This window comes from Cucurbita pepo, chromosome 16 (assembly GCF_057944985.1).
Source record: "Cucurbita pepo subsp. pepo isolate OVF chromosome 16, ASM5794498v1, whole genome shotgun sequence".
Taxonomy (NCBI): Eukaryota; Viridiplantae; Streptophyta; class Magnoliopsida; order Cucurbitales; family Cucurbitaceae; genus Cucurbita; species Cucurbita pepo.
The window spans coordinates 7,583,177-7,655,265 of NC_141813.1; the positions used below are offsets into that span (position 1 = coordinate 7,583,177).

General features: G+C 33.6%; 3 protein-coding genes across 4 annotated transcripts; all 3 read left to right on the forward strand.

The window, feature by feature from the left end:
* Nucleotides 1-6,589: 6,589 nt before the first annotated feature.
* Nucleotides 6,590-13,147, forward strand: LOC147788912 (serine carboxypeptidase-like 51). The gene is made up of 13 exons (XM_087118713.1): nucleotides 6,590-6,734; nucleotides 6,817-6,911; nucleotides 6,993-7,100; nucleotides 7,192-7,432; nucleotides 7,634-7,674; nucleotides 7,923-7,990; nucleotides 8,100-8,205; nucleotides 8,600-8,817; nucleotides 8,989-9,058; nucleotides 9,167-9,217; nucleotides 9,346-9,398; nucleotides 9,519-9,651; nucleotides 13,079-13,147. The coding sequence occupies exons 1-13, from the start codon at nucleotides 6,602-6,604 to the stop codon at nucleotides 13,145-13,147; spliced, it is 1,386 nt and encodes a 461-aa protein (XP_086974839.1). The 5' UTR covers nucleotides 6,590-6,601.
* Nucleotides 13,148-28,765: 15,618 nt separating this feature from the next.
* LOC147788913 (serine carboxypeptidase-like 51) lies at nucleotides 28,766-34,612 on the forward strand. The gene is made up of 9 exons (XM_087118483.1): nucleotides 28,766-28,936; nucleotides 29,549-29,616; nucleotides 29,728-29,833; nucleotides 30,231-30,448; nucleotides 30,620-30,689; nucleotides 30,798-30,848; nucleotides 30,974-31,026; nucleotides 31,147-31,279; nucleotides 34,544-34,612. Exons 1-9 carry the CDS (start codon nucleotides 28,766-28,768, stop codon nucleotides 34,610-34,612), a joined length of 939 nt encoding a protein of 312 aa, XP_086974609.1.
* A 13,774-nt stretch (nucleotides 34,613-48,386) lies between these two features.
* Nucleotides 48,387-51,718, forward strand: LOC147788914 (serine carboxypeptidase-like 51). 2 transcript variants are annotated; one of them, XM_087118717.1, is made up of 13 exons: nucleotides 48,387-48,531; nucleotides 48,614-48,708; nucleotides 48,790-48,897; nucleotides 48,989-49,229; nucleotides 49,436-49,476; nucleotides 49,725-49,792; nucleotides 49,901-50,006; nucleotides 50,410-50,627; nucleotides 50,799-50,868; nucleotides 50,977-51,027; nucleotides 51,158-51,200; nucleotides 51,306-51,448; nucleotides 51,532-51,718. In XM_087118717.1, the coding sequence occupies exons 1-13, from the start codon at nucleotides 48,399-48,401 to the stop codon at nucleotides 51,598-51,600; spliced, it is 1,386 nt and encodes a 461-aa protein (XP_086974843.1). In that variant the 5' UTR covers nucleotides 48,387-48,398; the 3' UTR covers nucleotides 51,601-51,718. The 2 variants fall into 2 exon arrangements, with proteins under 2 accessions (XP_086974843.1, XP_086974844.1); XM_087118718.1 differs by having other exon boundaries at nucleotides 51,158-51,192; nucleotides 51,298-51,448.
* The last annotated feature ends 20,371 nt before the right edge of the window (nucleotides 51,719-72,089 follow it).

A 72,089-nucleotide genomic window follows, 5' to 3' on the forward strand; every position in this document is an offset into this window, starting at 1 on the left:
AGGCAAGGTCAGGATACCAGTAACAGGGATATAGACGAGTCAGGCTTTGAGAAGATTGCCAGTACAACTACTTCAAAAGAAGCGTCGGACACTTTAGGAAAAGTGTTAAAAGGAACGGACCGAGTCAAGCAAGTGCGTCTCCAAACTCTTCATGACAATTTTCTTTCATGAATGGTGATTCCATAATTATATTTTGAATTAATGCAATTTTCTTTCCCGTGAAATTATTGTGATTATCTTTTTTTTTTTTTTTAACTTAAACTTGTTGCTGAATCTTAGAAGATTGGGAGATCATTAACGATCTGAGGATTGACACGTTGAGGCTGCAACAGAGGATGAGCAACCTACAGAGAATGTTGGAGAAATGCATGGATATGCAACTCGAGTTGCAGCGCTCAATAAAGCAAGAAGTTTCTTCTGCGTTGAACTGAGAGCTAGTTCAGAAGGTTTGTCTTCATTATTAATGCTACTGGATTCTTTAGCTTATAAAATTTAGATGCTTTGTTGTACACATAATTCTACCAATCAGTCTGTTTTTTTTTTTTTTTTTTGTGTTTTTCTTTGGAACCAACTTTCACTTAACTTTATATTTTCTCTCATTTACAACTTGTAGATGTGGACACATGTGCACGTGTTCAAAATGTTCTAACAGTTGGTCAAGGCTTGAGAAAAGTGTGATGTATTGTGTGCCCATTCTAGAAGTGATTCGTGCTTACTCCCTATGATGACTTAGACAACAATAAAGAAAAATGAGATTACTACTGATTCATTCATCTTCATCCTCTTGTTCCGTCCAAGTGCCCTACTAATTTTTATCGTCCTGATTTCGATACATATAAAGCTGATTTGTACGATGACAGACGAATGAAATAATGAATGTAATCTCTATTATTGATTAATCTAGACAGAATAATTATTTTTTAGTGGATTTAGAAAACTTTATCCAGGGTGATTATGAGGATTTAGTGTAAATAGAAGAATGATGAAGCAGAAACATAAACAATTGGAGTTTTCAACTGATAATATTATTGAGTACAATAGAAATAGAAACTAACCCAAATATGACAAATTAGTTAAACTAAATAGCTAAAAATACTCTAACTATGAGGAGAGACCATAACGGTATGACATAATCAAATTCTTCTAACAATCCCTCCCTTAAACTTATTATTGTTTGTCAAGAATTATTTCAAGTCAGAAAAGCTATGCACACAACTTGTGAAATATTTCTAATTTAAGATGCTTTATTAACAAATCAGCAAGTTGATTTCGGGTACCACAAAATAATAAAGTAACGGTTCCTTCTTTTGAAAGATCTCTAAGAAAGTGAAATCTTACTCTTATCTGTTTGGAACGTCCATGTAAAACTGGATTTTTGGATAGCTTAATAATTGAAGTATTATCACACATTAGCTTTGTTCATTCAATTTGACAGTGACCAATCTCTTTGAGTATGCTCATCCAAACAGCTTGACATGCACAGGCACTAGCAACAACAAACTCAGCTTCTGTGGTTGATAAGGTGACTATAGGCTGTTTACGAGAAGACGAAGCTACTGCTCCTCTGCTTATCATAAACACATAGCCTGGAGTACTCTTAACATCTTCCATGTCTCCGGCATAGTCACTATCAGTAAATCCAATTAAATCACTAACTCCTCCCTTTCTATAAAATACACCATAATCTATCGTACCTTTCAAGTACTTTAAAACCCTTTTAGCTGCTGCAACATGTTGTTTTGTTGGACATGCAATAAGACGACTAATCAAACTTACAACAAACATGAGAGCAGGATGAGTAGCTATGAGATACATCAGACTTCCCACTATTTGTTTATACAAAGTTACATCTACTTTTGCACCATTTTCATCTTTGCCAATTTTCTGTCCTCCCTCCCTCTTGATGTAGAGTGTCTGCTCACTAGAGCTGCTTTCGAATCCTTCCTTGATGAAGTAGGATTCTATTGGACTAAACCAGGTTCTAGGTGCTTGTTTTAATCCATCAAGAGCCTTATGAAATTTGTGCGCCCTCTCCTCACTTCCCTTTTTCTCATAGTCTTTTGGTTGTTCAACAAAAATATCTTCTTTTAACTCGCCATATAGAAAAGTTGATTTGACATCTAGCTAATAGAGTTTCCAACCTTTCTTGGTGGCAAAAGCAATGACAATTCTCACCGTATCCATTCTGGCCACAGATGCATACACTTTTGTATAACCAATTTCATGCTCTTGTATGTAGCCTTTTACAACCAATCTTGCTTTGTATTTATCAACTTCTCAAAACTCATTTAGCTCGGTCTTGTAAATCCATTTTCACTCCTATTTTCTTTGCTCCAGCCGGCAGAACCACCAAGTTCCATGTTTGATTTTTTTCAATGGATTTGATTTCTTCATCCATAGCCAATCTCCATTTTGGGCTTTTGACAGCTTTTCTTCCGTGATTTCCCCTTCTTTGTTTTCAGCAACGGGTTCAATTGTTTCAGCAACCAGTTTAGTCATTTCCACCGTGACTTTTCCTTCTTCGGCTGTATTCTCAATCCACCAGTCCAATTTTCTTTCACCTTCAAAAAATTTCCAATGCCATTCACGATCTGCCTCGAAAGCTATATTACAACTTACTATAATTTTATTTGTAGTTGGATCAAACATTTTATAGCCTTTGGATTCGCGGCTGACTCCAAGTAAAACACATGTTACACTTTTATCTTCAAGTTTGCTTCTCTTGGCATATAGAATATGAACATGTTTCGCACATCCAAAAACTCTGAAATAATCTACTAATGGTTTCTCTCCAGTCCAAGCCTCTTCTGGTGTCATCTATTTTATTGCAAGAGTGGGTGATCAATTCAAAATGTGAATCGTCCACCTGACAGCTTCAGGCTAGAAATTGTTAGGCACTTTCTTCTATGTCAGCATAACTCTTACCAAGTTCATCATGGTGCAATTTTTTTTTCGGCCACTCTATTTTATTGTGGGCTATAGGCTGTGGTCAATTGTGTCTTCACTCTATGCTGTTTGCAAAAATCGTTGAATTCTGCCGAGTTGAACTCTCCTTCTCTATCTGTCCTTAAACATTACAGACATTCCAATTTCCTTTTCCACAATTATTTTGAAACATTTGAAATGATAAAATGTTTCTGATTTTTCTACAAAAAAAAAAAAAATAACTCCATGCATTTACTTTTTATGGCTATTTGAAGCGGGTGAAATTCGACCACATAGATATGCATTTACAAGGCCCAATTTTTCACTTGCTCTCCATTTACTCATGTTTTGAAATGGAGTTTGATGTGCTTTCCTTTCATACATGCCTCACATGTGGTGTTTGGAGCTACAATTTGTGGCAGGCCTTTTACCACGTTTTTGTGTTTCAAGGTGCACAAGCCTTTTTAGCCGAGATGACCATAACGATGGTGGCAAAGTGTTAACTGGTCCATATTTGAAACTTGGAGGCATCTTCCTTCCTTCATTTGTTGTGGGAGATGGTTTAACAAACAAAGTGACCAACTAATTTGCACTCATAATTGACTCTGCCATTATTTCTTTTTGTGGATGATAAATGCTACGTACACTATCTTTGAAGAGCACTGCAACTCATTTTTCTTGTATTTGTCCAACGCTCAAGAGATTATTTTTTAGTTCAGGTACCCAATACACATTACTGATAGTGTAACGAACCCCATGCAAAGTTAATTTCACTGCACCCTTTCCAGCAACTTTCATACTTATATTATTTTCAAGCTTTTGCCGGAGTGGGGAAAAAGTCTCGTCTAAGCTTTTCAAGCTTTTGCCGGAGTGGGAAAAGATCTTGTCTAAGCTCGAAAACATACCTTCATATATACACATATGGTTTAAGCAACCAGAATCTAAGAACCAAGTATAACTCCTTTTTGCTTCATGTCTTTCCATATGAGCCATTAACAACATTTTATCCTCTTCTCCCAGCTTTGCATAATTCAATTCCTTATTTATCTTTGGACATTCATATTTATGACCTAAGTCATGATACCTATAACATTCGACAGTTATTTTGTTGAAAGTTGATTTTCCTCTTTCGCGTCCTCTGCTGCTGTAAGTTCCTCTTCCTCTATTACTTATTTTCGTTCGACCTTCGACTTTTAGAACTTGCTCCTCTCCTACTACTTGATTTTTGAAATTTTTGTTCATGCACCACTAATGAACTTTGTAATAAATCAATGGACATGTTATCGGTATCTTTGGATTCCTCAATGGATTACAACATAAGTAAATTTTTCAGTGATGGTACGTAGATTTTTTTCTACAGTTTTCTTGTCTGGCATATCTTCTCATCTTATTTTTTTCTACAGTTTTCTTATCTGGCATATCTTCTCATCTTGTTGGAGATTATCATCACTCTTGCAAAATAATATGATACTTTCATCCTTCTTCGATCTCTAGGATCTCAAATTCTCTCCTTAATGCATTAAGAAGAGATTTCTTCACTTTTTGGTTTCCACCAAACTTTCGCTTCAATGAGTCCCAAATAATATTGGTTGTGCGACGATCAAAGATTTGTTCAAAGACAGTACGATCAATTGCCTGGAAGATGTAATGCTTTACTTGGTGATCTTTGAGTCTAGCATCATCAAGGTGACCCTTTTGTGCCTTAGTCAACATTGTTTCTTCCGCTAGTTCTGAGAAACCAATCTCTACCACACTCCATAAACTCTTTGCTTTGAACAAGTTTTCCATCAGCTCACTCCAGTGATCATGGTGACCATCGATGTGAGGGATCTTCGTTAAAGTTTTGGCTTTACTTATTCTCTCTGTATTTGATCACTAAAAAATTGCTACGCTACAAAGCCTAGTGGTGACTCTGATACCAATTATAAGTTTTTGACAGAAGAATGATTAACCCAGAAACACAAACCATTGGAGTTTCAAGGGATAATATTATTGGCTTTTATAACCTTACAAATAACAACATAAATAAATAGAAACTAACCATATGGTAAATTAGTTGAACTAAATAGCTAAAAATACTCCGACTATCAAAAGAGAAGATAACCATATTTGATCAAATTCTTATAACATTTAGGTACTTACTACCGCTCTCCCACCAAAAGGACCTTCCAATTTTCCTACTCCTAGTATTGAATCTCCATGGAGTTTACTTTTCTAACTCAACTTCCTTCACAAAGGTTGAGCCAACTCTGGTTGGCTTCCAATTTTTTCCTTTCACCTCGTAAAGGTAGTTGTTTATATGAATAAAATGTTGATGTTATAATTATAGTTTGGCTAGATTTTTTTTTTTTTTTTTTCTCAAACTCTAGATTGTTGTATTAAAAGAAAAGTTATATATTCTTTAAAAGAATCCAATATTAATGGGAATATGAATCATGTTATGTGTGTATGGGAAATCTTCCATCATTCCTCCTATTTTGCTCATTACCATTTATACCCACCATTCTCAAATAAAAATGTTTCTTTCATAATGATTAAGGTATTTAGTCTTTTCTTTTAATGTTCAAGGTTCAATTCCCTATCATATTTGTTATTATAAAGAATATATTATTCCTTTGTACGTTTCTTTTCCCATTTAAAAAATTGAGTGAAAGTGTATATATGAGAAGTTGGGACAAAGACCACAAACCTGGACCCTATTCATGACATTAAATAGCCCCCGAGCTCCTCCACAACATGTTCAAAATATGAATCCTCTTATTGACATCCTTTAATAATCTCTAAATTTGAGGGGTTGTATTTTGTCCTCCTATTTTGTTTAGGCTTCTTTTAATAACCATTTGATTTTTTATTTCAAAAAATTAAATTCAAAAATACTACTTCCAAATTAAAAAAAAATAATAATAATAAATAAATAAATAAATAAATAAAAAAAAAAAAAAAAACACTAACTTTTAAAACCAAGCAGTTACTAAATAAGACTTGAGATATTCATCAATTCCAATGTTCATAAAAATACAAATTATGTTTAATTAAGTGAAGTATAATCTTGAATATGTAGTGGTACGATCTTTATAATTTAGAAATACTACCTTAAAAAGAATCTCAATTATACGGAAGAAATTGTATTAATTTTTACAACTAAATATTTTATATTATAAAATTAGATCCCATACTTGTGAAAAATTTATTCTTAATATTCAATTTTCATTAATTCATTCATTAATTTTAACCAAACAAAACACAAACCTTCAAAAACATTTAATAAAATCAAATACAACACAGAATTAAGTTTAATCAATTAGTAACTAAATGACTCCACACATCCACAAATTTCTACATTAAAAAATTCTAAATACATACTTTTATTAAATAATTTCAATTTTCATACCAAAATGGGAATAAAATATGTTTGAAGATGGTAAAGAAAAAATAGAAAATATAAGTTAGGTTCCACTCCCACTCTGTTGTCACCTTGTTTATTGTCGTTGTATCTTGTGCTGTCCAATGGCGTCTGCCGTTGCTCATTTTGTACTGTCTAGCTCTAATCTTGTCTTTCTCCACGCCCATTCGTAACTTCCCAATTAATTTATCCATTCAATAAATGCCTAAAAGTCTCATCGTCTTCCAATATCACCATTTTTGAAGAACCTAAGCTTTTCATTCTCTCGAGACAATGGCTAAACTATTAGTTCTTCGTTTCTGTTTTGTTCTCATTGCTTCCACTTCTCTGTTAAATGTCGGAGCTTCCATAACTCACAAATCTCAAGACGGAACTGAAGAATGGGGTTACGTTCAAGTCAGACCCAGTAAGCCAAATTCATTAATTTTCCTTCTATTTTATTTTAGTCATTATTTTTTATATATTTGTTCTTGGATTGCGTTGTTTAGAAGCCCATATGTTTTGGTGGCTTTATAGAAGTCCTTCCAGAGTGGACGTCGGTTCCAAGCCATGGCCAACCATTCTCTGGTTACAAGGTGGACCGGTGAGCAACCGACCTTTTCCAACGATTTATTTATAAATTTTGTGTACTTTGTAAGAAAATGGCTCAAATATTGACAAACAGGGTGGCTCAGGAACTGGGTTTGGGAACTTCCTGGAAATCGGACCATTGAACTCGAACTTGAAGCCGAGAAACTCAACATGGCTGCAAAAAGCAGACCTCTTGTTTGTGGTCAACTCCTTTTCCTTTTAATTTTCACCATTTTAACCTTAAATTCTAATATTTTACACTAAATTTATGATTTTAACATTAAAAAAAACAGGATAATCCAGTCGGGACCGGATATAGCTACGTTGAGAGTGGAGGTGAATTTGCGAAAGGCGATGTGGAGGCGGCGACCGACATGACGACTTTGCTGGCTGAGGTTTCGAACAACACTGTCGGTCTACGATACACTCCTTTGTACATCTTTGCGGAGTCTTACGGTGGCAAATTCGCCGTCACTCTGGCTTTGTCCCTTCTTCGGGCCATCCAAGCTGGCAATTTGACCCTTAATCTCGGAGGTACTTTTATTTTTACTTTTATTATTATTATTTTTTAATAAAAAATTTCAAATATAAATTATGAATTATAACCTTTTTTTTCATATGTAAAAAAAAAAAAAAAAAATCATATTATAACTCTGATTTGTTTAAAATGATCACATTGTAATAATATAGAATCAATAATTTAAATACACAACTCTCGATTTTGTTTGCCTGGAGTTTCTCTAGGAAACAGTTGGATGTCTCCAGAAGATTACACGGTTCGTATTCTCATTCTCTCATTCTCATTTAAAATTTTTATCAATTTTTTTTCAATATTTTCGTTTTCAGAATGATAAACGAAAAAAATACTCCTAAACTACAAAGTTGATTTCAATTATATCCTGATCTAAGAGTTAAAATGAAATATCTCAAAGCTCAAGAGTATAACGGAAACCAACCTCATATTTCAAGAGTATTCTTTTATTATTTATCCTTAACACAATAATCTTTGTCTAAAATTTTACAGTCTTCTTGGGGTCCTCTTCTCAAAGATCTCTCACGAATCGACGACACGACGCTGCAAAAAACAAATAGGTTAATATTTTTAACTTTTTTTTTTTTAATATAAACATTAATAAAGAAGTGAAATATATTCTATAAATATAAAAATTATATGTAACAAAAGCAGTCTTTTGAAAATCAGTTTAGCGTTGAAGATCAAGCAGCAAATTAAAAACAGGTTGTACGAAAATGCAACTCTTTCATGGAATGATCTTGAGGGATTAATTTTCTCCAATAGCAACCACGTGGTACGTTTTGTTATTATTATTATTATTATTATTATTTTGAAAAAATCCTCCCAAACCAATGAAATTTAAATTTAAATTTATAGTAACTTAAATAGGTCTATGGAGTCTTTATTTTTATTATTTTTTTATTAAGTTATCTTTGATGGATATATTAGACGTATAATTTAAAGTTTAGAACTTTTCTAAATTGGTAATTTAGGCTTCATTCATAACTATTTAATTTTTTAAGTTTATAAAAACTATTTTGACCTACAAATTCCTTTTATTTTATCATCCATTTAAAACATGTTCAGTTTTAAAATTTTTTTTTTTTTTTCCGAGAGAACGAACATTAGTTTCAAAAAGACATAAAACGAAATGATTATCGATATGTTATAACGAGTCATTTTTGCAGGATTTCTATAACTTCATGTTGGATTTTGAAATGGACTCATTAGCCGCAACTACGACGACAAATGGTGTGGAATCGAATAGAATTGATTCACTTGAAGTAAGAAAGAACTCTCCATATCTTAGTTTGAATGTATACAAACCCGGAGCTAAAGGAGACTTGGAAGCTTTGATGAATGGTCCAATTAAGCAAAAACTCACTATTATCCCACCAAATGTCACGTACGTACCAATAAACCCTATTTTCTTTAAATAAAATAATAATCATTAAAACTGGTTCCCATTATAATTGAAAAATCTTAAGACATAAAAATTAAATTAATTATCTAAATATGGAGATTAAATCCTACCATTTTAGCCTTAAAAACTAAAATATAAATTTTGTATGTATAGATGGGGAGGTCAATCCGACCTAGTCTTCCAATTTTTTACCGGAGATTTTATGAAGCCAATGATCAACGAGGTGTTTTTTTTTAACCAAACTATTTTTAATATTTTTATTTGTGGATTATTTTTTGCTTCATAATATAACATTCAATTATGTCTTAATATTTTTATTTTTTTCCAAAAGGTTGATGAGTTACTGGCTAAAGGTATTAATGTGACCGTCTACAGCGGTCAAGTAAGTATTTTTTTTTTTTTCCTTTTTTCAAATTCATAATTTCAAACAAACAAACAATATTTTGAAGTGATAAAAATGGTAATATTCTCTTTGATTTATGGTTGACTTTTTTTCTCTTTTTTATATAGGTCGATCTTATTTGTTCAACCAAGGGAACAGAAGCGTGGATTAATAAGCTCAAGTAATTTGTTTCTAAGTAATTTATGTTATGGACATAAACACAAACACGTCTTCCTAAAAAAAAAAAATATCCATGTTTAAATTCTTAATTTTTACTATTTTTTTTTCTTTTGGAATTTAGGTGGGAAGGGCTAAAGGCATTTATAAGCAGAGAGAGAACTACTTTATTTTGTGGAAATGAGAAGCAGACCAAAGGTTTCGCTAAGTCACATAAGAACTTGCACTTCTATTGGATTCTTGGCGCTGGCCATTTTGTAAGCTCTCTATATATAAACTTTATTCTATTTATAATTTTTTTAAGATTTAATACTTTTTAATTATATGATTACAAATGTAGGTTCCCGTGGATCAATCGTGTGTGACATTAAATATAATTTAATTACTTAAGGATTTAAAATAATGAATTTCTTTTAAGAAAATACATAAAATAATCAAAATCATATTTCCATATTCAATAGGTAATAAATATGTAATAAAGGTCACAGTCAAACCATTTGTAAATTAATAATAATAAAATATGTATAGTACTAAATTATAATTTGTATTATTTAAAAAAAATTATTGCCAATTTTAAAATTTATTAACTAATAGATATTAAAATTTAGACTAAATTATTAATGGATTGATTAAAGTTTGAAGTAAATAAAAAATATAATAAATAAATAATTTCAAATACAAACAAACTAAAAAAGAAAAATTCAAATAACAAACACAAGCGGAGGCTGAAGAAGATTTTAAGCCTCAATTTCAGTTTCAATTTTGGTTTTTATTTGTTTCTCAAGAAAACGCACAAGATTACATGTATATCATTTGAAATAGCTATAATGTTGTTTGTTCTAATCTATTGTCTTCTAGTATAGAATCATATTTGTTCTAATCTACTGTCTTCTAGCATAGAACCATATTCGCGGTGGAGGAGATATCAAGGTGAATTTTCTATATTCTTTTACGCAATTGATTTCGCTCTCAAACTAGCTTTCTTTACAATGCCGTCGAATTTGTTTTCCTATAGTATTTGGAAGAAATTTCAATGTAGAATTCATCCCGTTTATCCAAAGAAAGATTAAAAAAAAAAAAAATCTATTCAATCCATATTACATCATTTTTCTGGTTGTTTATATGTATACTAGTTTGTGAAGCTTCTATTTGGTAGGGTTGATTTACATTGATTTGGTTATACATATCTTTCAAATTTCTCAAATGAAAAAAATTAGTCTGCGCAAGAATTCTAACCCAACTTCCACATGTTTCATTTCTACAATATTGACTGATTTATACTCGAATTATCGGAATGCTATTACTTTTTGGCATAGTCTTATTAGTGAAAAGTTTCTACATCATTCTAGAGTTGTGGATTCACATCCGAACACTTGATCATTTCAATTATTGGCCTGAAAGCTATACGACATTCCCGCAAACATATATAGTCAACTTCACGTACTTGGGTGGCGCTAATTCGAGTGCTCCAATTTTTTCTAATTTGGGTACTGAAGCACAAATAGACGATGATTTAAATGTTATTGGGTTTAGGATGGGTTTAGGAGAATGCCATTAAGTTTAATGCCGTTGTAGTTTATATTGAGGTTAAAGTCTAACACAAACCCATTTTTAATCTATATTTATTGTTTTGAAGTTTCTAAAGACCATTTGTCATTGTGGAAAATCAGTACTATTTAGATCCATTTATATTTATTGTTTTAAAGTTTCTATAGTGTATGGGTATTATGAAAAATCAGTACTATTTAGATTCATTTAGATCAAGGGATGAAGCATTTGAGAAATGGGATTGCAGATTGTGCAAATATTCTTATGCATGTAAAAAAAGATCTTCATGCTAAATATTCCATTGTGATTGTTATTGGTAGTTAGACACATGTAAATGTTTTTTTGTTTATAGTGTTGGCTACGATGTTCCGTCTTAAAAATATCCTCATGTGGCACTAGGAGCTCTTGCATTTTAAGCGCCAATCCTTTATTTTGATGATATTACACCACAGACTGGATATTTGCTCGGTGCCAATCCTAAATTGTCAGGCCATTGGTGGCTATTTGCTCGCATTCAAGGGAAATTCTTCAAAGTTGCCTTCTCTTTTTGATATCTTAATATTCTTTTTGGAAGCAATGCTCGGACATGAATACCTAAGAAAGAGAGCTTACAACATTGTACATACGGGATTAAAATCGAAACTCTAATTTGGAAACCCTGGTTCGGCCATTTGAAAAAAAACTGAGTTGTAGTCGATAATTTTTTTACAATTTTTTTTAGGAATGTTGAAACTCGAAGATTTTGACGCTTACGATTGGCAGCCAGCACCAAAAAATGGTTCCGCTTTGGGCAAGTTTTTGTTCGGCCGACGTCGGGGTGCCATCGGCGACTATTTGCTCGCATTCTAGGGCACTTCCAAAAAATCTGCCTTCTCTTTCCAATATCATAATATTCCCCTATGAAGGAGTGCTCAAACTTGAATGTCGAAGAAAGAGAGCTTATAGCACTGCACGTACCATATTAAAATAGAAACGCTAATTTTGGAACCTTGGTTGGGCCATTTGAAAAAAATTGAGTTGCATTCGATCACTTTTCGACAATTTTTTGAGGAACGATGAAACTTGACAATTTTGATGCTTACGATCGGCAGCCAACATCTAATTGTTTCGCTCTGGACAAGTTTTCATTCGATTGACATCAGGAGGCAATCAGCGGCTATTTGCTCACATTTTAGGGTAGTTCCAAAAAGTTGCATTCTCATTCAAGTATCTTAATAATCCGATGGGAAGCAATGCTTGGACTTGAATGTCGAAGAAGGAGAGCCTATAACACTGTACATACGAGATTAAAAATGAAACCCTAATTTGAAAACCCTAGTTGGGCCGTTTGAAAAACTTTGAGTTGCAGATGATAATTTTTCAACAATTTTGTGAGGAACATTGAAACTTGACGATTTTGACACTTATGATTGACAGACAGCACCAAAAAAAAAAAAAAAAAAAATCGCTCTCGGCCAATTTTCGTTCAACCAATGTCGGGTGGCCATTGGCGACTATTTGCTCGCATTCAAAGGCAATTCCAAAAAACTATCTTCTCTTTCCATTATTTTAATATTTCTGTGGGAAGCTGTACTTAAACTTGAATGTCGAATAGCACTGTGCGTACAGGAATAAAATCGAAACCCTAATTTGGTTTGAAAAAACTGAAACCCTAATTGTTGGGCCGTTTGAAAAAACTGATTTGCAGTCGTTAATTTTTCAACAATTTTGTGAGGAACGTTAAAATCGACGATTTCAATGCTAACGATTGGCAGCCAGCACCCAAAAATTGTTTCGCTTCCGGCAAGCATTCATTCGACCGACGTCGGGGTGCCTTGGCGTCTATTTGCTCGCGTTCTAGGGAAGTTTCGAAAAACTACCTTTTCTTTTTAATTTCTTAATATTCTCCTCAATAGTAGTGCTCAGGTTTGAATGTCGAAGAATTTAGGTGGAAAGGGGTAAAAGAATTTAGAAGCAAAGAGAGAACTGTTTTATTATGTGGAAATGAGAAGCACACCAGGCTTCACTAAGTCGCATGAGAACTTGCACTTCTATTGGATCCTTGACGCTGGGCATTTTGTACTATATATATAAACTTTATTCTATTTATACTTTGGTTTGATTTAATACATTTTAATTATATGATTACAAATGTAGGTTCCTGTGGATCAACCTTGTGTGACATTAAATATGGTGGATGCAATCACAGAGTCACCAACTTCTTGATGCAGTTGTTTTTTTATAGAGAGGGAAAAAAAATTACTTCGTTACTTTTTTAAATATAAGAAAATATGTTTAATTATAGATAAATCTAGTGTGTCACTGATCGTCATATTTTATATTTACAATTATATCAATATCAATATAATTTAATTGATTAAGGATTCAAAATAATTAATGTCTTTTTAAAAAATATACAAAATAATCAATATCATATTTTCATTCAAGTATCTTAATATTCCGATGGGAAGCAATGCTTGGACTTGAATGTCGAAGAAGGAGAGCCTATAACACTGTACATACGGGATTAAAAATGAAACCCTAATTTGAAAACCCTAGTTGGGCCGTTTGAAAAACATTGAGTTGCAGATGATAATTTTTCAACAATTTTGTGAGGAACATTGAAACTTGACGATTTTGACACTAATGATTGACAGACAGCACCAAAAAAAAAAAAAAAAAAAAAAAAATCGCTCTCGGCCAATTTTCGTTCAACCAATGTCGGGGGGCCATTGGCGACTATTTGCTCGCGTTCTAGGGCACTTCCAAAAAATCTGCCTTCTCTTAACAATATCATAATATTCCCCTATGAAGGAGTGCTCAAACTTGAATGTCGAAGAAAGAGAGCTTATAGCACTGCACGTACCATATTAAAATAGAAACGCTAATTTTGGAACCTTGGTTGGGCCATTTGAAAAAAATTGAGTTGCATTCGATCACTTTTCGACAATTTTTTGAGGAACGATGAAACTTGACGATTTTGATGCTTACGATCGGCAGCCAACATCTAATTGTTTCGCTCTGGACAAGTTTTCATTCGATTGACATCAGGAGGCAATCAGCGGCTATTTGCTCACATTTTAGGGTAGTTCCAAAAAGTTGCATTCTCATTCAAGTATCTTAATATTCCGATGGGAAGCAATGCTTGGACTTGAATGTCGAAGAAGGAGAGCCTATAACACTGTACATACGGGATTAAAAATGAAACCCTAATTTGAAAACCCTAGTTGGGCCGTTTGAAAAACTTTGAGTTGCAGATGATAATTTTTCAACAATTTTTTGAGGAACATTGAAACTTGACGATTTTGACACTTATGATTGACAGACAGCACCAAAAAAAAAAAAAAAAAAAAATCGCTCTCGGCCAATTTTCGTTCAACCAATGTCGGGTGGCCATTGGCGACTATTTGCTCGCATTCAAAGGCAATTCCAAAAAACTATCTTCTCTTTCCATTATTTTAATATTTCTGTGGGAAGCTGTACTTAAACTTGAATGTCGAATAGCACTGTGCGTACAGGAATAAAATCGAAACCCTAATTTGGTTTGAAAAAACTGAAACCCTAATTGTTGGGCCGTTTGAAAAAACTGATTTGCAGTCGTTAATTTTTCAACAATTTTGTGAGGAACGTTAAAATCGACGATTTCAATGCTAACGTTTGGCAGCCAGCACCCAAAAATTGTTTCGCTTCCGGCAAGCATTCATTCGACCGACGTCGGGGTGACTTGGCGTCTATTTGCTCGCGTTCTAGGGAAGTTTCGAAAAACTACCTTTTCTTTTCAATTTCTTAATATTCTCCTCAATAGTAGTGCTCAGATTTGAATGTCGAAGAATTTAGGTGGAAAGGGGTAAAAGAATTTAGAAGCAAAGAGAGAACTGTTTTATTATGTGGAAATGAGAAGCACACCAGGCTTCACTAAGTCGCATGAGAACTTGCACTTCTATTAGATCCTTGACGCTGGGCATTTTGTACTATATATATAAACTTTATTCTATTTATACTTTGGTTTGATTTAATACATTTTAATTATATGATTACAAATGTAGGTTCCTGTGGATCAACCTTGTGTGACATTAAATATGGTGGATGCAATCACAGAGTCACCAACTTCTTGATGCAGTTGTTTTTTTATAGAGAGGGAAAAAAAATTACTTCGTTACTTTTTTAAATATAAGAAAATATGTTTAATTATAGATAAATCTAGTGTCTCACTGATCGTCATATTTTATATTTACAATTATATCAATATCAATATAATTTAATTGATTAAGGATTCAAAATAATTAATGTCTTTTTAAAAAATATACAAAATAATCAATATCATATTTTCATTCAAGTATCTTAATATTCCGATGGGAAGCATTGGACTTGAATGTCGAAGAAGGAGAGCCTATAACACTGTACATACGGGATTAAAAATGAAACCCTAATTTGAAAACCCTAGTTGGGCCGTTTGAAAAACATTGAGTTGCAGATGATAATTTTTCAACAATATTGTGAGGAACATTGAAACTTGACGATTTTGACACTAATGATTGACAGACAGCACCAAAAAAAAAAAAAAAAAAAAAAATCGCTCTCGGCCAATTTTCGTTCAACCAATGTCGGGGGGCCATTGGCGACTATTTGCTCGCGTTCTAGGGCACTTCCAAAAAATCTGCCTTCTCTTTCCAATATCATAATATTCCCCTATGAAGGAGTGCTCAAACTTGAATGTCGAAGAAAGAGAGCTTATAGCACTGCACGTACCATATTAAAATAGAAACGCTAATTTTGGAACCTTGGTTGGGCCATTTGAAAAAAATTGAGTTGCATTCGATCACTTTTCGACAATTTTTTGAGGAACGATGAAACTTGACGATTTTGATGCTTACGATCGGCAGCCAACATCTAATTGTTTCGCTCTGGACAAGTTTTCATTCGATTGACATCAGGAGGCAATCAGCGGCTATTTGCTCACATTTTAGGGTAGTTCCAAAAAGTTGCATTCTCATTCAAGTATCTTAATATTCCGATGGGAAGCAATGCTTGGACTTGAATGTCGAAGAAGGAGAGCCTATAACACTGTACATACGAGATTAAAAATGAAACCCTAATTTGAAAACCCTAGTTGGGCCGTTGGAAAAACTTTGAGTTGCAGATGATAATTTTTCAACAATTTTGTGAGGAACATTGAAACTTGACGATTTTGACACTTATGATTGACAGACAGCACCAAAAAAAAAAAAAAAAAAAAATCGCTCTCGGCCAATTTTCGTTCAACCAATGTCGGGTGGCCATTGGCGACTATTTGCTCGCATTCAAAGGCAATTCCAAAAAACTATCTTCTCTTTCCATTATTTTAATATTTCTGTGGGAAGCTGTACTTAAACTTGAATGTCGAATAGCACTGTGCGTACAGGAATAAAATCGAAACCCTAATTTGGTTTGAAAAAACTGAAACCCTAATTGTTGGGCCGTTTGAAAAAACTGATTTGCAGTCGTTAATTTTTCAACAATTTTGTGAGGAACGTTAAAATCGACGATTTCAATGCTAACGTTTGGCAGCCAGCACCCAAAAATTGTTTCGCTTCCGGCAAGCATTCATTCGACCGACGTCGGGGTGCCTTGGCGTCTATTTGCTCGCGTTCTAGGGAAGTTTCGAAAAACTACCTTTTCTTTTCAATTTCTTAATATTCTCCTCAATAGTAGTGCTCAGATTTGAATGTCGAAGAATTTAGGTGGAAAGGGGTAAAAGAATTTAGAAGCAAAGAGAGAACTGTTTTATTATGTGGAAATGAGAAGCACACCAGGCTTCACTAAGTCGCATGAGAACTTGCACTTCTATTGGATCCTTGACGCTGGGCATTTTGTACTATATATATAAACTTTATTCTATTTATACTTTGGTTTGATTTAATACATTTTAATTATATGATTACAAATGTAGGTTCCTGTGGATCAACCTTGTGTGACATTAAATATGGTGGATGCAATCACAGAGTCACCAACTTCTTGATGCAGTTGTTTTTTTATAGAGAGGGAAAAAAAATTACTTCGTTACTTTTTTAAATATAAGAAAATATGTTTAATTATAGATAAATCTAGTGTCTCACTGATCGTCATATTTTATATTTACAATTATATCAATATCAATATAATTTAATTGATTAAGGATTCAAAATAATTAATGTCTTTTTAAAAAATATACAAAATAATCAATATCATATTTTCATTCAAGTATCTTAATATTCCGATGGGAAGCATTGGACTTGAATGTCGAAGAAGGAGAGCCTATAACACTGTACATACGGGATTAAAAATGAAACCCTAATTTGAAAACCCTAGTTGGGCCGTTTGAAAAACATTGAGTTGCAGATGATAATTTTTCAACAATATTGTGAGGAACATTGAAACTTGACGATTTTGACACTAATGATTGACAGACAGCACCAAAAAAAAAAAAAAAAAAAAAAATCGCTCTCGGCCAATTTTCGTTCAACCAATGTCGGGGGGCCATTGGCGACTATTTGCTCGCGTTCTAGGGCACTTCCAAAAAATCTGCCTTCTCTTTCCAATATCATAATATTCCCCTATGAAGGAGTGCTCAAACTTGAATGTCGAAGAAAGAGAGCTTATAGCACTGCACGTACCATATTAAAATAGAAACGCTAATTTTGGAACCTTGGTTGGGCCATTTGAAAAAAATTGAGTTGCATTCGATCACTTTTCGACAATTTTTTGAGGAACGATGAAACTTGACGATTTTGATGCTTACGATCGGCAGCCAACATCTAATTGTTTCGCTCTGGACAAGTTTTCATTCGATTGACATCAGGAGGCAATCAGCGGCTATTTGCTCACATTTTAGGGTAGTTCCAAAAAGTTGCATTCTCATTCAAGTATCTTAATATTCCGATGGGAAGCAATGCTTGGACTTGAATGTCGAAGAAGGAGAGCCTATAACACTGTACATACGAGATTAAAAATGAAACCCTAATTTGAAAACCCTAGTTGGGCCGTTGGAAAAACTTTGAGTTGCAGATGATAATTTTTCAACAATTTTGTGAGGAACATTGAAACTTGACGATTTTGACACTTATGATTGACAGACAGCACCAAAAAAAAAAAAAAAAAAAAATCGCTCTCGGCCAATTTTCGTTCAACCAATGTCGGGTGGCCATTGGCGACTATTTGCTCGCATTCAAAGGCAATTCCAAAAAACTATCTTCTCTTTCCATTATTTTAATATTTCTGTGGGAAGCTGTACTTAAACTTGAATGTCGAATAGCACTGTGCGTACAGGAATAAAATCGAAACCCTAATTTGGTTTGAAAAAACTGAAACCCTAATTGTTGGGCCGTTTGAAAAAACTGATTTGCAGTCGTTAATTTTTCAACAATTTTGTGAGGAACGTTAAAATCGACGATTTCAATGCTAACGTTTGGCAGCCAGCACCCAAAAATTGTTTCGCTTCCGGCAAGCATTCATTCGACCGACGTCGGGGTGCCTTGGCGTCTATTTGCTCGCGTTCTAGGGAAGTTTCGAAAAACTACCTTTTCTTTTCAATTTCTTAATATTCTCCTCAATAGTAGTGCTCAGGTTTGAATGTCGAAGAATTTAGGTGGAAAGGGGTAAAAGAATTTAGAAGCAAAGAGAGAACTGTTTTATTATGTGGAAATGAGAAGCACACCAGGCTTCACTAAGTCGCATGAGAACTTGCACTTCTATTGGATCCTTGACGCTGGGCATTTTGTACTATATATATAAACTTTATTGTATTTATACTTTGGTTTGATTTAATACATTTTAATTATATGATTACAAATGTAGGTTCCTGTGGATCAACCTTGTGTGACATTAAATATGGTGGATGCAATCACAGAGTCACCAACTTCTTGATGCAGTTGTTTTTTTATAGAGAGGGAAAAAAAATTACTTCGTTACTTTTTTAAATATAAGAAAATATGTTTAATTATAGATAAATCTAGTGTCTCACTGATCGTCATATTTTATATTTACAATTGTATCAATATCAATATAATTTAATTGATTAAGGATTCAAAATAATTAATGTCTTTTTAAAAAATATACAAAATAATCAATATCATATTTTCATTCAAGTATCTTAATATTCCGATGGGAAGCAATGCTTGGACTTGAATGTCGAAGAAGGAGAGCCTATAACACTGTACATACGGGATTAAAAATGAAACCCTAATTTGAAAACCCTAGTTGGGCCGTTTGAAAAACATTGAGTTGCAGATGATAATTTTTCAACAATTTTGTGAGGAACATTGAAACTTGACGATTTTGACACTAATAATTGACAGACAGCACCAAAAAAAAAAAAAAAAAAAAAATCGCTCTCGGCCAATTTTCGTTCAACCAATGTCGGGGGGCCATTGGCGACTATTTGCTCGCGTTCTAGGGCACTTCCAAAAAATCTGCCTTCTCTTTCCATTATTTTAATATTTCCGTGGGAAGCGGTACTTAAACTTGAATGTCGAAAAAATAGAGCCTATAGCACTGTGCGTACAGGAATAAAACCGAAACCCTAATTTGGATTGAAGAAACTGAAACCCTAATTGTTGGGCCGTTTGAAAAAACTGATTTGCAGTCGTTAATTTTTCAACAATTTTGTGAGGAACGTTAAAATCGACGATTTCAATGCTAACGATTGGCAGCCAGCACCCAAAAATTGTTTTGCTTCCGGCAAGCATTCATTCGACCGACGTTGGGGTGCCTTGGTGTCTATTTGCTCGCGTTCAAGGGACGTGTCGAAAAGCTACCTTCTCTTTTCGATTTCTTAATATTCTCCTGAATAGTAGTGCTCAAGTTTGAATGTCGAAGAATTTAGGTGGAAAGGGGTAAAAGAATTCAGAAGCAAAGAGGGAACTGTTTTATTATGTGGAAATGAGAAGCACACCAAAGGCTTCACTGAGTCGCATGAGAACTTGCACTTCTATTGGATCCTTGATGCTCGGCATTTTGTAAGTTATATATATAAACTTTATTCTATTTATACTTTGGTTTGATTTAATACATTTTAATTATATGATTACAAATGTAGGTTCCTGTTGATCAACCTCGTGTGACATTAAATATGATGGATGCAATCACAATGTCACTAACTTCTAGATGCAGTTGTTTTTTTTATAGAGAGGGAAAAAAAATTACCTCGTTACTTTTTTAAATATAAGAAAATATATTTAATTATAGATAAGAAGAAAGAAAAAATGGATGTATTATATATATATATATTAATAAATCTAGTGTCTCACTGATCGTCATATTTCATATTTACAATTATACCAATATCAATATAATTTAATTGATTAAGGATTCAAAATAATTAATGTCTTTTTAAAAAATATACAAAATAATCAATATAATATTTCAAAGTTTCCTTTGGTTGAATCATTTCATTTCAAACTACTTATAAACTAATAAAATAATATATGTATCATACTATTGTATATTAGTATAATTAGAAGCTTTTTCGGACTATGAAAATTATTCAATAATTTTATTTAAAAATTTAAATTAATTGGGATTTTGGGACAGTTCTTGTTTCGGTTTCTTTCTCCGGAAAACACACGAGATTTTTTTTACTTCATTTGAAATAGCCACAACGTTGCTTGTTCTAATGTAACATCTTCTAGCATAGCACCATATTTACCGAAGAGGAGATATCAAGGTGAAGTTTTTGTCTCTCTTACACAACTGATTTCGCTCTCAAACTCATTTTCTTTATAATGTCGTCCACAATTTGTTTTCTATAGTATTTGGAAGAAATAAATTTCAATGTGGAATTCATCCTGTTTATTAAAGAAAGAAAGAAAAGAAACTATTCAAAACATATTACTTCATTTCTTTGGTTGTTTATATGTATACTAGTCTGTGAATCTTCTATTCGCTATGGTTGATTTTTTCTTGATTTACATTTATTGGATTATACATATCTTTGAAAATTTTCAAATGATAAAAGTTAGTCTCTTTAAGCCTGCTAACACAATTTCTACATGCGTCATTTCTACAATATTGGCTAATTGATACTCGAATAATTGGAATGCTATTACTTTTAATGCATTTCGCTTACTCCGGAAAACGTCTGTACAAACGTCTTTACAAAGACTGTTTCAATGACACAAACTTGATCTCCATTGCGAGTTAATAAGCTTCACTTCGCCAAAGAAGTTATTAACCCAAAGCAATTTTAGGATAAATATTTAGTAGTTATTAATTTTAAAGTTTAGTGGATCAATTAGAAAGATTTAGTAGTTCCTGATTTGAAAGTTTAGGAGATGGGTCAGAAAGGTTGAGCATTTGAAAGTTTAGGAGATTGGTTAGAAAGGTTTAGTAGTTATTGATTTTAAAGTTTAAAGACCCATTAGTAAGATTTAGTAGTTATTGATTTGAAAGTATGGGAGATTGATTATGCAATCTCCACTCCAAATACTATATGTTATTTACCAAAAAAAAAAAAAAAAAAAATTAATAAAGCATAGGTGCCTAAGGTCCCTCTGTTAAAAAACTCTCTCCCTCAAGTTGTTCTTCCGCTTCAAGTATTTGTTTCGAAATATTTCCATGGTGGAAAATTTCCAACATAGGGTATTAGAGCTAGGATGTCGAAACAAATGTATGTATTAGAGCTAGGATGTCGAAACAAATGTTGTCATCACACGAAGTTGCCGGAGGAGATGTGACAACGACAAGGAGTGGTTGGGAGGGGGGGTGTAATGCTCCAATACCCATTACTCAAGAAGTGTAACTATGCAGCATGGTCGATAAGGATGTGTGTTAACTTAAAGGCAAAGGGCGTGTGGGACGCCATCAAGCATGGTGATGAAGTTGAGGAGCATAAGGACAGGATGACTCTTGCCGCCATCTACGAAACAGTCTCGGAGGACGTCCTTCTAATGTTGGCAGAGAAGGACTCGGCAAAGGTAGCGTGGGAGACGATGCAAACAATGCATGTGGGTGTGGAACGTGTCAACGAAGCAAAGGTGCAGACGAGTTTGAGGCTATCCGCATGAAGGACGATGAGTTAGTAGACAACTTTGCATGAAGTTGACGACGATCGTCAGTGGCATCCGTTCACTAGGCGACGTTGTGGAGGAGATCTCCATCGTCAAGAAGTTCCTTTGAGTTGTTCTCCCAAGATTCATGCATATTGCTACCTCCATCGAGCATTTTGGTGAACTCCAGAACATGTCTGTTAAGGAGATCGTTGGTCGTCTTAAGGTTCATAAGGAGAGACAAAGAGGTGAAGAAATACCTCTTACTCACACATGAGGAGTGGCTTGCACGGACGAAAAAGAAGGATGCAGATGACTCTTCTTTCTTAGGTTCAGTGGACTTTGAAGCCATAACAAAGAAAAAAGAGGTCGTGGACGTGGCTGCGGACGTGAGGCAGAGGAGGTTGTGACAATACCTCACAAACTCATGAAAATTCCAACCCTCAGAAGGACAAGAGTATGATAACTGTTACTCTTGTGGAAAATACAGGTATTATGCGACAGAGTGCCACAACAACGAGTGCGGTGAAGAGGCAAACCTCATGTTCTCGGTGGATGAAGAGCCCAGATTGATGTTGGCCGAGACAATGCCCAACTTGTTGATGCTCAATGAAGAGAAGGTTATGGCGAACCCCTCCATAGATGGAGAAGACCAAGTGGAGACTAGCATGTGGTACCTAGACAACGGAGCAAGCAACTACATGACTGGAGATCGAGCAAAGTTCAAGAAACTTGATGAGAAGTTCATTGGAAACATGAAGCTTTGCGACGGATCAATTGTATCAATCCAAGGTAAAGGATCCATCTTGTTCCAATATAAAAACAGTGATCAATGTCTATTTACTAAGGTGTATTACATCTCGAGTTTGAAGAATAATATTATCAGCCTTAGTTAAATGACAGAAGAAGGTAGCCGAGTGGAGATAGTCGGCTCGCTCCTCAGAATATACGACCAAAATGGAGCCCTGTTGATGAAGGCAAGATGGTCGAGAAACCGCCTATATAAGATACTATTGAAAGACTATCAACATCTTCCAAAAATATCTATTGGCGTTGACAGCAAGAAAGTGAAGAAGAAACCAACGGGCAAGGAGAAAAAGGAATTGAAAAATAAATTAAGAAGCTACCAGAGGCTGCTTCAATTAGCGAAGTGCAACCTACAAGTTGATATGTTTCATCAGACTTATCATCTCAACCAAGGACGCCCAGAGGAAGACCACCGAGGCGTAAGAAAACTGAGATTTCAAACTTGCCCTCCCAACCAAAGAAACCTAGAGGTAGGCCTAAAAAGAAGGTTGAAAAATAGAGGAGTATGTCACAATAATTTTCTAGATGTAAGCCTAACGATAAATTTTGTGCACAGAAGAGAGGAGTGGAAGAAGATGCATGTTGTAAAATTAAAATTTCTTCGGAAGGAGACAGAGTTCACCAGGGACCAAGCAAAGTTGAAACTAGAGAGCAGCATGCAGACATTCTCACCAATACCCTAGCAACGGTTAAAGTTGCAGACATGCGGGAGTTTCTCAAAGTTAAGAATCTCGAGCAAAGTCAAGAATTTTCTAGATGTAAGCCTAACGATAAATTCTCTTCATAGAAGAGAGGAGCGAAAGAAAATGCATGTTGTAAAATTACAGTTTCTTCCGAAGGAGACTGAATTGACCAGGGACCAAGCAAAGTTGAAACTAGAGAGTAACGTGCAAACATTCTCAACAATCCCCTAGCAAGGGTTAAAGTTGTAGACATGCGAGAGTTTCTCAAAGTTAAGAATCTCGAGCAAAGTCAAGCTTACGAGGAGAATGTGACTTAACAAGCTTGACTTAGCAAAATAAGTTATTAACATAGAGCGATTTTCGGATAAATGTTTAGTAGTTATTAATTTGGAAGATAAAAGATAGTTATTGATTTGGAAGTTTAGGAGGTCAATTAGAAAAGATAAAAGATAGTTATAGATTTGGAAGTTTAGGAGGTCAATTAAAAAGATTTAGTAGTTATTGATTTGAAAATTCAAGAGATAATTAGGATTAGAAGATTCAGTAGTTATTGATTTGAAAGTTTAGGAAATTGATTATGCAACCTCCACCCTAAATACTCATGATAGGTATGTTTCAAAATAATAATAATAATAATAAATAAATAAAATAATAATCAAGCATCCGTGCTTAAGGTTACTCTATTAAAAAACTCTCTCCCCTCAAGTTGTTCTTCAGCTTCCATTATTGGTTTTGGCATATTTTGATTGTGAGAAATATCCAACTTCCCTTACTTATTATATTTTGTAACTAATAATTATCCATTTACCCTGTGTCAACATATACTCAAGGTTAGTTTGTAAAAGTAATAATAACAAGAGAGAAAATTTTATTATATAAGGCTTTCTCTTCGACAAATGAAAATATTTTCATAACAAACTACCTTCGAGTATAGGTTCTCAAGGCTTAGTCTTATTGGTGAAAAGTTTCTACATCATCCTAGAGTAGTGGATGATTTCAAGGCTCCCCTCTTCAGATGATTTCAAGACATTTTATTAGAATCAAACACTTCAGCATTTCAATTATAGGTTTAAAAGCTAAGACAACTTTTAATGAGCTTTGAACTATTTGAGCTAAGGGAATGAAAAGTATGATAAACGTGCTATTTGAGCTATCACTTGTAACAACCCATCAAAGAATGAGAAATAAAAGATTCTTTTTGTATTTTATATCCTCTTTGTACGCTTCTTGCTCCATATTAATAAAGTTGACACTTTCATGCTCTTAAGATTATGCTTTTTCGTTTTCTTTATTCGTTTGAAGCACTATTCTAGAACTTATTAGATCAAAGAGAAAAAATTCTAAACAAAGGCAACTTTTGATGAGCTTGACGTACTCAAAAGAATAAACAAAATTGATTAACAAAAAAACAAAATATGAATACATAAATTAGGGTAAAAATCGGTTGTCAACGTTTGATGACCGTGTCCTTCAGTGTTCTTTTTTTGTTCTATCATATTCCAAATACAAACGCATGCCAAGGGAAAAGATTCAACTTCTCTTAAGGTCAGCTTCACTTCTAGTTTCTGTTTGTTTCTCGAAAAATACAAGATTTTCATTTTCAATATTATTTCTGTTAAAAGATTGCAAGGGTAGCGGTCAAACTATCTTCAATTGATTGCTTCTTGATATCTAATTGTCTTCCATTGGCAACATATTCATGAAGGAGGAGAAATCAAGGTTAGTTTTTCTCTTATCATTCCTTTTCATACATTGGCATTACGAGCTCATGCAATCTTTCTTTACGATGCCATCTAATTGCTTTCGTGTTGAAATAAAATAATAATAACTGCAGCATTTTGATTTTGTCAGTCATAAAGTTAAACGAGTTCATAGTGAATTATTTAATCCATACTGCATCATTCTCCATTTGTTTTTATGTATAATAGTTTACTAAATTTCCAATTGAAATAGTCAATTTTACATTGGACCAGTTAATATATTCTTACATAGAGAGGCAAGGTCAGGATACCAGTAACAGGGATATAGACGAGTCAGGCTTTGAGAAGATTGCCAGTACAACTACTTCAAAAGAAGCGTCGGACACTTTAGGAAAAGTGTTAAAAGGAACGGACCGAGTCAAGCAAGTGCGTCTCCAAACTCTTCATGACAATTTTCTTTCATGAATGGTGATTCCATAATTATATTTTGAATTAATGCAATTTTCTTTCCCTTGAAATTATTGTGATTATCTTTTTTTTTTTTTTTTTTTAACTTAAACTTGTTGCTGAATCTTAGAAGATTGGGAGATCATTAACGATCTGAGGATTGACACGTCGAGGCTGCAACAGAGGATGAGCAACCTACAGAGAATGTTGGAGAAATGCATGGATATGCAACTCGAGTTGCAGCGCTCAATAAAGCAAGAAGTTTCTTCTGCGTTGAACTGAGAGCTAGTTCAGAAGGTTTGTCTTCATTATTAATGCCACTGGATTCTTTAGCTTATAAAATTTAGATGCTTTGTTGTACACATAATTCTACCAATCAGTCTGTTTTTTTTGTGTTTTTCTTTGGTCCCAACTTTCACTTAACTTTATATTTTCTCTCATTTACAACTTGTAGATGTGGACACATGTGCACGTGTTCAAAATGTGCTAACGAGTTGGTCAAGGCTCGAGAAAAGTGTGATGTATTGTGTGCCCATTCTAGAAGTGATTCGTGCTTACTCCCTATGATGACTTAGACAACAATAAAGAAAAATGAGATTACTACTGATTCATTCATCTTCATCCTCTTGTTCCGTCCAAGTGCCCTACTAATTTTTATCGTCCTGATTTCGATACATATAAAGCTGATTTGTACGATGACAGACGAATGAAATAATGAATGTAATCTCTGTTATTGATTAATCTAGACAGAATAATTATTTTTTAGTGGATTTAGAAAACTTTATCGAGGGTGATTATGAGGATTTAGTGTAAATAGAAGAATGATGAAGCAGAAACATAAACAATTGGAGTTTTCAACTGATAATATTATTGAGTACGAGTACTGAACTTTACTTTTGAGTACTGAACTTTGCTTTTACAAATAACAATAGAAATAGAAACTAACCCAAATATGACAAATTAGTTAAACTAAATAGCTAAAAATACTCTAACTATGAGAAGAGACCATAACAGTATTTGACATAATCAAATTCTTCTAACAATCCCTCCCTTAAACTTATTATTGTTTGTCAAGAATTATTTCAAGTCAGAATAGCTCTGCACACCAAGTTGTTCACACAACTTCTGAAATACTTCTGATTTAAGATGCTTTATTAACAAATCAGCAAGTTGATTTCGGGTACCACAAAATAATAAAGTAACGGTTCCTTCTTTTGAAAGATCTCTAAGAAAGTGAAATCTTACTCTTATCTGTTTGGAACGTCCATGTAAAACTGAATTTTTGGATAGCTTAATAATTGAAGTATTATCACACATTAGCTTTGTTCCTTCAATTTGACAGTGACCAATCTCTTTGAGTATGCTCATCCAAACAGCTTGACATGCACAGGCACTAGCAGCAACAAACTCAGCTTCTGTGGTTGATAAGGTGACTATAGGCTGTTTACGAGAAGACCAAGCTACTGCTCCTCTGCTTATCATAAACACATAGCCTGGAGTACTCTTAACATCTTCCATGTCTCCGGCATAGTCACTATCAGTAAATCCAATTAAATCACTAACTCCTCCCTTTCTATAAAATACACCATAATCTATCGTACCTTTCAAGTACCTTAAAACCCTTTTAGCTGCTGCAACATGTTGTTTTGTTGGACATGCAATAAGACGACTAATCAAACTTACAACAAACATGAGAGCAGGATGAGTAGCTGTGAGATACATCAGACTTCCCACTATTTGTTTATACAAAGTTACATCTACTTTTGCACCATTTTCATCTTTGCCAATTTTCTGTCCTCCCTCCCTCTTGATGTAGAGTGTCTGCTCACTGGAGCTGCTTTCGAATCCTTCCTTGATGAAGTAGGATTCTATTGGACTAAACCAGGTTCTAGGTGCTTGTTTTAATCCATCAAGAGCCTTATGAAATTTGTACGCCCTCTCCTCACTTCCCTTTTTCTCATAGTCTTTTGGTTGTTCAACAAAAATATCTTCTTTTAACTCGCCATATAGAAAAGTTGATTTGACATCTAGCTAATAGAGTTTCCACTTTCTTGGTGGCAAAAGCAATGACAATTCTCACCGTATCCATTCTGGCCACAGATGCATACACTTTTGTATAATCAATTTCATGCTCTTGTATGTAGCCTTTTACAACCAATCTTGCTTTGTATTTATCAACTTCTCAAAACTCATTTAGCTCGATCTTGTAAATCCATTTTCACTCCTATTTTCTTTGCTCCAGCCGGCAGAACCACCAAGTTCCATGTTTGATTTTTTTCAATGGATTTGATTTCTTCATCCATAGCCAATCTCCATTTTGGGCTTTTGACAGCTTTTCTTCCGTGATTTCCCCTTCTTTGTTTTCAGCAACGGGTTCAATTGTTTCAGCAACCAGTTTAGTCATTTCCACCGTGACTTTTCCTTCTTCGGCTGTATTCTCAATCCACCAGTCCAATTTTCTTTCACCTTCAAAAAATTTCCAATGCCATTCACGATCTGCCTCGAAAGCTATATTACAACTTACTATAATTTTATTTGTAGTTGGATCAAACATTTTATAGCCTTTGGATTCGCGGCTGACTCCAAGTAAAACACATGTTACACTTTTATCTTCAAGTTTGCTTCTCTTGGCATATAGAATATGAACATGTTTCGCACATCCAAAAACTCTGAAATAATCTACTAATGGTTTCTCTCCAGTCCAAGCCTCTTCTGGTGTCATCTATTTTATTGCAAGAGTGGGTGATCAATTCAAAATGTGAATCGTCCACCTGACAGCTTCAGGCTAGAAATTGTTAGGCACTTTCTTCTATGTCAGCATAACTCTTACCAAGTTCATCATGGTGCAATTTTTTTTTCGGCCACTCTATTTTATTGTGGGCTATAGGCTGTGGTCAATTGTGTCTTCACTCTATGCTGTTTGCAAAAATCGTTGAATTCTGCCGAGTTGAACTCTCCTTCTCTATCTGTCCTTAAACATTACAGACATTCCAATTTCCTTTTCCACAATTATTTTGAAACATTTGAAATGATAAAATGTTTCTGATTTTTCTACAAAAGAAAATAACTCCATGCATTTACTTTTTATGGCTATTTGAAGCAGGTGAAATTCGACCACATAGATATGCATTTACAAGGCCCAATTTTTCACTTGCTCTCCATTTACTCATGTTTTGAAATGGAGTTTGATGTGCTTTCCTTTCGTACATGCCTCACAGGTGGTGTTTGGAGCTACAATTTGTGGCAGGCCTTTCACCACGTTTTTGTGTTTCAAGGTGCACAAGCCTTTGTAGCCGAGATGACCAAAACGATGGTGGCAAAGTGTTAACTGGTCCATATTTGGAGGCATCTTCCTTCCTTCATTTGTTGTGGGAGATGGTTTAACAAACAAAGTGACCAACTAATTTGCACTCATAATTGACTCTGCCATTATTTCTTTTTGTGGATGATAAATGCTACGTACACTATCTTTGAAGAGCACTGCAACTCATTTTTCTTGTATTTGTCCAACGCTCAAGATATTATTTTTTAGTTCAGGTACCCAATACACATTACTAATAGTGTAACGAACCCCATGCAAAGTTAATTTCACTGCACCCTTTCCAGCAACTTTCATACTTATATTATTTTCAAGCTTTTGCCGGAGTGGGAAAAAGTCTCGTCTAAGCTTTTCAAGCTTTTGCCGGAGTGGGAAAAGGTCTTGTCTAAGCTCGAAAACATACCTTCATATACACACATATGGTTTAAGCAACCAGAATCTAAGAACCAAGTATAACTCCTTTTTGCTTCATGTCTTTCCATATGAGCCATTAACAACATTTCATCCTCTTCTCCCAGCTTTGCATAATTCAATTCCTTATTTATCCTGATCTAAGAGTTAAAATGAAATATCTCAAAGCTCAAGAGTATAACGGAAACCAACTTCATATTTCAAGAGTATTCTTTTATTATTTATCCTTAACACAATAATCTTTGTCTAAAATTTTACAGTCTTCTTGGGGTCCTCTTCTCAAAGATCTCTCACGAATCGACGACACGACGCTACAAAAAACAAATAGGTTAATATTTTTAACTTTTTTTTTTTTTAAATATAAACATTAATAAAGAAGTGAAATATATTCTATAAATATAAAAATTATATGTAACAAAAGCAGTCTTTTGAAAATCAGTTTAGCGTTGAAGATCAAGCAGCAAATTAAAAACAGGTTGTACGAAAATGCAACTCTTTCATGGAATGATCTTGAGGGATTAATTTTCTCCAATAGCAACCACGTGGTACGTTTTGTTATTATTATTATTATTATTATTTTGAAAAAATCCTCCCAAACCAATGAAATTTAAATTTAAATTTATAGTAACTTAAATAGGTCTATGGAGTCTTTATTTTTATTATTTTTTTATTAAGTTATCTTTGATGGATATATTAGATGTATAATTTAAAGTTTAGAACTTTTCTAAATTGGTAATTTAGGCTTCATTCATAACTATTTAATTTTTTAAGTTTATAAAAACTATTTTGACCTACAAATTCCTTTTATTTTATCATCCATTTAAAACATGTTCAGTTTTAAAAAAATATTATTATTTTTTTTTTCCGAGAGAACGAACATTAGTTTCAAAAAGACATAAAACGAAATGATTATCGATATGTTATAACGAGTCATTTTTGCAGGATTTCTATAACTTCATGTTGGATTTTGAAATGGACTCATTAGCCGCAACTACGACGACAAATGGTGTGGAATCGAATAGAATTGATTCACTTGAAGTAAGAAAGAACTCTCCATATCTTAGTTTGAATGTATACAAACCCGGAGCTAAAGGAGACTTGGAAGCTTTGATGAATGGTCCAATTAAGCAAAAACTCACTATTATCCCACCAAATGTCACGTACGTACCAATAAACCCTATTTTCTTTAAATAAAATAATAATCATTAAAACTGGTTCCCATTATAATTGAAAAATCTTAAGACATAAAAATTAAATTAATTATCTAAATATGGAGATTAAATCCTACCATTTTAGCCTTAAAAACTAAAATATAAATTTTGTATGTATAGATGGGGAGGTCAATCCGACCCAGTCTTCCAATTTTTTACCGGAGATTTTATGAAGCCAATGATCAACGAGGTGTTTTTTTTTAACCAAACTATTTTTAATATTTTTATTTGTGGATTATTTTTTGCTTCATAATATAACATTCAATTATGTCTTAATATTTTTATTTTTTTCCAAAAGGTTGATGAGTTACTGGCTAAAGGTATTAATGTGACCGTCTACAGCGGTCAAGTAAGTATTTTTTTTTTCCTTTTTTCAAATTCATAATTTCAAACAAAGAAACAATATTTTGAAGTGATAAAAATGGTAATATTCTCTTTGATTTATGGTTGACTTTTTTTCTCTTTTTTATATAGGTCGATCTTATTTGTTCAACCAAGGGAACAGAAGCGTGGATTAATAAGCTCAAGTAATTTGTTTCTAAGTAATTTATGTTATGGACATAAACAAAAACACGTCTTCCTAAAAAAAAAAATATCCATGTTTAAATTCTTAATTTTTACTATTTTTTTTTTCTTTTGGAATTTAGGTGGGAAGGGCTAAAGGCATTTATAAGCAAAGAGAGAACTACTTTATTTTGTGGGAATGAGAAGCAGACCAAAGGTTTCGCTAAGTCACATAAGAACTTGCACTTCTATTGGATTCTTGGCGCTGGCCATTTTGTAAGCTCTCTATATATAAACTTTATTCTATTTATAATTTTTTTAAGATTTAATACTTTTTAATTATATGATTACAAATGTAGGTTCCCTGGATCAACCGTGTGTGACATTAAATATGGTGGATGCAATCACGCAGTCACCAGCTTCTTGATGCAGATAAAAAAATATACATATTTACTTTTTTAAATATAAGAAAGTATGTTTAATTATAGATAAGAAGAAAGAACTGATAATACATTAATAAATCTAGTGTCGTTTGATGAGTGACATTTTACTTAGAGATATTTCATATTAACGTAAATATAATTTAATTACTTAAGGATTTAAAATAATTAATTTCTTTTAAGAAAATACATAAAATAATCAAAATCATATTTTCATATTCAATAGGTAATAAATATGTAATAAAGGTCACAGTCAAACCATTTATAAATTAATAATAATAAAATATGTATAGTACTAAATTATAATTTGTATTATTTAAAAAAAATTATTGCCAATTTTAAAATTTATTAACTAATAGATATTAAAATTTAGACTAAATTATTAATGGATTGATTAAAGTTTGAAGTAAATAAAAAATATAATAAATAAATAATTTCAAATACAAACAAACTAAAAAAGAAAAATTCAAATAACAAACCCAAGCCGAGGTTGAAGAAGATTTTAAGTCTCAATTTCAGTTTCAATTTTGGTTTTTATTTGTTTCTCAAGAAAACGCACAAGATTACATGTATATCATTTGAAATAGCTATAATGTTGTTTGTTCTAATCTATTGTCTTCTAGCATAGAATCATATTTGTTCTAATCCACATGTTTCATTTCTACAATATTGACTGATTTATACTCGAATTATCGGAATGCTATTACTTTTTGGCATAGTCTTATTAGTGAAAAGTTTCTACATCATTCTAGAGTTGTGGATTCACATCCGAACACTTGATCATTTCAATTATTGGCCTGAAAGCTATACGACATTCCCGCAAACATATATAGTCAACTTCACGTACTTGGGTGGCGCTAATTCGAGTGCTCCAATTTTTTCTAATTTGGGTACTGAAGCACCAATAGACGATGATTTAAATGTTATTGGGTTTAGGATGGATAATGCCATTACGTTTAATGCCGTTGTAGTTTATATTGAGGTTAAAGTCTAACACAAACCCATTTTTAATCTATATTTATTGTTTTGAAGTTTCTAAATACCATTTGTCATTGTGGAAAATCAGTACTATTTAGATCCATTTAATACTATTTAGATCCATTTATATTTATTGTTTTAAAGTTTCTATAGTGTATGGGTATTATGAAAAATCAGTACTATTTAGATCCATTTAGATCAAGGGATGAAGCATTTGAGAAATGGGATTGCAGATTGTGCAAATATTCTTATGCATGTAAAAAAAGATCTTCATGCTAAATATTCCATTGTGATTGTTATTGGTAGTTAGACACATGTAAATGTTTTTTTGTTTATAGTGTTGGCTACGATGTTCCGTCTTAAAAATATCCTCATGTGGCACTAGGAGCTCTTGCATTTTGAGCGCCAATCCTTTATTTTGATGATATTACACCACAGACTGGATATTTGCTCGGTGCCAATCCTAAATTGTCAGGCCATTGGTGGCTATTTGCTCGCATTCAAGGGAAATTCTTCAAAGTTGCCTTCTCTTTTTGATATCTTAATATTCTTTTTGGAAGCAATGCTCGGACATGAATACCTAAGAAAGAGAGCTTACAACATTGTACATACGGGATTAAAATCGAAACTCTAATTTGGAAACCCTGGTTCGGCCATTTGAAAAAAAACTGAGTTGTAGTCGATAATTTTTTTACAATTTTTTTTAGGAATGTTGAAACTCGAAGATTTTGACGCTTACGATTGGCAGCCAGCACCAAAAAATGGTTCCGCTCTGGGCAAGCTTTTGTTCGGCCGACGTCGGGGTGCCATCGGCGACTATTTGCTCACATTCTAGGGCACTTCCAAAAAATCTGCCTTCTCTTTCCAATATCATAATATTCCCCTATGAAGGAGTGCTCAAACTTGAATGTCGAAGAAAGAGAGCTTATAGCACTGTACGTACCATATTAAAATAGAAACGCTAATTTTGGAACCTTGGTTGGGCCATTTGAAAAAAATTGAGTTGCATTCGATCACTTTTCAACAATTTTTTTAGGAACGATGAAACTTGACGATTTTGATGCTTACGATCGGCAGCCAACATCTAATTGTTTCGCCCTGGACCAGTTTTCATTCGATTGACATCGGGAGGCAATCAGCGGCTATTTGCTCACGTTTTAGGGTAGTTCCAAAAAGTTGCATTCTCATTCAAGTATCTTAATATTCCGATGGGAAGCAATGCTTGGACTTGAATGTCGAAGAAGGAGAGCCTATAACACTGTACATAGGGGATTAAAAATGAAACCCTAATTTGAAAACCCTCGTTGGGCCGTTTGAAAAACTTTGAGTTGCAGATGATAATTTTTCAACAATTTTGTGAGGAACATTGAAACTTGACGATTTTGACACTTATGATTGACAGACAGCACCAAAAAAAAAAAAAAAAAAAATTGCTCTCGGCCAATTTTCGTTCAACCAATGTCGGGTGGGCATTGGCGACTATTTGCTCGCATTCAAAGGCAATTCCAAAAAACTATCTTCTCTTTCCATTATTTTAATATTTCTGTGGGAAGCTTTACTTAAACTTGAATGTCGAATAGCACTGTGCGTACAGGAATAAAATCGAAACCCTAATTTGGTTTGAAAAAACTGAAACCCTAATTGTTGGGCCGTTTGAAAAAACTGATTTGCAGTCGTTAATTTTTCAACAATTTTGTGAGGAACGTTAAAATCGACGATTTCAATGCTAACGATTGGCAGCCAGCACCCAAAAATTGTTTCGCTTCCGGCAAGCATTCATTCGACCGACGTCGGGGTGCCTTGGCGTCTATTTGCTCGCGTTCTAGGGAAGTTTCGAAAAACTACCTTTTCTTTTCAATTTCTTAATATTCTCCTCAATAGTAGTGCTCAGGTTTGAATGTCGAAGAATTTAGGTGGAAAGGGGTAAAAGAATTTAGAAGCAAAGAGAGAACTGTTTTATTATGTGGAAATGAGAAGCACACCAGGCTTCACTAAGTCGCATGAGAACTTGCACTTCTATTGGATCCTTGACGCTGGGCATTTTGTACTATATATATAAACTTTATTCTATTTATACTTTGATTTGATTTAATACATTTTAATTATATGATTACAAATGTAGGTTCATGTGGATCAACCTTGTGTGACATTAAATATGGTGGATGCAATCACAGAGTCACCAACTTCTTGATGCAGTTGTTTTTTTATAGAGAGGGAAAAAAAATTACTTCGTTACTTTTTTAAATATAAGAAAATATGTTTAATTATAGATAAATCTAGTGTCTCACTGATCGTCATATTTTATATTTACAATTATATCAATATCAATATAATTTAATTGATTAAGGATTCAAAATAATTAATGTCTTTTTAAAAAATATACAAAATAATCAATATCATATTTTCATTCAAGTATCTTAATATTCCGATGGGAAGCAATGCTTGGACTTGAATGTCGAAGAAGGAGAGCCTATAACACTGTACATACGGGATTAAAAATGAAACCCTAATTTGAAAACCCTAGTTGGGCCGTTTGAAAAACATTGAGTTGCAGATGATAATTTTTCAACAATTTTGTGAGGAACATTGAAACTTGACGATTTTGACACTAATGATTGACAGACAGCACCAAAAAAAAAAAAAAAAAAAAATCGCTCTCGGCCAATTTTCGTTCAACCAATGTCGGGGGGCCATTAGCGACTATTTGCTCGCGTTCTAGGGCACTTCCAAAAAATCTGCCTTCTCTTTCCAATATCATAATATTCCCCTATGAAGGAGTGCTCAAACTTGAATGTCGAAGAAAGAGAGCTTATAGCACTGCACGTACCATATTAAAATAGAAACGCTAATTTTGGAACCTTGGTTGGGCCATTTGAAAAAAATTGAGTTGCATTCGATCACTTTTCGACAATTTTTTGAGGAACGATGAAACTTGACGATTTTGATGCTTACGATCGGCAGCCAACATCCAATTGTTTCGCTCTGGACCAGTTTAAATTCGATTGACATGGGAGGCAATCAACGGCTATTTGCTCACGTTTTAGGGTAGTTCCAAAAAGTTTCATTCTCATTCAAGTATCTTAATATTTCGATGGGAAGCAATGCTTGGACTCGAATGTCGAAGAAGGAGAGCCTATAACACTGTACATACAGGATTAAAAATGAAACCCTAATTTGAAAACCCTAGTTGGGCCATTTGAAAAACATTGAGTTGCAGATGGTAATTTTTCAACAATTTTGTGAGGAACATTGAAACTTGACGATTTTGAAACTTATGATTGACAGACAGCACCAAAAAAAAAAAAAAAAATCGCTCTCGGCCAATTTCGTTCAACCAATATTGAGGGGCCATTGGCGACTATTTGCTCGCATTCAAAGGCAATTCCAAAAATCTATCTTCTCTTTTCATTATTTTAATATTTCCGTGGGAAGCGGTACTTAAACTTGAATGTCGAAAAAATAGAGCCTATAGCACTGTGCGTACAGGAATAAAACCGAAACCCTAATTTGGATTGAAAAAACTGAAACCCTAATTGTTGGGTCGTTTGAAAAAACTGATTTGCAGTCGTTAATTTTTCAACAATTTTGTGAGGAACGTTAAAATCGACGATTTCAATGCTAACGATTGGCAGCCAGCACCCAAAAATTGTTTTGCTTCCAGCAAGCATTCATTCGACCGACGTTGGGGTGCCTTGGCGTCTATTTGCTCGCGTTCAAGGGAAGTTTCGAAAAGCTACCTTCTCTTTTCGATTTCTTAATATTCTCCTGAATAGTAGTGCTCAAGTTTGAATGTCGAAGAATTTAGGTGGAAAGGGGTAAAAGAATTTAGAAGCAAAGAGAGAACTGATTTATTATGTGGAAATGAGAAGCACACCAAAGCCTTCACTAAGTCGCATGAGAACTTGCACTTCTATTGGATCCTTGACGCTGGGCATTTTGTAAGTTATATATATAAACTTTATTCTATTTATACTTTGGTTTGATTTAATACATTTTAATTATATGATTACAAATGTAGGTTCCTGTTGATCAACCTTGTGTGACATTAAATATGGTGGATGCAATCACAGAGTCACTAACTTCTTGATGCAGTTGTTTTTTTTATAGAGAGGAAAAAAAATTACCTCGTTACTTTTTTAAATATAAGAAAATATGTTTAATTATAGATAAGAAGAAAGAAAAAATGGATGTATTATATATATATATTAATAAATCTAGTGTCTCACTGATCGTCGTATTTCATATTTACAATTATATCAATATCAATATAATTTAATTGATTAAGGATTCAAAATAATTAATGTCTTTTTAAAAAAATAATCAGTAAATATTTTCATTGAAAGTTTCATTTGGTTGAATCATTTCATTTCAAACTATTTATAAACTAATAAAATAATATATGTATCATACTATTGTATATTAGTATAATTAGAAGCTTTTTCGGACTATGAAAATTATTCAATAATTTTATTTAAAAATTTAAATTAATTGGAATTTTGGGACAGTTCTTGTTTCGGTTTCTTTCTCCGGAAAACACACGAGATTTTTTTTACTTCATTTGAAATAGCCACAACGTTGCTTGTTCTAATGTAACATCTTCTAGCATAGCACCATATTTACCGAAGAGGAGATATCAAGGTGAAGTTTTTGTCTCTCTTACACAACTAATTTCGCTCTCAAACTCATTTTCTTTATAATGTCGTCCACAATTTGTTTTCTATAGTATTTGGAAGAAATAAATTTCAATGTGGAATTCATCCTGTTTATTAAAGAAAGAAAGAAAAGAACTATTCAAAACATATTACTTCATTTCTTTGGTTGTTTATATGTATACTAGTCTGTGAATCTTCTATTCGCTATGGTTGATTTTTTCTTGATTTACATTTATTGGATTATACATATCTTTGAAAATTTTCAAATGATAAAAGTTAGTCTCTATAAGCGTGCTAACACAATTTCTACATGCGTCATTTCTACAATATTGGCTAATTGATACTCGAATAATTGGAATGCTATTACTTTTAATGCATTTCGCTTACTCCGGAAAACGTCTGTACAAACGTCTTTACAAAGACTGTTTCAATGACACAAACGTGATCTCCATTGCGAGTTAATAAGCTTCACTTCGCCAAAGAAGTTATTAACCCAAAGCAATTTTAGGATAAATATTTAGTAGTTATTAATTTTAAAGTTTAGTGGATCAATTAGAAAGATTTAGTAGTTCCTCATTTGAAAGTTTAGGAGATGGGTTAGAAAGGTTCAGCATTTGAAAGTTTAGGAGATTGGTTAGAAAGGTTTAGTAGTTATTGATTTTAAAGTTTAAAGACCCATTAGTAAGATTTAGTAGTTATTGATTTGAAACTATGGGAGATTGATTTAATCTCCACTCCAAATACTATATGTTATTTACCAAAAAAAAAAAAAAAAAATTAATAAAGCATAGGTGCCTAAGGTTCCTCTGTTAAAAAACTCTCTCCCTCAAGTTGTTCTTCCGCTTCAAGTATTTGTTTCGAAATATTTCCATGGTGGAAAATTCCCAACATAGGGTATTAGAGCTAGGATGTCGAAACAAATGTATGTATTAGAGCTAGGATGTCGAAACAAATGTTGTCATCACACGAAGTTGCCGGAGGAGATGTGACAACGACAAGGAGTGGTTGGGAGGGGGGGTGTAATGCTCCAATACCCATTACTCAAGAAGTGTAACTATGCAGCATGGTCGATAAGGATGTGTGTTAACTTAAAGGCAAAGGGCGTGTGGGACGCCATCAAGCATGGTGATGAAGTTGAGGAGCATAAGGACAGGATGACTCTTGCCGCCATCTACGAAACAGTCTCGGAGGACGTCCTTCTAATGTTGGCAGAGAAGGACTCGGCAAAGGTAGCGTGGGAGACGCTGCAAACAATGCATGTGGGTGTGGAACGTGTCAACGAAGCAAAGGTGCAGACGAGTTTGAGGCTATCCGCATGAAGGACGATGAGTTAGTAGACAACTTTGCATGAAGTTGACGACGATCGTCAGTGGCATCCGTTCACTAGGCGACGTTGTGGAGGAGATCTCCATCGTCAAGAAGTTCCTTCGAGTTGTTCTCCCAAGATTCATGCATATTGCTACCTCCATCGAGCATTTTGGTGAACTCCAGAACATGTCTGTTAAGGAGATCGTTGGTCGTCTTAAGGTTCATAAGGAGAGACAAAGAGATGAAGAAATACCTCTTACTCACACATGAGGAGTGGCTTGCACGGACGAAAAAGAAGGATGCAGATGACTCTTCTTTCTTAGGTTCGAGTGGACTTTGAAGCCATAACAAAGAAAAAAGAGGTCGTGGACGTGGCTGCGGACGTGGGGCAGAGGAGGTTGTTACAATACCTCACAAACTCATGAAAATGCCAACCCTCAGAAGGACAAGAGTATGATAACTGTTACTCTTGTGGAAAATACAGGTATTATGCGACAGAGTGCCACAACAACGAGTGCGGTGAAGAGGCAAACCTCATGTTCTCGGTGGATGAAGAGCCCAGATTGATGTTGGCCGAGACAATGCCCAACTTGTTGATGCTCAATGAAGAGAAGGTTATGGCGAACCCCTCCATAGATGGAGAAGACCAAGTGGAGACTAGCATGTGGTACCTAGACAACGAAGCAAGCAACTACATGACTGGAGATCGAGCAAAGTTCAAGAAACTTAATGAGAAGTTCATTGGAAATATGAAGCTTTGCGACGGATCAATTGTATCAATCCAAGGTAAAGGATCCATCTTGTTCCAATATAAAAACAGTGATCAATGTCTATTTACTAAGGTGTATTACATCTCGAGTTTGAAGAATAATATTATCAGCCTTAGTTAAATGAAAGAAGAAGGTAGCCGAGTGGAGATAGTCGGCTCGCTCCTCAGAATATACGACCAAAATGGAGCCCTGTTGATGAAAGCAAGATGGTCGAGAAACCGCCTATATAAGATACTATTGAAAGACTATCAACATCTTCCAAAAATATCTATTGGCGTTGACAGCAAGAAAGTGAAGAAGAAACCAACGGGCCAGGAGAAAAAGGAATCGAAAAATAAATTAAGAAGCTACCAGGCTGCTTCAATTAGCGAAGTGCAACCTACAAGTCGATGTGTTTCATCAGACTTATCATCTCAACCAAGGACGTCCAGAGGAAGACCACCGAGGCGTAAGAAAACTGAGATTTCAAACTTGCCCTCCCAACTAAAGAAACCTAAAGGTAGGCCTAAAAAGAAGGTTGAAAAACAGAGGAGTATGTCACAATAATTTTCTAGATGTAAGCCTAACGATAAATTTTGTGCACAGAAGAGAGGAGTGGAAGAAGATGCATGTTGTAAAATTAAAATTTCTTCGGAAGGAGACAGAGTTCACCAGGGACCAAGCAAAGTTGAAACTAGAGAGCAACATGCAGACATTCTCACCAATACCCTAGCAACGGTTAAAGTTGCAGACATGCGGGAGTTTCTCAAAGTTAAGAATCTCGAGCAAAGTCAAGAATTTTCTAGATGTAAGCCTAACGATAAATTCTCTTCATAGAAGAGAGGAGCGGAAGAAAATGCATGTTGTAAAATTACAGTTTCTTCCGCAGGAGACTGAATTGACCAGGGACCAAGCAAAGTTGAAACTAGAGAGTAACGTGCAAACATTCTCAACAATCCCCTAGCAAGGGTTGAAATTGTAGACATGCGAGAGTTTCTCAAAGTTAAGAATCTCGAGCAAAGTCAAGCTTACGAGGAGAATGTGACTTAACAAGCTTGACTTAGCAAAATAAGTTATTAACCTAGAGCGATTTTCGGATAAATGTTTAGTAGTTATTAATTTAGAAGATAAAAGATAGTTATTGATTTGGAAGTTTAGGAGGTCAATTAGAAAAGATAAAAGATAGTTATTGATTTGGAAGTTTAGGAGGTCAATTAAAAAGATTTAGTAGTTATTGATTTGAAAATTCAAGAGATGATTAGGATTAGAAGATTCAGTAGTTATTGATTTGAAAGTTTAGGAAATTGATTATGCAATCTCCACCCTAAATACTCATGATAGGTAAGTTTCAAAAAAATAATAATAATAATAAATAAATAAAATAATAATCAAGCATCCGTGCTTAAGGTTACTCTATTAAAAAACTCTCTCCCCTCAAGTTGTTCTTCAGCTTCCATTATTTGTTTTGGCATATTTTGATTGTGAGAAATATCCAACTTCCCTTACTTATTATATTTTGTAACTAATAATTATCCATTTACCGTGTGTCAACATATACTCAAGGTTAGTTTGTAAAAGTAATAATAACAAGAGAGAAAATTTTATTATATAAGGCTTTCTCTTCGACAAATGAAAATATTTTCATAACAAACTACCTTCGAGTATAGGTTCTCAAGGCTTGGTCTTATTGGTGAAAAGTTTCTACATCATCCTAGAGTAGTGGATGATTTCAAGGCTCCCCTCTTCAGATGATTTCAAGACATTTTATTAGAATCAAACACTTAAGCATTTCAATTATAGGTTTAAAAGCTAAGACAACTTTTAATGAGCTTTGAGCTATTTGAGCTAAGGGAATGAAAAGTATGATAAACGTGCTATTTGAGCTGTCACTTGTAACAACCCATCAAAGAATGAGAAATAAAAGATTCTTGTTGTATTTTATATCCTCTTTGTAAGCTTCTTGCTCCATATTAATAAAGTTGACACTTTCATGCTCTTAAGATTATGCTTTTTCGTTTTCTTTATTCGTTTGAAGCACTATTCTAGAACTTATTAGATCAAAGAGAAAAAATTCTAAACAAAGGCAACTTTTGATGAGCTTGACGTACTCAAAAGAAAAAACAAAATTGATTAACAAAAAAACAAAATATGAATACATAAATTAGGGTAAAAATCGGTTGTCAACGTTTGATGACCGTGTCCTTCAGTGTTCTTTTTTTGTTCTATCATATTCCAAATACAAACGCATGCCAAGGGAAAAGATTCAACTTCTCTTAAGGTCAGCTTCACTTCTAGTTTCTGTTTGTTTCTCGAAAAATACAAGATTTTCATTTTCAATATTATTTCTGTTAAAAGATTGCAAGGGTAGCGGTCAAACTATCTTCAATTGATTGCTTCTTGATATCTAATTGTCTTCCATTGGCAACATATTCATGAAGGAGGAGAAATCAAGGTTAGTTTTTCTCTTATCATTCCTTTTCATACATTGGCATTACGAGCTCATGCAATCTTTCTTTACGATGCCATCTAATTGCTTTCGTGTTGAAATAAAATAATAATAACTGCAGCATTTTGATTTTGTCAGTCATAAAGTTAAACGAGTTCATAGTGAATTATTTAATCCATACTGCATCATTCTCCATTTGTTTTTATGTATAATAGTTTACTAAATTTCCAATTGAAATAGTCAATTTTACATTGGACCAGTTAATATATTCTTACATAGAGAGGCAAGGTCAGGATACCAGTAACAGGGATATAGACGAGTCAGGCTTTGAGAAGATTGCCAGTACAACTACTTCAAAAGAAGCGTCGGACACTTTAGGAAAAGTGTTAAAAGGAACGGACCGAGTCAAGCAAGTGCGTCTCCAAACTCTTCATGACAATTTTCTTTCATGAATGGTGATTCCATAATTATATTTTGAATTAATGCAATTTTCTTTCCCTTGAAATTATTGTGATTATCTTTTTTTTTTTTTTTTTTTAACTTAAACTTGTTGCTGAATCTTAGAAGATTGGGAGATCATTAACGATCTGAGGATTGACACGTCGAGGCTGCAACAGAGGATGAGCAACCTACAGAGAATGTTGGAGAAATGCATGGATATGCAACTCGAGTTGCAGCGCTCAATAAAGCAAGAAGTTTCTTCTGCGTTGAACTGAGAGCTAGTTCAGAAGGTTTGTCTTCATTATTAATGCTACTGGATTCTTTAGCTTATAAAATTTAGATGCTTTGTTGTACACATAATTCTACCAATCAGTCTGTTTTTTTTTTGTGTTTTTCTTTGGAACCAACTTTCACTTAACTTTATATTTTCTCTCATTTACAACTTGTAGATGTGGACACATGTGCACGTGTTCAAAATGTTCTAACAGTTGGTCAAGGCTTGAGAAAAGTGTGATGTATTGTGTGCCCATTCTAGAAGTGATTCGTGCTTACTCCCTATGATGACTTAGACAACAATAAAGAAAAATGAGATTACTACTGATTCATTCATCTTCATCCTCTTGTTCCGTCCAAGTGCCCTACTAATTTTTATCGTCCGGATTTCGATACATATAAAGCTGATTTGTACGATGACAGACGAATGAAATAATGAATGTAATCTCTGTTATTGATTAATCTAGACAGAATAATTATTTTTTAGTGGATTTAGAAATCTTTATCCAGGGTGATTATGAGGATTTAGTGTAAATAGAAGAATGATGAAGCAGAAACATAAACAATTGGAGTTTTCAACTGATAATATTATTGAGTACTCGTACTGAACTTTACTTTTGAGTACTGAACTTTGCTTTTACAAATAACAATAGAAATAGAAACTAACCCAAATATGACAAATTAGTTAAACTAAATAGCTAAAAATACTCTAACTATCCCTCCCTTAAACTTATTATTGTTTGTCAAGAATTATTTCAAGTCAGAAAAGCTCTGCACACCAAGTTGTTCACACAACTTCTGAAATATTTCTAATTTAAGATGCTTTATTAACAAATCAGCAAGTTGATTTCGGGTACCACAAAATAATAAAGTAACGGTTCCTTCTTTTGAAAGATCTCTAAGAAAGTGAAATCTTACTCTTATCTGTTTGGAACGTCCATGTAAAACTGGATTTTTGGATAGCTTAATAATTGAAGTATTATCACACATTAGCTTTGTTAATTCAATTTGACAGTGACCAATCTCTTTGAGTATGCTCATCCAAACAGCTTGACATGCACAGACACTAGCAACAACAAACTCAGCTTCTGTGGTTGATAAGGTGACTATAGGCTGTTTACGAGAAGACCAAGCTACTGCTCCTCTGCTTATCATAAACACATAGCCTGGAGTACTCTTAACATCTTCCATGTCTCCGGCATAGTCACTATCAGTAAATCCAATTAAATCACTAACTCCTCCCTTTCTATAAAATACACCATAATCTATCGTACCTTTCAAGTACCTTAAAACCCTTTTAGCTGCTGCAACATGTTGTTTTGTTGGAAATGCAATAAGACGACTAATCAAACTTACAACAAACATGAGAGCAGGATGAGTAGCTGTGAGATACATCAGACTTCCCACTATTTGTTTATACAAAGTTACATCTACTTTTGCACCATTTTCATCTTTGCCAATTTTCTGTCCTCCCTCCCTCTTGATGTAGAGTGTCTGCTCACTGGAGCTGCTTTCGAATCCTTCCTTGATGAAGTAGGATTCTATTGGACTAAACCAGGTTCTAGGTGCTTGTTTTAATCCATCAAGAGCCTTATGAAATTTGTGCGCCCTCTCCTCACTTCCCTTTTTCTCATAGTCTTTTGGTTGTTCAACAAAAATATCTTCTTTTAACTCGCCATATAGAAAAGTTGATTTGACATCTAGCTAATAGAGTTTCCAACCTTTCTTGGTGGCAAAAGCAATGACAATTCTCACCGTATACATTCTGGCCACAGATGCATACACTTTTGTATAATCAATTTCATGCTCTTGTATGTAGCCTTTTACAACCAATCTTGCTTTGTATTTATCAACTTCTCAAAACTCATTTAGCTCGGTCTTGTAAATCCATTTTCACTCCTATTTTCTTTGCTCCAGCCGGCAGAACCACCAAGTTCCATGTTTGATTTTTTTCAATGGATTTGATTTCTTCATCCATAGCCAATCTCCATTTTGGGCTTTTGACAGCTTTTCTTCCGTGGTTTCCCCTTCTTTGTTTTCAGCAACGGGTTCAATTGTTTCAGCAACCAGTTTAGTCATTTCCACCGTGACTTTTCCTTCTTCGGCTGTATTCTCAATCCACCAGTCCAATTTTCTTTCACCTTCAAAAAATTTCCAATGCCATTCACGATCTGCCTCGAAAGCTATATTACAACTTACTATAATTTTATTTGTAGTTGGATCAAACATTTTATAGCCTTTGGATTCGCGGCTGACTCCAAGTAAAACACATGTTACACTTTTATCTTCAAGTTTGCTTCTCTTGGCATATAGAATATGAACATGTTTCGCACATCCAAAAACTCTGAAATAATCTACTAATGGTTTCTCTCCAGTCCAAGCCTCTTCTGGTGTCATCTATTTTATTGCAAGAGTGGGTGATCAATTCAAAATGTGAATCGTCCACCTGACAGCTTCAGGCTAGAAATTGTTAGGCACTTTCTTCTATGTCAGCATAACTCTTACCAAGTTCATCATGGTGCAATTTTTTTTTCGGCCACTCTATTTTATTGTGGGCTATAGGCTGTGGTCAATTGTGTCTTCACTCTATGCTGTTTGCAAAAATCGTTGAATTCTGCCGAGTTGAACTCTCCTTCTCTATCTGTCCTTAAACATTACAGACATTCCAATTTCCTTTTCCACAATTATTTTGAAACATTTGAAATGATAAAATGTTTCTGATTTTTCTACAAAAGAAAATAACTCCATGCATTTACTTTTTATGGCTATTTGAAGCAGGTGAAATTCGACCACATAGATATGCATTTACAAGGCCCAATTTTTCACTTGCTCTCCATTTACTCATGTTTTGAAATGGAGTTTGATGTGCTTTCCTTTCGTACATGCCTCACAGGTGGTGTTTGGAGCTACAATTTGTGGCAGGCCTTTCACCACGTTTTTGTGTTTCAAGGTGCACAAGCCTTTGTAGCCGAGATGACCATAACGATGGTGGCAAAGTGTTAACTGGTCCATATTTGGAGGCATCTTCCTTCCTTCATTTGTTGTGGGAGATGGTTTAACAAACAAAGTGACCAACTAATTTGCACTCATAATTGACTCTGCCATTATTTCTTTTTGTGGATGATAAATGCTACGTACACTATCTTTGAAGAGCACTGCAACTCATTTTTCTTGTATTTGTCCAATGCTCAAGAGATTATTTTTTAGTTCAGGTACCCAATACACATTACTAATAGTGTAACGAACCCCATGCAAAGTTAATTTCACTGCACCCTTTCCAGCAACTTTCATACTTATATTATTTTCAAGCTTTTGCCGGAGTGGGAAAAAGTCTCGTCTAAGCTTTTCAAGCTTTTGCCGGAGTGGGAAAAGGTCTTGTCTAAGCTCGAAAACATACCTTCATATACACACATATGGTTTAAGCAACCAGAATCTAAGAACCAAGTATAACTCCTTTTTGCTTCATGTCTTTCCATATGAGCCATTAACAACATTTCATCCTCTTCTCCCAGCTTTGCATAATTCAATTCCTTATTTATCTTTGGACATTCATATTTATGACCTAAGTCATGACACCTATAACATTCGACAGTTATTTTGTTGAAAGTTGATTTTCCTCTTTCGCGTCCTCTGCTGCTGTAAGTTCCTCTTCCTCTGTTACTTATTTTTGTTCGACCTTCGACTTTTAGAACTTGCTCCTCTCCTACTACTTGATTTTTGAATTTTTTGTTCATGCACCACTAATGAACTTTGTAATTCATCAATGGACATGTTATCGGTATCTTTGGATTCCTCAATGGATTACAACATAAGTAAATTTTTCAGTGATGGTACGTAGATTTTTTTCTACAGTTTTCTTGTCTGGCATATCTTCTCATCTTTTGGAGATTATCATCACTCTTGCAAAATAATATGATACTTTCATCCTTCTTCGATCTCTAGGATCTCAAATTCTCTCCTTAATGCATTAAGAAGAGATTTCTTCACTTTTTGGTTTCCACCAAACTTTCGCTTCAATGAGTCCCAAATAATATTGGTTGTGCGACGATCAAAGATTTGTTCAAAGACAGTACGATCAATTGCGTGGAAGAGGTAATGCTTTACTTGGTGATCTTTGAGTCTAGCATCATCAAGGTGACCCTTTTGTGCCTTAGTCAACATTGTTTCTTCCGCTAGTTCTGAGAAACCAATCTCTACCACACTCCATAAACTCTTTGCTTTGAGCAAGTTTTCCATCAGCTCACTCCAGTGATCATGGTGACCATCGATGTGAGGGATCTTCGTTAAAGTTTTGGCTTTACTTATTCTCTCTGTATTTGATCACTAAAAAATTGCTACGCTACAAAGCCTAGTGGTGACTCTGATACCAATTATAAGTTTTTGACAGAAGAATGATTAACCCAGAAACACAAACCATTGGAGTTTCAAGGGATAATATTATTGGCTTTTATAACCTTACAAATAACAACATAAATAAATAGAAACTAACACAAATATGGTAAATTAGTTGAACTAAATAGCTAAAAATACTCCGACTATCAAAAGAGAAGATAACCATATTTGATCAAATTCTTATAACATTTAGGTACTTACTACCACTCTCCCACCAAAAGGACCTTCCAATTTTCCTACTCCCAGTATTGAATCTCCATGAAGTTTACTTTTCTAACTCAACTTCCTTCACAAAGGTTGAGCCAACTCTGGTTGGCTTCCAATTTTTTCCTTTCACCTCGTGAAGGTAGTTGTTTATATGAATAAAATGTTGATGTTATAATTATAGTTTGGCTAGATTTTTTTTTTTTTTTTCTCAAACTCCAGATTGTTGTATTAAAAGAAAAGTTATATATTCTTTAAAAGAATCCAATATTAATGGGAATATGAATCATGTTATGTGTTTATGGGAAATCTTCCATCATTCCTCCTATTTTGCTCATTACCATTTATACCCACCATTCTCAAATAAAAATGTTTCTTTCATAATGATTAAGGTATTTAGTCTTTTCTTTTAATGTTCAAGGTTCAAATCCCTATCATATTTGTTATTATAAAGAATATATTATTCCTTTGTACGTTTCTTTTCCCATTTAAAAAATTGAGTGAAAGTGTATATATGAGAAGTTGGGACAAAGACCACAAACCTGGACCCTATTCATGACATTAAATAGCCCCCGGGCTCCTCCACAACCATGTTCAAAATATGAATCCTCTTATTGACATCCTTTAATAATCTCTAAATTTGAGGGGGTTGTATTTTGTCCTCCTATTTTGTTTAGGCTTCTTTTAATAACCATTTGATTTTTTATTTCAAAAAATTAAATTCAAAAATACTACTTCCAAATTATCAAAAAAAAATAAAAAAAAAATCAAAAAAAAAAAACACTAACTTTTAAAACCAAGCAGTTACTAAATAAGACTTGAGATATTCATCAATTCCAATGTTCATAAAAATACAAATTATGTTTAATTAAGTGAAGTATAATCTTGAATATGTAGTGGTACGATCTTTATAATTTAGAAATACTATCTTAAAAAGAATCTCAATTATACAGAAGAAATTGTATTAATTTTTACAACTAAATATTTTATATTATAAAATTAGATCCCATACTTGTGAAAAATTTATTCTTAATATTCAATTTTCATTAATTCATTCATTAATTTTAACCAAACAAAACACAAACCTTCAAAAACATTTAATAAAATCAAATACAACACAGAATTAAGTTTAATCAATTAGTAACTAAATGACTCCACACATCCACAAATTTCTACATTAAAAAATTCTAAATACATACTTTTATTAAATAATTTCAATTTTCATACCAAAATGGGAATAAAATATGTTTGAAGATGGTAAAGAAAAAATAGAAAATATAAGTTAGGTTCCACTCCCACTCTGTTGTCACCTTGTTTATTGTCGTTGTATCTTGTGCTGTCCAATGGCGTCTGCCGTTGCTCATTTTGTACTGTCTAGCCCTAATCTTGTCTTTCTCCACGCCCATTTGTAACTTCCCAATTAATTCATCCATTCAATAAATGCCTAAAAGTCTCATCGTCTTCCAATATCACCATTTTTGAAGAACCTAAGCTTTTCATTCTCTCGAGACAATGGCTAAACTATTAGTTCTTCGTTTCTGTTTTGTTCTCATTGCTTCCACTTCTCTGTTAAATGTCGGAGCTTCCATAACTCACAAATCTCAAGACGGAACTGAAGAATGGGGTTACGTTCAAGTCAGACCCAGTAAGCCAAATTCATTAATTTTCCTTCTATTTTATTTTAGTCATTATTTTTTATATATTTGTTCTTGGATTGCGTTGTTTAGAAGCCCATATGTTTTGGTGGCTTTATAGAAGTCCTTCCAGAGTGGACGTCGGTTCCAAGCCATGGCCAACCATTCTCTGGTTACAAGGTGGACCGGTGAGCAACCGACCTTTTCCAACGATTTATTTATAAATTTTGTGTACTTTGTAAGAAAATGGCTCAAATATTGACAAACAGGGTGGCTCGGGAACTGGGTTTGGGAACTTCCTGGAAATCGGACCATTGAACTCGAACTTGAAGCCGAGAAACTCAACATGGCTGCAAAAAGCAGACCTCTTGTTTGTGGTCAACTCCTTTTCCTTTTAATTTTCACCATTTTAACCTTAAATTCTAATATTTTACACTAAATTTATGATTTTAACATTAAAAAAAACAGGATAATCCAGTCGGGACCGGATATAGCTACGTTGAGAGTGGAGGTGAATTTGCGAAAGGCGATGTGGAGGCGGCGACCGACATGACGACTTTGCTGGCTGAGGTTTCGAACAACACTGTCGGTCTACGATACACTCCTTTGTACATCTTTGCGGAGTCTTACGGTGGCAAATTCGCCGTCACTCTGGCTTTGTCCCTTCTTCGGGCCATCCAAGCTGGCAATTTGACCCTTAATCTCGGAGGTACTTTTATTTTTACTTTTATTATTATTATTTTTTAATAAAAAGTTTCAAATATAAATTATGAATTATAACCTTTTTTTTCATATGTAAAAAAAAAATTAAAAAAAAAAATCATATTATAACTCTGATTTGTTTAAAATGATCACATTGTAATAATATAGAATCAATAATTTAAATACACAACTCTCGATTTTGTTTGCCACGAGTTTCTCTAGGAAACAGTTGGATGTCTCCAGAAGATTACACGGTTCGTATTCTCATTCTCTCATTCTCATTTAAAATTTTTATCAATTTTTTTTCAATATTTTCGTTTTCAGAATGATAAACGAAAAAAATACTCCTAAACTACAAAGTTGATTTCAATTATATCCTGATCTAAGAGTTAAAATGAAATATCTCAAAGCTCAAGAGTATAACGGAAACCAACCTCATATTTCAAGAGTATTCTTTTATTATTTATCCTTAACACAATAATCTTTGTCTAAAATTTTACAGTCTTCTTGGGGTCCTCTTCTCAAAGATCTCTCACGAATCGACGACACGACGCTGCAAAAAACAAATAGGTTAATATTTTTAACTTTTTTTTTAAAATATAAACATTAATAAAGAAGTGAAATATATTCTATAAATATAAAAATTATATGTAACAAAAGCAGTCTTTTGAAAATCAGTTTAGCGTTGAAGATCAAGCAGCAAATTAAAAACAGGTTGTACGAAAATGCAACTCTTTCATGGAATGATCTTGAGGGATTAATTTTCTCCAATAGCAACCACGTGGTACGTTTTGTTATTATTATTATTATTATTATTATTATTTTGAAAAAATCCTCCCAAACCAATGAAATTTAAATTTAAATTTATAGTAACTTAAATAGGTCTATGGAGTCTTTATTTTTATTATTTTTTTATTAAGTTATCTTTGATGGATATATTAGAAGTATAATTTAAAGTTTAGAAGTTTTCTAAATTGGTAATTTAGGCTTCATTCATAACTATTTAATTTTTTAAGTTTATAAAAACTATTTTGACCTACAAATTCCTTTTATTTTATCATCCATTTAAAACATGTTCAGTTTTAAAAAAATATTATTTTTTTTTTTTTCCGAGAGAACGAACATTAGTTTCAAAAAGACATAAAACGAAATGATTATCGATATGTTATAACGAGTCATTTTTGCAGGATTTCTATAACTTCATGTTGGATTTTGAAATGGACTCATTAGCCGCAACTACGACGACAAATGGTGTGGAATCGAATAGAATTGATTCACTTGAAGTAAGAAAGAACTCTCCATATCTTAGTTTGAATGTATACAAACCCGGAGCTAAAGGAGACTTGGAAGCTTTGATGAATGGTCCAATTAAGCAAAAACTCACTATTATCCCACCAAATGTCACGTACATACCAATAAACCCTATTTTCTTTAAATAAAATAATAATCATTAAAACTGGTTCCCATTATAATTGAAAAATCTTAAGACATAAAAATTAAATTAATTATCTAAAGATGGAGATTAAATCCTACCATTTTAGCCTTAAAAACTAAAATATAAATTTTGTATGTATAGATGGGGAGGTCAATCCGACCTAGTCTTCCAATTTTTTACCGGAGATTTTATGAAGCCAATGATCAACGAGGTGTTTTTTTTTAACCAAACTATTTTTAATATTTTTATTTGTGGATTATTTTTTGCTTCATAATATAACATTCAATTATGTCTTAATATTTTTATTTTTTTCCAAAAGGTTGATGAGTTACTGGCTAAAGGTATTAATGTGACCGTCTACAGCGGTCAAGTAAGTATTTTTTTTTTTTCCTTTTTTCAAATTCATAATTTCAAACAAAAAACAAACAATATTTTGAAGTGATAAAAATGGTAATATTCTCTTTGATTTATGGTTGACTTTTTTTCTCTTTTTTATATAGGTCGATCTTATTTGTTCAACCAAGGGAACAGAAGCTCAAGTAATTTGTTTCTAAGTAATTTATGTTATGGACATAAACACAAACACGTCTTCCTAAAAAAAAAAAATATCCATGTTTAAATTCTTAATTTTTACTATTTTTTTTCTTTTGGAATTTAGGTGGGAAGGGCTAAAGGCATTTATAAGCAAAGAGAGAACTACTTTATTTTGTGGAAATGAGAAGCAGACCAAAGGTTTCGCTAAGTCACATAAGAACTTGCACTTCTATTGGATTCTTCGCGCTGGCCATTTTGTAAGCTCTCTATATATAAACTTTATTCTATTTATAATTTTTTTAAGATTTAATACTTTTTAATTATATGATTACAAATGTAGGTTCCCGTGGATCAACCGTGTGTGACATTAAATATGGTGGATGCAATCACGCAGTCACCAGCTTCTTGATGCAGATAAAAAAATATACATATTTACTTTTTTAAATATAAGAAAGTATGTTTAATTATAGATAAGAAGAAAGAACTGATAATACATTAATAAATCTAGTGTCATTTGATGAGCGACATTTTACTTAGAGATATTTCATATTTACGTAAATATAAGTTATTTAAAATAATTAATTTCTTTTTAGAAAATACATAAAAAAAAATATAATAAATAAATAATTTCAAATATAAACAAACTAAAAAAGAAAAATTCAAATAACAAAAGCAAGTCGAGGGTGAAGAAGATTCTAAGTCTCAATTTCAATTTCAATTCTGGTTTTTATTTGTTTCTCAAGAAAACGCACAAGATTACATTTATATCATTTGAAATAGCCATAATGTTGTTTGTTCTAATCTATTGTCTTCTAGCATAGAACCATATTTGTTCTAATCTACTGTCTTCTAGCATAGAACCATATTCGCGGTGGAGGAGATATCAAGGTGAATTTTCTATATTCTTTTACGCAATTGATTTCGCTCTCAAACTAGCTTTCTTTACAATGCTGTCCAATTTGTTTTTCTATAGTATTTGGAAGAAATTTCAATGTAGAATTCATCCCGTTTATCCAAAGAAAGATAAAAAAAAAAATCTATTCAATCCATATTACATCATTTTTCTGGTTGTTTATATGTATACTAGTTTGTGAAGCTTCTATTTGCTAGGGTTGATTTACATTGATTTGGTTATACATATCTTTCAAATTTCTCAAATGAAAAAAATTAGTCTGCGCAAGAATTCTAACCCAACTTCCACATGTTTCATTTCTACAATATTGACTGATTTATACTCGAATTATCAGAATACTATTACTTTTTGGCATAGTCTTATTAGTGAAAAGTTTCTACATCATTCTAGAGTTGTGGATTCACATCCGAACACTTGATCATTTCAATTATTGGCCTGAAAGCTATACAACATTCCCGCAAACATATATAGTCAACTTCACGTACTTGGGTGGCGCTAATTCGAGTGCTCCAATTTTTGCTTATTTGGGTACTGAAGCACCAATAGACGATGATTTAAATGTTATTGGGTTTAGGATGGATAATGCCATTACGTTTAATGCCGTTCTAGTTTATATTGAGGTAAAAGTCTAACACAAACCCATTTTTAATCTATATTTATTGTTTTGAAGTTTCTAAAGACCATTTGTCATTGTGGAAAATAAGTACTGTTTAGATCCACTTAATACTATTTAGATCCATTTAATACTATTTAGATCCATTTATATTTATTGTTTTAAAGTTTCTATAGTGTATGGGTATTATGAAAAATCAGTACTATTTAGATCCATTTAGATCAAGGGATGAAGCATTTGAGAAATGCAATTGCAGATTGTGCAAATATTCTTATGCATGTAAAAAAAGATCTTCATGCTAAATATTCCATTGTGATTGTTATTGGTAGTTAGACACATGTAAATGTTTTTTTGTTTATAGTGTTGGCTACGATGTTCCGTCTTAAAAATATCCTCATGTGGCACTAGGAGCTCTTGCATTTTGAGCGCCAATCCTTTATTTTGATGATATTACACCACAGACCGGATATTTGCTCGGTGCCAATCCTAAATTGTCAGGCCATTGGTGGCTATTTGCTCGCATTCAAGGGAAATTCTTCAAAGTTGCCTTCTCTTTTTGATATCTTAATATTCTTTTTGGAAGCAATGCTCAGACATGAATACCTAAGAAAGAGAGCTTACAACATTGTACATATGGGATTAAAACGAAACTCTAATTTGGAAACCCTGGTTCGGCCATTTGAAAAAAAACTGAGTTGTAGTCGATAATTTTTTTACAATTTTTTTTAGGAATGTTGAAACTCGAAGATTTTGACGCTTACGATTGGCAGCCAGCACCAAAAAATGGTTCCGCTCTGGGCAAGTTTTCGTTCGGCCGACGTCGGGGTGCCATCGGCGACTATTTGCTCGCATTCTAGGGCACTTCCAAAAAATCTGCCTTCTCTTTCCAATATCATAATATTCCCCTATGAAGGAGTGCTCAAACTTGAATGTCGAAGAAAGAGAGCTTATAGCACTGTACGTACCATATTAAAATAGAAACGCTAATTTTGGAACCTTGGTTGGGCCATTTGAAAAAAATTGAGTTGCATTCGATCACTTTTCGACAATTTTTTGAGGAACGATGAAACTTGACGATTTTGATGCTTACGATCGGCAGCCAACATCTAATTGTTTCGCTCTGGACCAGTTTTCATTCGATTGACATCGGGAGGCAATCAACGGCTATTTGCTCACGTTTTAAGGTAGTTCCAAAAAGTTGCATTCTCATTCAAGTATCTTAATATTCCGATGGGAAGCAATGCTTGGACTTGAATGTCGAAGAAGGAGAGCCAATAACACTGTACATACGGGATTAAAAACCCTAATTTGAAAACCCTGGTTGGGCCGTTTGAAAAACATTGGGTTGCAGATGATAATTTTTCAACAATTTTGTGAGGAACATTGAAACTTGACGATTTTGACACTAATGATTGACAGACAGCACCAAAAAAAAAAAAAAAAAAAAACGCTCTCGGCCAATTTTCGTTCAACCAATGTCGGGGGGCCATTGGCGACTATTTGCTCGCATTCAAAGGCAATTCCAAAAAACTATCTTCTCTTTCCATTATTTTAACGTTTTCGTGGGAAGCGGTACTTAAACTTGAATGTCGAATAGCACTGTGCGTACAGGAATAAAATCGAAACCCTAATTTGGTTTGAGAAAACTGAAACCCTAATTGTTGGGCCGTTTGAAAAAACTGATTTGCAGTTGTTAATTTTTCAATAATTTTGTGAGGAACGTTAAAATCGACGATTTCAATGCTAACGATTGGCAGCCAGCACCCAAAAATTGTTTCGCTTCCGGCAAGCATTCATTCGACCGACGTCGGGGTGCCTTGGCGTCTATTTGCTCGCGTTCTAGGGAAGTTTCGAAAAGCTACCTTTTCTTTTCGATTTCTTAATATTCTCCTGAATAGTAGTGCTCAGGTTTGAATGTCGAAGAATTTAGGTGGAAAGGGGTAAAAGAATTTAGAAGCAAAGAGAGAACTGTTTTATTATGTGGAAATGAGAAGCACACCAAAGGCTTCACTAAGTCGCATGAGAACTTGCACTTCTATTGGATCCTTGACGCTGGGCATTTTGTAAGTTATATATATAAACTTTATTCTATTTATATTTTGGTTTGATTTAATACATTTTAATTATATGATTACAAATGTAGGTTCCTGTGGATCAACCTTGTGTGACATTAAATATGGTGGATGCAATCACAGAGTCACCAACTTCTTGATGCAATTGTTTTGTATAGAGAGGGAAAAAAAATTACTTCGTTACTTTTTTAAATATAAGAAAATATGTTTAATTATAGATAAGAAGAAAGAAAAAATGGATGTATTATATATATATATATATATATATATATATATATATATATATAACATTAATAAATCTAGTGTCTCACTAATCGTCATATTTTATATTTTCAATTATATCAATATCAATATAATTTAATTGATTAAGGATTCAAAATAATTAATGTCTTTTTAAAAAATATACAAAATAATCAATATCATATTTTCATTGAATAAGAAAGTTTCCTTTCGTTGAATCATTTCATTTCAAACTATTTATAAGCTAATAAAATAATATATGTATCATACTATTGTATATTAGTATAATTAGAAGCTTTTTCGGACTATGAAAATTATTCAATAATTTTATTTAAAAATTTAAATTAATTGGAATTTTGGGACAGTTCTTGTTTCGGTTTCTTTCTTCGAAAAACACACAAGATTTTTTTTACTTCATTTGAAATAGCCACAACGTTTCTTGTTGTAATGTAACATCTTCTAGCATAGCACCATATTTACGGAAGAGGAGATATCAAGGTGAAGTTTTTGTCTCTCTTACACAACTGATTTCGCTCTCAAACTCATTTTCTTTATAATGTCGTCCACAATTTGTTTTCTATAGTATTTGGAAGAAATAAATTTCAATGTGGAATTCATCTCGTTTATTAAAGAAAGAAAGAAAAGAAACTATTCAATCCATATTATGTCATTTCTTTGGTTGTTTATATGTATACTAGTATGTGAATCTTCTATTCGCTATGGTTGATTTTTTCTTTATTTACATTGATTGGATTATACATATCTTTGAAAATTTTCAAATCATAAAAGTTAGTCTCTATAAGCGTGCTAACACAATTTCTACACGCGTCATTTCTACAATATTGGCTAATTGATACTCGAATAATTGGAATGCTATTACTTTTAATGCATTTCGCTTACTCCGGAAAACGTTTGTACAAACGTCTTTACAAAGACTGTTTCAATGACACAAACTTGATCTCCAGCGAGTTAATAAGCTTCACTTCGCCAAAGAAGTTATTAACCCAAAGCAATTTTAGGATAAATATTTAGTAGTTATTAATTTGAAAGTTTAGTGGATCAATTAGAAAGATTGAGTAGTTCCTGATTTGAAAGTTTAGGAGATGTTAGAAAGGTTCAGCATTTGAAAGTTTAGGAGATTGGTTAGAAAGGTTTAGTAGTTATTGATTTTAAAGTTTAAAGACCCATTAGTAAGATTTAGTAGTTATTGATTTGAAAGTATGGGCGATTCATTATGCAATCTCCACTCTAAATACTATATGTTATTTACCAAAAAAAAAAAAATAATAAAGCATAGGTGCCTAAGGTTCCTCTGTTAAAAAACACTCTCCCTCAAGTTATTCTTCCGCTTCAAGTATTTGTTTCGAAATATTTCCATGGTGGAAATTTTCCAACATAGGGTATTAGAGCTAGGATGTCGAAACAAATGTATGTATTAGAGCTAGGATGTCGAAACAAATGTTGTCATCACACGAAGTTGCCGGAGGAGATGTGACAACGACAAGGAGTGGAAGGGAGGGAGGGTGTAATGCTCCAATACCCATTACTCAAGAAGTGTAACTATGCAGCATGGTCGATAAGGATGTGTGTTAACTTAAAGGCAAAAGGCGTTTGGGACGCCATCAAGCATGGTGATGAAGTTGAGGAGCATAAGGACAGGATGACTCTTGCCGCCATCTACGAAACAGTCTCGAAGGACGTCCTTCTAATGTTGGCAGAGAAGGACTCGGCAAAGGTAGCGTGGGAGACGCTGCAAACAATGCATGTGGGTGTGGAACGTGTCAACGAAGCAAAGGTGCAGACGAGTTCGAGGCTATCCGCATGAAGGACGATGAGTTAGTAGACAACTTTGCATGAAGTTGACGACGATCGTCAGTGGCATCCGTTCACTAGGCGACGTTGTGGAGGAGATCTCCATCGTCAAGAAGTTCCTTAGAGTTGTTCTCCCAAGATTCATGCATATTGCTACCTCCATCGAGCATTTTGGTGAACTCCAGAACGTGTCTGTTAAGGAGATCGTTGGTTGTCTTAAGGTTCATAAGGAGAGACAAAGAGGAGAAGAAATACCTCTTACTCACACATGAGGAGTGGCTTGCACGGATGAAAAAGAAGGATGCAGATGACTCTTCTTTCTTAGGTTCGAGTGGACTTTGAAGCCATAACAAAGAAAAAAGAGGTCGTGGACGTGGCTACGGAAGTGGTGGTAGAGGAGATTGTGAGAATACCTCACAAACTCATGAAAATGCCAACCCTCAGAAGGACAAGAGTATGATAACTGTTACTCTTGTGGAAAATACAGGTATTATGCGACAAAGTGCCACAACAACGAGTGCGGTGAAGAGGCAAACCTCATGTTCTCGGTGGATGAAGAGCCCAGATTGATGTTGGCCGAGACAATGCCCAACTTGTTGATGCTCAATGAAGAGAAGGTTATGGCGAACCCCTCCATAGATGGAGAAGACCAAGTGGAGACTAGCATGTGGTACCTAGACAACGGAGCAAGCAACTACATGACTGGAGATCGAGCAAAGTTCAAGAAACTTGATGAGAAGTTCATTGGAAACATGAAGCTTTGCGACGGATCAATTGTATCAATCCAAGGTAAAGGATCCATCTTGTTCCAATATAAAAACAGTGATCAATGTCTATTTACTAAGGTGTATTACATCTCGAGTTTGAAGAATAATATTATCAGCCTTGGTTATATGACAGAAGAAGGTAGCCGAGTGGAGATAGTCGGCTCGCTCCTCAGAATATACGACCAAAATGGAGCCCTGTTGATGAAGGCAAGATGGTCGAGAAACAGCCTATATAAGATACTATTGAAAGACTATCAACATCTTCCAAAAATATCTATGGGCGTTGACAACAAGAAAGTGAAGAAGAAACCAACGGGTCAGGAGAAAAAGGAATCGAAAAATAAATTAAGAAGCTACCAGAGGCTGCTTCAATTAGCGATGGGCAACCTACAAGTCGATGTGTTTCATCAAACTTATCATCTCAACCAAGGACGCCTAGAGGAAGACCACCGAGGCGTAAGAAAAATGAGATTTCAAACTTGCCCTCCCAATCAAAGAAACCTAGAGGTAGGCCTAAAAAGAAGGTTGAAAAACAAAGGAGTATGTCACAATAATTTTCTAGATGTAAGCCTAACGATAAATTTTGTGCACAGAATAGAGGAGTGGAAGAAGATGCATGTTGTAAAATTAAAATTTCTTCGGAAGGAGACAGAGTTCACCAGGGACCAAGCAAAGTTGAAACTAGAGAGCAACATGCAGACATTCTCACCAATACCCTAGCAACGGTTAAAGTTGCAGGCATGCGAGAGTTTCTCAAAGTTAAGAATCTCGAGCAAAGTCAAGCTTACGAGGAGAATGTGACTTAACAAGCTTGACTTAGCAAAATAAGTTATTAACCTAGAGCGATTTTTGGATAAATGTTTAGTAGTTATTAATTTGGAAGATAAAAGATAGTTATTGATTTGGAAGTTTAGGAGGTCAATTAGAAAGATTTAGTAGTTATTGATTTGAAAGTTCAAGAGATGATTAGGATTAGAAGATTCCGTAGTTATTGATTTGAAAGTTTAGAAAATTGATTATGCAATCTCCACCCTAAATACTCATGATAGGTATGTTTCACATAAAAAACAAATAAAAAAAATAATAATAAGTAAGCATCGGTGATTAAGGTTACTCTATTAAAAAACTCTCTCCCCTCAAGTTGTTTTTCAGCTTCAATTATTTGTTTTGACATATTTTCATGGTGAGAAATTTTCAACTTCCCTTACTTATTATATTTTGTAACTAATAATTATCCATTTACTCTGTATACTCAAGGTGAGTTTGTAAAAGTAATAATAACAAGAGAGAAAATTTTGTTATATATAAGGCTTTCTCTTCGACAAATGAAAATATTTTCATAACAAACTACCTTCGAGTATAGGTTCTCAAGGCTTAGTCTTATTGGTGAAAAGTTTCTACATCATCCTAGGGTAGTGGATGATTTCAAGGCTCCCCTCTTCAGATGATTTCAAGACATTTTATTAGAATCAAACACTTCAGCATTTCAATTATAGGCTTAAAAGCTAAGACAACTTTTAATGAGCTTTGAGCTATTTGAGCTAAGGGAATGAAAAGTATGATAAACGTGCTATTTGAGCTATCACTTGTAACAACCCATCAAAGAATGAGAAATAAAAGATTCTTGTTGTATTTTATATCCTCTCTGTAAGCTTCTTGCTCCATATTAATAAAGTTGACACTTTCATGCTCTTAAGATTATGCTTTTTCGTTTTCTTTATTCGTTTGAAGCACTGTTCTAGAACTTATTAGATCAAAGAGAAAAAATTCTAAACAAAGGCAACTTTTGATGAGCTTGACGTACTCAAAAGAAAAAACAAAATTGATTAACAAAAAAATAAAATATGAATACATAAATTAGGGTAAAAATCGGTTGTCGACGTTTGATGACCGTGTCCTTCAGTGTTCTTTTTTTGTTCTATCATATTCCAAATACAAACGCATGCCAAGGGAAAAGATTCAACTTCTCTTAAGGTCAGCTTCACTTCTAGTTTCTGTTTGTTTCTCGAAAAATACAAGATTTTCATTTTCAATATTATTTCTGTTAAAAGATAGCGGTCAAACTATCTTCAATTGATTGCTTCTTGATATCTAATTGTCTTCCATTGGCAACATATTCATGAAGGAGGAGAAATCAAGGTTAGTTTTTCTCTTATCATTCCTTTTCATACATTGGCATTACGAGCTCATGCAATCTTTCTTTACGATGCCATCTAATTGCTTTCGTGTTGAAATAAAATAATAATAACTGCAGCATTTTGATTTTGTCAGTCATAAAGTTAAACGAGTTCATAGTCAATTATTTAATCCATACTGCATCATTCTCCATTTGTTTTTATGTATAATAGTTTACTAAATTTCCAATTGAAATAGTCAATTTTACATTGGACCAGTTAATATATTCTTACATAGAGAGGCAAGGTCAGGATACCAGTAACAGGGATATAGACGAGTCAGGCTTTGAGAAGATTGCCAGTACAATTACTTCAAAAGAAGCTTCGGACACTTTAGGAAAAGTGTTAAAAGGAACGGACCGAGTCAAGCAAGTGCGTCTCCAAACTCTTCATGACAATTTTCTTTCATGAATGGTGATTCCATAATTATATTTTGAATTAATGCAATTTTCTTTCCGGTGAAATTAGTGTGATTATCTTTTTTTTTTTTTTTTTTTTTTTAACTTAAACTTGTTGCTGAATCTTAGAAGATTGGGAGATCATCAACAATCTGAGGATTGACACGTCGTCGAGGCTGGAACAGAGGATGAGCAAGAGATCATCAACAATCTGAGGATTGACACGTCGTCGAGGCTGGAACAGAGGATGAGCAACCTACAGAGAATGTTGGAGAAATGCATGGATATGCAACTCAAGTTACAGCGCTCAATAAAGCAAGAAGTTTCTTCTGCGTTGAACTGAGAGCTAGTTCAGAAGGTTTGTCTTCATTATTAATGCCACTGAATTCTTTAGCTTATAAAATTTAGATGTTTTGTTGTACAAATAATTCTACCAGTCTGTTTTTTTGTGTTTTTCTTTGGTCCCAAATTTCACTTAACTTTACATTTTCTCTCATTTACAACTTGTAGATGTGGGCACATGTGCACGTGTTCAAAATGTGCTAACGAGTTGGTCAAGGCTCGAGAAAAGTGTCTGATGGATTGTGTGCCCATTCTAGAAGTGATTCGTTCTTACTCCTATGATGACTTAGACGACAATAAAGAAAAATGAGATTACTACTGATTCATTCATCTTCATCCTCTTGTTCCGTCCAAGTGCCCTACTAATTCTTATCGTCCTGATTTCGATACATATAAAGCTGATTTGTACGATGACAGACGAATGAAATAATGAATGTAATATCTGTTATTGATTAATCTAGACAGAATAATTGTTTTTGAGTGGATTTAGAAAACTTTATCCAGGGTGATTATGAGGATTTAGCGTAAATAGAAGAATGATTAAGCCGAAACATAAACGATTGGAGTTTTCAACTGAAAATATTATTGAGTACTAGACTTTCCTTTTGAATACTGAACTTTCCTTTTAAACAGAAACTAACCCAAATATGACAAATTAGTTAAACTAAATAGCTAAAAATACTCTAACTATGAGAAGAGACCATAACGGTATTTGACATAATCAAATTCTTCTAACAATCCCTCCCTTAAACTTATTATTGTTTGTCAAAAATTATTTCAAGTCAGAAAAGCTCTGCACACAAAGTTGTTCAGACAACTTCTGAAATACTTCTAATTTAAGATGCTTTGTTAACAAATCAGCAAGTTGATTTTGGGTACCACAAAATAATAAAGTAACGGTTCCTTCTTTTGAAAGATCTCTAAGAAAGTGAAATCTTACTCTTATCTGTTTGGAACGTCCATGTAAAACTAGATTTTTGGATAGCTTAATAATTGAAGTATTATCACACATTAGCTTTGTTCCTTCAAGTTGACAGTGACCAATCTCTTTGAGTATCCTCATCCAAACAGCTTGACATGCATAGGCACTAGCAGCAACAAACTCAGCTTCTGTGGTTGATAAGGTGACTATAGGCTGTTTACGAGAAGACCAAGCTACTGCTCCTCCGCTTGTCATAAACACATAGCCTGGAGTACTCTTAACATCTTCCATGTCTCCGGCATAGTCACTATCAGTAAATCCAATTAAATCACTAACTCCTCCCTTTCTATAAAATACACCATAATCTATCGTACATTTCAAGTACCTTAAAACCCTTTTAGCTGCTGCAACATGTTGTTTTGTTGGACATGCAATAAGACGACTAATCAAACTTACAACAAACATGAGAGCAGGATGAGTAGCTGTGAGATACATCAGACTTCCCACATGCCTCACATGCCTCACAGGTGGTGTTTGGAGCTACAATTTGTGGCAGGCCTTTCACCATGTTTTTGTGTTTCAAGGTGCACAAGCCTTTGTATCCGAGATGACCATAACGATGGTGGCAAAGTGTTAACTGGTCCATATTTGAAACTTGGAGGCATCTTCCTTCCTTCATTTGTTGTGGGTGATGGTTTAACAAACAAAGTGACCAACTAATTTGCACTCATAATTGACTCTGCCATTTTTCCTTTTTGTGGATGATAAATGCTACGTACACTATCTTTGAAGAGCACTGCAACTCATTTTTCTTGTATTTGTCCAACGCTCAAGAGATTATTTTTTAGTTCAGGTACCCAATACACATTACTAATAGTGTAACGAACCCCATGCAAAGTTAATTTCACTGCTCCCTTTCCAGCAACTTTCATACTTATATTATTTTCAAGCTTTTGCCGGAGTGGGAAAAAGTCTTGTCTATTGCCGGAGTGGGAAAAGGTCTTGTCTAAGCTCGAAAACATACCTTCATATACACACATATGGTTTAAGCAACCAGAATCTAAGAACCAAGTCATATACACACATGTCTTTCCATATGAGCCATTAACAACATTTCATCCTCTTCTCCCAGTTTTGCATAATTCAATTCCTTATTCATCTTTGGACATTCATATTTATGACCTAAGTCATGACACCTTTAACATTCGACAGTTATTTTGTTGAAAGTTGATTTTCCTCTTTCGCGTCCTCTGCTGCTGTAAGTTTCTCTTCCTCTGTTACTTATTTTCGTTCGACCTTCGACTTTTAGAACTTGCTCCTCTCCTACTACTTGATTTTTGAAATTTTTGTTCATGCACCACTAATGAATTTTGTAATTCATCAATGGACATGTTATCAGTATCTTTGGATTCCTCAATGGATTACAACATAAGTAAATTTTTCAGTGATGGTACGTAGATTTTTTTCTACAGTTTTCTTGTCTAGCATATCTTCTCATCTTGTTGGAGATTATCATCACTCTTGCAAAATAATATGATACTTTCATCCTTCTTCGATCTCTAGGATCTCAAATTCTCTCCTTAATGCATTAAGAAGAGATTTCTTCACTTTTTGGTTTCCACCAAACTTTCGCTTCATTGAGTCCCAAACAATATTGGTGTTGCGACGATCAAAGATTTGTTCAAAGACAGTACGATCAATTGCCTGGAAGAGGTAATGCTTTACTTGGTGATCTTTGAGTCTAGCATCATCAAGGTGACCCTTTTGTGCCTTAGTCAACATTGTTTCTTCCGCTAGTTCTGAGAAACCAATCTCTACCACACTCCATAAACTCTTTGCTTTGAGCAAGTTTTCCATCAGCTCACTCCAGTGATCATGGTGACCATCGATGTGAGGGATCTTCGTTAAAGTTTTGTCTTTACTCATTCTCTCTGTATTTGATCACTAAAAAATTGCTACACTACAAAGCCTAGTGGTGACTCTGATACCAATTATAAGTTTTTGACAGAAGAATGATTAACCCAGAAACACAAGGAGTTTCAAGGGATAATATTATTGTTATAAATAACCACATAAATAAATAGAAACTAACTACAAATATGGTAAATTAGTTAAACTAAATGACTAAAAATACTCTGACTATCAAAAGAGAAGATAACCATATTTGATCAAATTCTTATAACATTTAGGTACTTAGTACGACTCTCCCACCAAAAGGACCTTCCAATTTTCCTACTCCCAGTATTGAATCTCCATGAAGTTTACTTTTCTAACTCAACTTCCTTCACAAAGGTTGAGCAACTCTGGTTGGCTTCCAATTTTTTCCTTTCAGTTTATATGAATAAAATGTTGATATTATAATTGTAGTTTGGGTAGATTTTTTTTTTTTTTCTCAAACTCCAGATTGTTGTATTAAAAGAAAAGTTATATATTCTTTAAAAGAATCCAGTATTAATGGGAATATGAATCATGTTATGTGTTTATGGGAAATCTTCAATCATTCCTCCTATTTTGCTCATTACCATTTATACCCACCATTCTCAAATAAAAATGTTTCTTTCATAATGATTAAGGTATTTAGTCTTTTCTTTTAACATTCAAGGTTCAAATCCCTATCATATTTGTTATTATAAAGAATATATTATTCCTTTGTACGTTTCTTTTCCCATTTAAAAAATTGAGTGAAAGTGTATATATTAGAAGTTGGGACAAAGACCACAAACCCGAACCCTATTCATGACATTAAATAGCCCCCGAGCTCCTCTACAACCATGTTCAAAATATGAATCCTCTTACTGACATCCTTTAATAATCTCTAAATTTAGGGAGTCGTATTTTGTCCTCCTATTTTATTTAGGCTTCTTTTAATAACCATTTGATTTTTTATTTCAAAAAATTAAATTCAAAAATACTACTTCCAAATTATCAAAAAAAAAAAAAAAAAAAAAAAAAAAAAAAAAACCACAACTTTTAAAACTAAGTGGTTACTAAATAAGACTTAAGATATTCATCAATTCCAATGTTCATAAAAATACAAATTATCGTTTAATTAAGTGAAGTATAATCTTAAATATGTAGTGGTACAATCTTTATAATATAGAAATACTTCCCCAAATATCTCCCGACACCTCCTACAACTACAAAATGATCTAAAAAACGAAACAGAACCAAAAAATGGCAGATTTTGAGAAGGGAAAAATCAGAGAAAGAAACAGAGGAAAGATTACAGATTTTGGGAGAGAAGAATTGGAGATGGCCTTCCCTTCAACCAGATTTAATAGGAATGGAAAGAGATAGGAAAAGTAACGGTAAGTTAGATCTCAAAATTGATTGAAAATGGCTTTGTGAATGAATCATCATTTTAGGAGAGAGAAGATGGATGCATAAGCATTTTTACTGAGTAAAATTAAAATAGATTGAAAATGACTTCTGTAATTAGACAGTGATTTGGGAGAGAGGAGAAAACAGAATAGATTAACTACAGTTAGTTTTTAGGAAAGAAAAGAAAGAGAGAAGAAAATAGAATAGAAAATGGCTTCGGTTGAATTTTTAGGAAAGAGAAGAAAAAAAAATTTGAAAATGGCTTCTGTTAATTGATAGTCATAGTAGTGAGGAGAAAACAGGAATGATTGAATATTATTTTATAATTGCATGATCATTATTCATATGAAAGAAAAAGAAGACAGAGAGGAGAAACAAAAGTGGTACAACTGGGAAAAGGAAAATGGAAGAGGTGATAAATTATTATTATTTGTAACACGAGAATATAATATTATAACAAACCATAGTTGGATTGAATGATTGAAGCACCCTGAAATAATATTGACATATTTTCAATTTAAGTTTTACTACCCAATCAAAATTTAGAAACAATGAAAACGTGGAATTCGATTTTTACTGAGACCGTTTTAGAGCTGTATTTCACATTATTAGTTGGATTATTAATTAAAATGTGAAATGCTAACGAAAGGTGATGAACGGTTCGATATGAAGCGAACTCTAGCAACCTTTGGAGCAGCTCACGAGGAATGGGAGCTTACGTTAATTAAATTAGGGAATACTTCTGCTAAGGCCAACCAGGTAAGTGGCCTTACTATGGGATAGGCTAAATAATTGTATGAGTTATGATGATGTGTGGATTATGATGCTTGATGATATGTGCGGTATATACATATTTTGTTGAGTGACGCTTGATATGTTTGACGCACGTTGTGGCATTATGATGAGCATGATGATTGCATGATTTTTACCTTAATATGATGATGTTTTCCATATTGAGCATGCTAGATGATGATGAGTGCCATATTGCATCATGTCGTTAGATCGACGTAGGACACAACCCTAAGAGCATGAAAATGATATTAATATAAATATCCACGAGTATGCGTTACCTAGAGTAACAAAGAGATGAGACTAGAGGGTTGTGTCAGAAGAGACATTACGATGGATTTAGAGGGACCTCATGCATTTTGTATGTTCATAAGCATAGGGCTACTTCTCTTAGAGATGATGAGTGCGGACGCGCACCTTAGGATGAGCGCGAATGCGCACAGGTGCGAAAGCACACAGATGAGGGTGTTCATGAGGCGCATGACACTATGGGGTTCCGCTGACCTCCAGACGTCGCTACAGATTAGCTTGACCAGAGGGTCTAGGGGGTGTGCGAGCGCCCTGGGGACTCGCACTCGCACGTGTGAGTCGTGTGTAGGGAAGTACTACACATCCAATTTGTCCGAGACTGGAGGCCACCCCTAAGATGATTAGAGATAGGTCCCTAAATCATGATTGCATGTGTTTGCATTTGCATGGCCCCTATAGCGGGGCCACTTACTGAGTATTCTTTGAAATACTCAGGCCGTGTGCCACATCATTTTTCAGGTAAAGGCAAGGCGCACTTGTACGGAGGACGGCGACATCGCGAGCAGAGACTGTGGCACGTGCATAGGGTAGATTCATATTTAAATTTCTAGTCTTAAGTTAGAATAAGTTGTTTTGCATTTCATTGTTTTAAATTATTTTGTATTTGTTTTTGTTTTCTCTAAATTTCAGTATTTCATATTTAAACACGTAAGACCATGGCTGTGTTTTCCAGAGAAGAAGTTGTTTTAAATGTTTTTTGAAGTTTACGTTATCAATTATGTTCATGTAAGAGTTATATTTCTGCATTATAGATGAGCATGAGACGTTAGTAGCGACTCTGAGTATATGGAAATTTAGGGTCGTTACAGTTACCATTTTTAAAGAAATTAAGCTTTTGGTTCTCTCCATCCAATGGCTAAACTGTTTGTTCTTCGTTTCAGCTATGTTCTCATTGCTTCATCTGCTCTGTTTCATATCGGAACTTCCATAACTCAAAGATCTCAAGACGGAACTGAAGAATGGGGCTACGTTCAAGTTAGACCCAGTAAGTCAAATTCCTTGTCTTTCATTCTATTTTATTATTAGTATTATTAATTATATATTTGTTTCATTCTATTTTATTATTAGTATTATTAATTATATATTTGTTCTTGTGATTGTGTTGTTTAGAAGCCCATATGTTTTGGTGGCTTTACAGAAGCCCTTCCAGAGTGGACGCCGGTTCCAAGCCATGACCGACCATTCTCTGGTTGCAGGGCGGACCGGTGAGTGACCTGCATTTTCAAATTATTTATTAATAATTTTTTTTTTATTTTGTAAGAAAATGGCTTAAATATTGAAAAACAGGGTGGCTCAGTAACTGGGTTTGGGAACTTTCTGGAATCGGGCCGTTGAACTTAAACTTGAATCCGAGAAACTCCACATGGCTTAAAAAAGCAGACCTCTTGTTTGTGGTCAGCTCCCTTTCCTTTCAATTTCTGCCATTTTAACCATAAATTCTAATATTTTACGACTAAATTTATGATTCTAACATTAAAAAAAAAAAAAAAAAAATAGGACAATCCTGTCGGGACCGGATATAGCTACGTGGAGAGTGGAGGTGAATTTGTGAAAGGCGATGTGGAGGCGACAATCGACATGACGACTTTGCTGACTGAGGTTTCGAACGACATTGTCTGCCTACAGAATGCTCCTTTGTACATCTTTGCAGAGTCTTACGGTGGTAAATTCGCCGTCACTCTAGCTTTGTCCCTCCTTCAGGCTATTCAAGCGGGCAATTTGACCCTTAATCTCCAAGGTACTTTTATTTTTACTCTTTTATTTTATTTTATTTTTTATAAAAAATTTCAAATATAAATTACGAATTATAACCTTTTAATATAAAAATAAAAAATCATATTATTACTATGATATGTTTAGCATGATCACATTGTAACAATATAGAATCAATAATTTAAATACACGTCTCTTGATTTTGTTTGGCAGGAGTTGCTCTAGGAAACAGTTGGATGTCTCCACAAGATTACATTGTTCGTATTCTCATTCTCTCAATTTCATCAAAAAAATTATCAATTCTCTCAATATTTTGGTTTTCAGAATAATATACGAAAAAAATAGTCCAAAACTATGAAGTTGATTTCAATTATATCTTGATCTAAGAGTTAAAATGAAATATCTCAAAACTCGAGAGTATAACCGAAACCAACCTCATATTTCAGGAGTATTCTTTTATTATTTATCCTTAACACAATAATCTTTGTCTAAAAATTTTGTAGTCTTCTTGGGGACCTCTTCTCAAAGATCTCTCACGAATCGACGACGTGACACTGCATGAATCGAAATAGGTCAATATCTTTCACTTTTTTTATTAAAAAAAAATAATAATAATAAAGTGAAATATATTCTATAAATATAAAAGTTATATGTAACAAAAACCTTCTTTTGAATAACAGTTTAGTATTGAAGATCAAACTGCAAATTAAAAGGGGTTGTACATAAATGCAACTCATTCATGGAATGATCTTGAGGGATTAATTTTCTCCAAAAGCAACCACGTGTATGTTTTATTATTATTATTATTAGACAAAAGTCTTACATACCAATTAAATTTAAATTTATATTAACTTAAATAGGTTTAGGGAGTTATCTTTTGTAAATTCAAAAAAATTTTAAATTTAAAAAAAGAAATTCAAATTTCATGGATATATTAGAGTATAATTGAAAATTTAGAACTTTTCTAATTTAGTCTTCCAATTTTTGAAGGGAGATATTATGAAGTCATGGATCAGCGAGGTATATTTTTTAAACAAACTATTTTTAATATTTTTATTTGTGGATTATTTTTTGCTTCATGGTATAACATTCAATTATTTTCTAATATTTTTATTTTTTCAAATAGGTTTATGAGTTACTGGCTAAAGGTGTTAATGTGACTATCTACAACCGTCAAGTAAGTTTTTTTTTTCTTTTTCAACTTGATAATTTCAGACAAAAATAAAGAATATTTTGAAGTGATAAAAATTGTAATATTCTTTTAGATTTATGGTTGACTTTTTTTTCTTTCTTTTTTATTTGTTCAACCAAGGGAACGGAAGCGTGGATTAATAAGCTCAAGTAATTTCTTTTTCTAAGTGATTTATAGTTATTGACATAAACATAAACATTGTTTATCAACTGTTATATATTTACTAAGTCGCATGAGAAGCGCACCAAAGGCTTCACTAAGTCGCATGAGAACTTGCACTTCTTTTGTTTCCTTGACGCTGGCCATTTTGTAAGTTATATATATAAACTTTATTCTATTTATACTTTGATTTGATTTAATACTTTTTAATTATATGATTACAAATGTAAGTTCCTGTGGATCAACCTTGTGTGACATTAAATATGGTGGATGCAATCACAGAGTCACCAGCTTCTTGATGCAGTTGTCTATAGAGAGGGAAAAAAAATTACCTAGTTACTTTTTTAAATATAAGAAAATATGTTTAATTATAGATAAGAAAGAAAAAATGGATGTATTATATATATATATTAATAAATCTAGTGTCTCACTGATCGTCATATTTCATATTTACAATTATATCAATATCAATATAATTTAATTGATTAAGGATTCAAAATAATTAATGTCTTTTTAAAAAATATACAAAATAATCAATATAATATTTTCATTGAATAAGAAAGTTTCCTTTGGTTGAATCATTTCATTTCAAACTATTTATAAACTAATAACATAATATATGTATCATACTATTGTATATTAGTATAATTATAAGCCTTTTCGAACTATGAAAATTACTCAATAATTTTCTTTAAAAATTTAAATTAATTGGGATTTTGGAACCGTTCTTGTTTCTTTCTCCGGAAAACACACAAGATTTCTTTTACTTCATTTGAAATAACAACAACATTGCTTGTTCTAATGTAATATCTTCTAGCATAGCACCATATTTGGAAGAGGAGATATCAAGGTGAAGTTTTTGTCTCTCTTACACGATTGATTTCGCTCTCAAACTCATTTTCTTTATAATCTCGTCCACAATTTGTTTTCTATAGTATATAAATTTCAATGTTGAATTCATATGATTTATTAAAGATTGAAAGAAAGAAAAGAAACTATTCAATCTGTAATAGCCCAAAAAAATAAACAAATAAAAAGAATTATGGAAAAAATAGTTAAATAATAATAATAATAAATAAATAAATAAATAAAACAACATTTCTCCACTTCTCTCCCTAACCTCTCATCCCTTCCCACAACTATCTCTCCTTGGGCGCCAGAGTAACAGTTACTAAAAAGAAACATAAAATAACAATTGTTAGATTTGAGAAAAAGTAAAAGGGCTTTCAACATATGCATATGTAGATGACAGATTTAGAGATTTTGGTCGGTTATTACAGTAAAATCCTACCTCAGATTTCCTTTGTCCTCTTATAAGAAATTAATTTAGGATAGATCTTCTTACCTTTATCCAATATTTTACACAATCATGTAATAACCACATCTCATTATCCAGTATCTAATTAATTAGATTTTTGTTGGCAGTTATATAAATATGTAAGATTACAAAAAATTAAAATTGGCCAATAATATTTGTTTTTAACTTTTTATAAAATAAATAACCGTAGGAGTAATATCTGTTAGAGAATGAAAATCTATTTACACAATCAATCAGAAGTAAGGAGGGAAGATTGAGGAAAGATTTGGCGAACAGAATTTAAAAATAAAATCGAAAATATCATAGTACAATAAACTCCATTAAATTTTGTCCAGTAAGAATATATTCCCTACAACAGTAATGAAAGAAAATAAGATATTTAGTGAAAATAGCATTATATATATATAACATTTCAAGACTTTTAACAATCGACTAGGTAGATTAAAGGAAAAATTTTATAGAGTTCAGACTAAACTTATGTCATGGGCTCACATAGGTTGACTTGGATTTCAAAGGACGGAATCGAACATCAATTAAGGATATATTCGTGACAATTGACTTAAGCTAACCAGGTAAGTGACCTTACTATCGGCATGGTTATATTTGATGTTGACATGTGTCTGTGGTTCTGCACGTGTCATATATACTGATATGTGTGAATTATCTGTGAATCGGTATGCTTATATTATGTTATGTTATAATATGTGAGTTGTATGATAATAATTGTGGTACGATGTGTTCAAGGGTATGTTGAGATAGGATATGAGAAGGATGCACAAAACGAAATGTAACGATAGGAGTAAGATACGTTCATGAAACGTTAAGATTAGGTTACATACTGGAGTGCTATGGATAGGAGAGATTGATGAAAGAATATGGTTAGGATATGGGTAGAAAATGATAGGTTTGTGATAGATTGAAAGAACAATAGTGTTAGGATACGTTCCTATGATGATATGACTAAGGTACGTTCACGTAACGATATGACTGTGATAGGTATAAGAACGTTACGTTCATGAAACGTCAAGACTATGATAAGTTAGGGAACGATATGACCACGGAGTGTTTACGATATTCAATATTTATGATACGATATATTGTGATGTGATGTGTCATGTTTAGATTGTTTTGTGTGACCATTAAGGTAATTGTTATATGAATTGCACGTTATGAAATGACATGTTAAAAGCATGGGGCGTTATGTTATGTTTTCTAAATTGTATGTATACAGCATGTTATGAATGACATGATATCACGACAAATGAAAAGAAATGTAACCCCGTTAGGATTATTTATGATACGTAGACTGGAAAATGAGAAATGACATGTTAAGCATGAAAGATGATAGCGGGGTTATATTCATTAATGAGAAAAGTAGAAATATTGGGGACCTCATGCATTATGTGTGCTCATGCATTTGGGGGATACCCTTATTCCATCACGAGGGTACGAACGCGTACATCCAATGGCAGGACAATGATCGTTATGTTTTGCATAGCGCTGCCGTGACGGTGACTAGTTCTAACTGGTGTCCGGCTTAAAGAGCTCCCAGAGTATGCTCGCCGGACAAGGAAAGTAGCCCAGCAGTGTGCGAACTGACTGGTGAGCCCATACTCGCATGTATGGGTTGTGTGTAGAGTATATGGTACACGTCCAAATTACCCGTTAGGACAGCACCGTAGGAAGAAGATTGAAAGATAGGTCCCATCATCTCGTTTGCATGTGATTGTTGCATTTAACCCCAATAATGGGGTCACTTACTAAGTATTTCTTTAAATACTCAAGCCATGTGCTACTACATTTTTCAGGTTAAGGCAAGGCATTCCTGTACGGCTGACAACGAC

Coding starts and splice junctions, on each gene's coding strand:
- LOC147788913 (XM_087118483.1), top strand. CDS start 28,766: ATGCCTCACAGGTGGTGTTTGGAGCTACAATTTGTGGCAGGCCTTTCA. Junction 30,449..30,619: donor ATTATCCCACCAAATGTCAC/GTACGTACCAAT, acceptor TTGTATGTATAG/ATGGGGAGGTCAATCCGACC. Junction 30,690..30,797: donor TGAAGCCAATGATCAACGAG/GTGTTTTTTTTT, acceptor TTTTTCCAAAAG/GTTGATGAGTTACTGGCTAA.
- LOC147788912 (XM_087118713.1), top strand. CDS start 6,602: ATGGCTAAACTATTAGTTCTTCGTTTCTGTTTTGTTCTCATTGCTTCC. Junction 6,735..6,816: donor TTACGTTCAAGTCAGACCCA/GTAAGCCAAATT, acceptor TGCGTTGTTTAG/AAGCCCATATGTTTTGGTGG. Junction 7,991..8,099: donor ACGCTGCAAAAAACAAATAG/GTTAATATTTTT, acceptor TTTGAAAATCAG/TTTAGCGTTGAAGATCAAGC.
- LOC147788914 (XM_087118717.1), top strand. CDS start 48,399: ATGGCTAAACTATTAGTTCTTCGTTTCTGTTTTGTTCTCATTGCTTCC. Junction 48,709..48,789: donor TCTGGTTACAAGGTGGACCG/GTGAGCAACCGA, acceptor ATTGACAAACAG/GGTGGCTCGGGAACTGGGTT. Junction 49,230..49,435: donor TTTGACCCTTAATCTCGGAG/GTACTTTTATTT, acceptor GTTTGCCACGAG/TTTCTCTAGGAAACAGTTGG.